Here is a 72089-nt window from a genome sequence, read left to right as displayed (position 1 = left end):
ATAGGTATATCACCACCTAAGTCTTTATATTTTGTGAGTTGCATTCATTTGAAGTAGGGTCTTGTGTGAATTCATTTGAAACTTTAGCCCATTGCATAGCTCCCAACTTGGCTTAGTTCTAGGGATCTCCTTAGACCCTTAAACAACTTCCAATACACCTCCCACACTTAATAAAAGGATCATCTAAGTTTTTCTAGTCCTTAATCTATTTGAAAGGCAAGATGACACTTAAGTGGCTTGTTAGTGTGCTTTATGGCCTCGGACTCATCAAAAATTTGAGGGGCCTCACAGGTGTCCCTGTGAGATCTATACCGATCATTAGAGTCTGCAGCATCTGTTCGAATAGAAGGATCATAACTTGCATCAACGGAGGTAGTTAGAGCTGCTTAAGGACTATGATATCACCATTCTATATTGTCCCAGGAAGGCTAATGTGATGGTCGATGCCTTGAATTGAAGGGCGGAGAGTTTGGGAAGTTTAGCATATCTACCAGCAGCAGAGAGGCCATTAGAATTGGATGTTAAAGCCTTGGCCAACCAGTTATTTAAATTGAATGTTTCTGAGCCGAACCAAGTTTTGGCTTATGTGGTTTCTCGGTCTTCTCTTTATTCGTATTAGAGAGAGTTAGTATGATGACCCCGATCTGCTTGTCCTCAAAGACACGGTTGTGCACGATGATGCCAAGGAAGTCACTATTAGAGATGACATGCATTGCGGATGTAGATGGTTTGTATGATTTGATTCTCAAGGAGGCTCACAGTTCGTGGTACTCCATTCATCTAGGTTTCGCAAAGATGTATTAGGATATGAGGCAGCATTATTGGTGGAGAAGAATGAAAAAGGACATAGTGGAGTATGTAGCTCGGCGCCTAAATTGTCAGCAGATGAAGTATGAGCATCAGCGGCCAGGTGGATTACTTCAAAAGCTAGAGATTTCGGAGTGGAAATAGGAGCGGATCATTGTGGATTTTGTTGTTGGGCTCCCACAAACTCATAGGAAGTTCAATGCAGTTTGGGTGATTGTGGATAGGTTGACCAAGTTGGCTCATTTCATTCAAATGATATGGTGACTACTTATTCTTTTGAGCACCTGGTTCGAGTTTATATCCATGAGATTATCAAGCTTTATGGTGTGTCGGTACATATCATCTCTCCGGGGTACGCAGTTTACATCGCAGTTCTTGAAAGCCATAAAGCATGAGTTAGGTACTCAGGTTGAGTTGAGCACAACATTTTACCCTCAAACGGACGGGCAGTCCAAGCGCACTATTCAGATATTGGAGGATATGCTCTGTGTAAGTGTGATAGAGTTTGGGGGTTTTAGGGATCAATTCTTGTTGCTTGCAGAGTTTGCCTACAACAACAAGTACCAGTCAAGCATTCAGATGGCCCCATACGAGGCTTTGTATTGTAGTTTATGTCGGTCTCTGGTGGGTTGGTTTGAGCGGGGCAAGGCAAGGCTATTAGGTACAGACTTGATTCAGGATGCTTTGGAAAAGGTTAAATTGATTCAGGATTGACTTTGTACATCCCAATCCAGACAGAAAAGTTATGCGGATTGAAAGATTTGCGACGTTGCATTCATAGTTAGTGAGCAGGTCTTACTCTGAGTTTTTCCCATGAAGGGTTTTATGAGGTTCGGGAAGAAGGGCAAGTTGATCCCTAGGTATATCGCGCCTTTTGAGATTCTTGAGAGGACTGGAGAGGTGACCTAAAGACCTGCACTACCACCTAGTCTAGCTGCAGTTCATCTAGTATTCCATGTTTCTATGCTCTGGAAGTATCACGGCGATCCATCTCATGTGTTAGACTTCAGGTCAGTCTAGTTGGACAAGGATTTGTCTTATGTTGAGGAGCTGGTAGCCATCTTGGATAGGCAGGTCTGAAAGTTCAGGTCAAAGAGCATTGCTTTAGTGAAGGTTTAGTGGAAGGGTCAACCAGTTGAGGAGGTGACTTGGGAGACCGAGCGTGATAAGCATAGCCATTACCCGCATCTTATCACCACATTAGGTATGTCTCTATACTCGTTCGAGAATGAATGATTGTTTTAAGAGGGGGAAGATGTAACAGTCCGGCCGGTCGTTTTGAGAGTTAGAGCCTCGATCACCTATTATTGCCTTCTCTGTGTTATACTGTAGTTACGTGACTTGCGGGAATATTTGGTTTTGGTTTCGGGTGAGTTTCGGAGTGAAATGGGACACATAGTCCCTAAATTGGAAGTTTAATTTGTAGGGGTTGATAATAGTTTGACTTGTGTGAAGACGACTCCGAAATGGAGTTTTGATGGTTCCAATATCTCTGTATGGTGATTTTGGTATTAGGAATGTATCCGAATGTTGATTTGGAGTTCCACAGGTCGTTTCGCGTGAGTTGTCCAAAGTTGGGAAGTTGGAAGATTTTGGAAAGTTTAACCGGGAGTAGACTTTTTGATATCGGGGTCAGATTTTGATTCTGAAAGTAGGAATAAGTCCGTAATGTCAATTATGACCTGTGTGCAAAATTTGGAGTTAATCGGCTGCAGCAGGTTCACGCGCAGTTGTGTTTCACGATCGCATGGGTGCGTTCGCGATCATGTAGTTCTGGGTATTCATTATCCGCATTCGCGTTGAGTCAACCGCATTCGTGAAGGCCATTTTGGGGGCAGCCTTGTTTTCTTTTTCATGATCGCGAAGGATATTCCGCGATCGCGATGTGTAAATCACTGGGCAGTTGAGGGTTTATTTCATAATTCACAATTTGGACTTAAAGAGCTCGGGTTGAGGCAAATTTTTGAGGGATTTTCAGAGGGATTGTTGGGGTAAGATTTCTTAACTCGATTTTGATTAAATTCCACTAATCTATTAAATGATCATCATGTAATTTGGGATTTGAGGTGAAAAATTTGGGGAAAAAGTGTAGAAGTTTTTAGAGCGAATTTTTGAGTTGTGAAAGGCGAAATGAGGTCGTATTTGAATAATTCTTGTATGGTTGTACTCGATATCTAATGGGTGTTAGGTTTTGTAATTTTGGTCGGGTTCCGAAATACGAGCCTGGGTTGACTTTTTGGGGGTGAGTTTTCAATTCTTTGCAAAAATCATAATTTCATTATATAAATTAGTTTTCTATAGTTATATTTATAGTTTGAAATTATTTTGGCTAGATTCGAGTCGTTCGAAGTTGGAAAATCAAGGGAAAGCCCTTCTAATTAATTGTTTTTGCATAGTTTGAGGTAAGTGACTTGTCTAACCTTGGGGGGGGAGAAATTTCCCTTAGGATTTGGTACTGTTGTGATAATTTGTGATATGTGAAGGTTGTGCACACAAGGTGATGAGTGCGTACACGGGCTAAATATTGAAATACCGATTTTAGCTATGTAGTTTCCCTTTCATGCCTTAATTGAGTTACTTTAGCATGTTATGGTCACCATGTTTAGCCGAATTTCACATGTCTGCTTGTCTTATCTCTTATTCGTAACTTGTGCTACATGTTTAGTTGAATTACTTGCCTTCTTAATTCCATATTCATTATCTAACTGTTGAAATTGCTGTCCTTGGAATATATTGTTGCTGAGTTTTGTGTTGAGTTGTAAAGGCTATAGTTTCTATTGAGGCAAGGTGTACGTTGTGAAGTGTCATTTTATTTAGTGTTATGTTTTGGTTTCCATGTTATTGTTGAGGTGATTGTTTGGTTGTGTGTACGAGGTTTCTGCCTTGCTGTTGTTATTATTTGCACGAGGTTTTTGCCGTGCTGTGGTTACTATTTGCACGAGGTTTCTGCCGTGCTGTTGTGATTATTAATACGCATGCGGTGGTATAAGGTCAGGGTGTTGAAACGCATGCGGTGAGATAAGGTAGGCTTGATACGCATGGCTAATAGGGGAACTAATAAAAGCTATGCGGTGTAATTAGGTAGGCTAAAACGCAGGGTGTATTGAAAGAGTAAACCGTGCTCTCTCCTCTCTCCTCTCCTTGGGCATTTTTCATGGAGGATTAGAGCTGTCATGGCCGCGCCCATCTCTCCCCAGCCTTTAGCTGTGGGAGAGCCATCTCCACCCCTTAAAGAGAGCATACAAAACCATCCCAATCAAATAAAATATGATGCACGCCTATACCAATCCAAGCTAGCCGCAAATTTGAACCAAACACAACTAAAACCTATTGAACTTGTTCATGGAGTGCCAACAATTCAATTTTCAATGGATGAACGTATGGAGTTTGCAAAGGAGGAGGGACTACATCAAGCTATCGTGATGAAACAGTCTTCAAACGTTCTAGATTTACCAACAATGAGAACAATATTGCCGAAACTTTTCTGCATCAAAGGACAAGTTTTGATCGGCCAACTTGCGCCTAGACAGTTGCTCGTTAGGACTGATCAACATGAAGATTTTGTTAATTCACTTGCTAGGGCAGTCCATTATTTAATCACAATGGAAAAGAGCACCAAATTAGAGTTTTTCCATGGTCAATTGGTTTTAACGCAAACGAGGAGACGACGAAGGCAGTAGTTTGGATCTCTTTGCCAAATTTGCCGACGGAGTTGTTCGCAAAGAAAGCGTTGATGTCCATAGCTTCAGCTGTTGGCAAGCCCATAGCTATTGATAAAGCTACTCAGATCAAGTCTCACCCTAGTATTGCAAGAGTTAAGGTGATCCTCGATTTATTGGACAATTTACCTGAAAAGTTGCGACTGCAAATTGTGGATAAACAGACGGGAAAGACTGTTGAATTGTTTCAAGAATTTGTCTATGATAACTTACCAATGTATTGAAATCATTGCAAGCATCAAGGACAAGATGAAAAATCATGTCGACGTTTGAATAAACAGGAAGTAGGGAGTAGGCAACGTGATGATGAAGCTGTCATGCAAAGGGAAGAAGAAATCCTCGATAATTAACTAGCAAATACTAGAAAACGGTAAAATTATCAACTAACGAGACAAAGGATTGGAGACTAAATTAAGGAGGTCTAGAGTTATGATTTCCCCAATTGTCGGAATCCTTCTAGCTATGTTCCCTACAATTTTTCCAATGTATTCTCTACTGATCGTGAGCACTTTGGGTGCCGTAATTCTCTCTCGAGCAACTACAACAATTTACTAGACATATTCTCTCGAACTACGCTAGTTGGCTTTATCTAACCGTTCATTATGACCACGTCAAGGCTTTATTATTTCTAAACCTACCTTTAAACCCGTTGTATTGATTTCTCACATATGTTAGGAGTGACGTTGTTCAACAATCACTTAAATATGTATCCTTTCTCAAGCAACACATAATAAATAGGCACAGTCAATCGATGGCCATTCAATCAATAACAATAAACACGTAGTTGAACAAGTAGAGAAATTCAACGGCTCAATTATATAAAAACATAACAAGAATTTATCCGACAAAAGGTTCTATCAAAACCCTAGATAACAATTTAGTTATTCATAATAGTATGTAAAACTACAATACTAAAAATCATAACCAACAATGAAAAATAGGAAGAGGAAGGAAAAACTCGTTGAAAAATTCCCCGCCTTGCTCCTATTGTGTTCTTGACTCCTCAGGTCGAATCTTCGGTCTCCTTAGCCTCCTTAGGTCTAATTTTTATGTCAAAAGTGTGTCCAACTTAAAAATACCTTTTTCCATGTATATATACCAAGTAGGGTCGGGCCCATACAATTATACCTTCTCCTATGCGAAAAAGGACAATATTTCACGTCTGGACTGCCGCGGTCAAACGCGGTCAACCGCGGTATATGGCAGGTATACTGCCTCAGCCCGCCTTAGCTCCGCTGTCGCAGTTTCGACCGCACTTTTCACCCTGTTCCGTTTAGAATTTGAAAACACATAAAACATAAAAGTTGTATCTATTTGAGTTAGCTTTCTAACCATATATTGTTGATCTCAAATGGATTTCTGAGCAAAAAGTTATGTGTATTTTACTAGACAGTATGCAATATACCTACTCGAGTCTTCGTTTTGTTGCTTTATCATCCGTTGATCCCCGAATACGATCCCGGCTTAATTCCTTAGGCTTTTACTCAGACTTCAAATTTCAAAATCACTTGAATTCATTTCATAACATCTATATAGCTCGGAATCACTCCTACAAGGCATAAAACACACCGTTAGTGCAAAACACTAGCGATTAAAGCGCAAACTCAACTATAGTGCAGTAAATTAGAGTGTAATAATCGACTAAAATACGCAATTATAGACTATCATCAACACACCACACTTAAACCATTGCTCGTCCTTGAGCAATCAAACTACACTTTATATAGATACGACCTTTTTAAACAATTTTCCTAACTCATCACACCAAGAATATTTAAAATAGACTAAGCACAAAAGCATAACATCTTCACCTCAAGATTTGACTCACAAGTACCACGCATTATTCACAACTCACCTACTTACTCTAACATAGAGGTCACTGACATTACCTTTCCTTCATGAATCAAGTTCCCTCACACAACAAAAGAGAGTAGTTCCACACAATAAAATTTAAGAACACTTAGGAACTCAAGATAGAAAGAATTCACTCACTCTCAGAAATAATATTCATATGCCACAAAAGATGCAGCATAAGCTTGCCTGTGGTGTATTACTCCACTAATAAAGCTCATTCAATCTAAGATCAATTAGGACTTTTTTTTGTTATAATGTAGGCTACGGGACGGGTAGGATACATTTATATATAAGAGTGACTACACCTCCCTAAGCACTTTAATACATATACTTTAACATTCAAACACAATACTTATGTCAAACCAAAACTCCACCTTCACATCAATGTATATTATCCCATTCTTTTTTTTAAGCGGACTTACATCAAGAGCCACCACTTATCAAGGAATTTTTTTTTTCACAACAATCCAACTACTTTTTTTTTAATTCAAGTGGATCTTACTTTTTCAAAACAGTGCACCTTTCTCCTTATTTAATTTGTTCCACTCAAAAGCCAAACCAACTACCCCATACTTTAACCTTTACAAAGTTCATTAACAATTCAAGTGCTCATGAGAGGTTACAATGGTTTAAATAGATGGTTAATTCGAACAAATGGGTAAGGCTTGTAATGTGGTTGCTAAAGAAACAAGATTACAGGCTCAAAGGGGTTAACTACGATACATAAAAATTAGGTGGATAAAGTATACATATCTGGCTCAACAAAGAAACGCCTATATCACTTCCAAGACTGAACAAAACTACTATTTCGCTTTGCAAACACACGGGGCAAGTTCTAGGCATCAAATGCAATGCACAGAATATAACAAATCCTTACACACACATGGCACATAACTCACTCAGGATTGGTTTCATCAAGACGCTCTAGTCAAAGCAGTTAAGAAAGGTTAAGATCATACAATTTAAGGTACTTATACAAGAGTCAAAAACTGAGCTTAAGCGTCACAACCAAAGTACTCACTATTCTCAAGGCATAACAAAGTCAAGAGATATTGCTTCATTTCAAAACACAACACAATGGTCCTATTCCTAAAAAACTAACTACACCCGGTTCAAATAAAACCCTTGGAAAAGAACCGTGGTTTAAAGAAAAACCAAAGAGTAATTGCTACACTACCTAACAAAAGAAAATCTTTTTGTTTTTTTTCTTTAGACTTAAATCCCTTAAGAAAATTGTCTAATAGATCCATCGTCAGAAAAAGTCCAGTCCCCTTTTTTCGTTTTTTCTAAAAAAAATTATTCAATTAAACTAACACAACTAAAATAGCATAGAAAGTCATCCAGACAATCTCCTCACCCCACACTTAAAATTGTGCATTGTCCCCAATGCACACCATACTAATAAGAGGGTAAAAGAAACTCCCTGATAGGCCAAGGGCCGAAGCACTAGCAGCTCATGTGGTACTCAGATTTCTCCCAAGTTTGGTCCTTCGTGCGGGTACCTCACACTTAGTTCCAACCATTTGGTTTGTTGTTGCATCCTTCCAATACCTTTGCTTTCCATGCTCCTAGAAAATAAAAAATTGACACTACAAAAATAATACAATTAAAAAAAAATTAAAAGAAAGCAATAAAGTTGGGTTGCCTCCCAACAAGCGCTTGATTTAACGTCGCGGCACAACGCAAATCACTTTTTGCCTCCACCTCGAGCTTATGAATTGAACCCCCAATTTAGCATCAAGTTTTCAGCTATGTTCCAGGGGTGGAGGAACAAATCTAATTGGTCCAAGTAACTATTGTACTATTCTACACTTCTTGGCTTTTAGATGAGGTATGTAGTCCTGACTTTCTGGCAAGAAGAATTCCAGACTGTAGGCACCTTGTTTCTCATTCCTTGACTCCTCAATCGGCTCGGATGACTCTCTTTCCATATCATCATCCAAGCCCAATGTGGAAAAATATTTGGAGTGAGGACCAATGCGCTCAAATACATGAACTTTAGGACTTTCAACATCCTCAACATCAATAATACTAGAATCAACAAAATTTGTATCCTCAAAGTCCTTGGCTGACTCAAAGTCCTCAACATTGACATCCTCAAATTGTAGTTGGCTAGGTTGTTGATGTTTTACTCTAGCCTCCCCAATTAACACCTCAAATTCATGCTCTTCTTGGCTACTATCCCAATATTGGCTTGTTGAGCATTAACAGCTCCAACCACTTGACTCAATTGAGCCTCCAAGTTGCGAATAGTTGCCTCTTGCCTCTCTATCTGCAGTTGTTTCTCATTATTTTGTTCCAGAAGGCACTTTAACATATCCTTGATCTCCTTCAGGTCTGCATCCCTGGGCTCTTTGTTCCTGCTAACTTCACAAGAAAAAGTAGAACCATCATAATAAAGGGTTGGGGGAAGATAAGAAATATAAGCACAACCATAAAAGTGACCATTTTTACCACCACACACAACACACACATTCCACAAATAAGATTAAGTTGGTGCACATAACTCGCTCTTAGGAACGTTTTGAAAATTTTTCCATGGACGGTTTCCTTCACAATATGTATGGAGATTAATAGTAGAATTATCTACACCTAAATTCCCATAATTCCAAGATGTCATGTTTCTCAAATCAATAGCTATAAAAAAATAAAAAATACAAAAAAAAAAAAAGTTCAAACTCGAAACCTAGCAATATATACAGTTACAACTATACCATTAGTTCTCCAGCAACGGCGCCAAAATTTGATTACGCCCAACTCTAGTCCTAAAAAGGATAAGCGGTCGCTGCAAATATAATCCATTCTAAAAGTCCGGAGTCGAATCCTACAGAGAACTAAGGCTTAGCTATATCTGTTTAATATCACTAAAAAGACAAGTTTGAACAATTTTCTAAATTATAAAGATTGGTATTTATATTTCTAACTAATTAACTAGCAAATACTAGAAAACGGTAAAATTATCAACTAACGAGACAAAGGATTGGAGACTAAATTAAGGAGGTCTAGAGTTATGATTTTCCCAATTGTCGGAATCCTTCTAGCTATGTTCCCTACAATTTTTCCAATGTATTCTCTATTGATCGTGAGCACTTTAGGTGTCGTAATTCTCTCTCGAGCAACTACAATAATTTACTAGACATATTCTCTCGAACTAGGCTAGTTGGCTTTATCTAACCGTTCATTATGACCACGTTAAGGCTTTGTTATTTCTAAACCTACCTTTAAACCCGTTGTATTGATTTCTCACATACGTTAGGAGTGACGTTGTTCAACAATCACCTAAATATGTATCCTTTCTCAAGCAACACATAATAAATAGGCACAGTCAATCGATGGCCATTCAATCAACAACAATAAACACGCAGTTGAACAAGTAGAGAAATTCAACGGCTCAATTATATAAAAACATAACAATAATTTATCATACAAAAGGTTCTATCAAAACCCTAGATAACAATTTAGTTATTCATAATAGTATGTAAAACTACAATACTAAAAATCATAACCAACAATGAAAAATAGGAAGAGGAAGGAAAAACTCGTTGAAGAATGCCTCACCTTGCTCTTATTGTGTTCTTGACTCCTTAGGTCGAATCCTCGGTCTCCTTAGCCTCCTTAGGTCTAGTTTTTATGTCAAAAGTGTGTCCAACTTAAAAATACCGTTTTTCATGTATATATACCAAGTAGGGTCGGGCCCAAACAATTACACCTTTTCCTACGCGAAAAAAGACAATATTTCACGTCTGGACTGCCGCGGCCGCGGTCAACCGCGGTATATGGCAGGTATACTGCCTCAGCCCGCCTCAGCTCCGCGGTCGCAGTTTCGTCCGCGCTTTTCACCCTGTTCCCTTTGGAATTTGAAAAAATGTAAAACATGAAAGTTGTATCCCTTTGAGTTATCTTTCCAACTATATATTGCGGAGCCCAAATAGAGTTCTGAGTAAAAAGTTATGTGTATTTTACTAGACAATACGCAATATGCCTGCTCGAGTCTTCGTTTTGTTGCTTTATCATCCGTTGATCCCCGAATACGATCCCGGCTTAATTCCTTGGGCTTTTACTCAGACTTCAAAGCTTCAAATCACTTGAATTCATTTCATAACATCTATATAGCTCGGAATCACTCCTACAAGGCATAAAACACACCGTTAGTGCATAACACTAGCGATTAAAGCGCAAACTCAACTAAAGTGCAGTAAATTAGAGTGTAATAATCGACTAAAATACGCAATTATAGCCTATCATCAGTACTCAAGCTGCTAGTGTTTTGAATGCACTTGGAAAATCTGGTGAGCAGGGAATTGGCACTACTGCTGCTCATAATAGGATTGATGCAATGGAGAAACCAGTAGTTGCTGTGCATAAAAGACAAGAACTGGAAGGGGTTCAAGCAGTGCATAATTCAAAATCTGAAGAATGGGCTGTGGTTAATCGAGCAAAGCAGTCAACAAGGAAGGTCAATACTCCAGTGAATAATAATCAGAGTAATGCATCAAAGAACGTTAGAGTTTCCAACTCTTTTGATGCTCTGATGAATGAGCCTATTTTGAATGATGAGGGGACGACTGTACAGCAAGGTAATCGAGATGCAGCATCAAAAAATAATCCTCCAGGCAGTGCAAAACAACAGCATCTCTCGAAGAATACAAGTGGACAAGTAGGTGTAATAAAGGATATGGTTCCTGTTGGTGAACAACAGGCAGTAGCTATTGATGAATCTACTGCAACTACACCAACGTTCCATTTTTCCAATCCTGAACTAGCTAAAATGGTAATGGATGCTCAGGCAGCTATGTTGATGAACACAACTCCAAAGGCTACGGCACCTTTAGTCGCACTGAACACTTCAGTCTTTGAGGTCCCTTCTCAATCGATGGAATTTCTTGGTGAGCACACGGAGGACTCTGGACAGCAGCTGCTGTCAACAGGCAACAATCAACAACCAAACACAGCTATGGTCTCAATCTCTCAAGCATCCACAAACGAGTTAAGTGGCTCTAAGGATCAACAAGGTGCGACAAGTGCAATTGTTGTTAAACGCAAGACTTGGGCTGAGCGAGTTGAAGAGGAGGAAGAAGATTATGCAGATAGCATCGAAGAAGATAGTCACAATGAGGCAGCTCAATTTTCAGCAACTCCTCCATCAAAGGACGAGGCAGCAAAGGTGCAAGGCGAGCAGGTTCCTAATTCCACTGATAGCGGGCCAAAGAGGAGAGGATTAAGTCCAAATGCTCCTACTTTTGTACCATCCAAGCAGCAGCAATTTGTAGCAGCTTTGGAGGGTGTTAGTTCGACAATACAAGCTGACAAAGAGGTTGCAAAATCTGGGCAGCAGCGTGCACTAAGCGCAACAGTTTTGTCATCTATGCACAACGTTGATGCTACTGGAAGTTCAAGTGCAATGGCTGCAAAATACAATTTGACACCTACCAATACCCTCCATGCTCTTGTTTCTCATGATATAGATACAAGCAGTCTACTACAACAGCAATATCACAATGCAAGCACTTCAGGCGCGATTTCAAACATGGCTTTGATTTCAGATCAAGACCGGGCACTATTGGATACTTTGGACAGTCCAAAACCTCATAGATGTGCATACTCAACTGGCTCAAAAACGACTTCAACAAAAGATGAAAGTTTCCGGGGCAAAGAGACATGAACCATGTAGTGCAAAGAGAATAAAGAGGCATGAACCATTATGGATGGTTATACAAGAAGAAGCTACTCAAAAACTAGAGGCCAACTTATGTGTTGCTATATCCGATGAAGCTAAAGAAGATGAATTGATTGAATCTTATCCGGAAGAGGCGGCTACAAGTGGAGATTTCTCTCCTAAGCATAGTAAAAAAAAAGGAGGTGAATCAAGGAATAACACTCAGACAACTCCCAATGAGAGCTGCAAAGCAAAAAGGCGTTGCCCCCTCCACATCTACGAGGTCCAATAGAACGGAGAAGAAATGAAGAATTTTGAAGATATTTTGAAGATAGTTAAAGAGGATTTTAAGGAACTTCAAATTGAAGAACTCACAGGTTTGATAAATGAGGGGCAAGACACTAATTACTACATTTTTTTAGTATATCATTTTCAAAGCATCATCACATGTAATAGCGGCATAGAGTGTGTTATAAACTCTATGATGATCATAGAGTACTTAATACTTGCAAGTTCCTATGTTTTACATGTCTGCTAGAAGATGAGGTTTTCCATGCCTCTATAGGAATAGTAAGGTAAGGTCCATGCCCCCTTACATGTACTCTTCCTTTGTGGTTTTGTTGTTTTATTATCAATAAAAAACTACTGGGCACACCTAGTAGTATAATTTAAAAAAAACGCGGGGTGTTATTTCGAGAAAATAATTTTTAAACAAAATGTAAAGGCCCCCGCGGTGATATAAGGAAAGACTGTGAGTTACTTTTATGATTTGGGACTACAAGGTGGTACCTCGAGAGTGCCCCTGTTGATCTTCTCTATTTGTTGTATTGTTTGATTGTTGTTTCCTTAACATGTAAAATCCTTGTTTTCTTTCGTGTCATATTAGCTTCCTTGATTCCGTATTGTTACTTTTCGTAAATTTTTTATTGTTTTACTTCCCTGTCATTTTTATTATATCATTATATCTTCTGTTTTATTTCCTATTATTTCTAGTAGGGCCTTGCCTCGTCACCACTCTATCGAGGTTAGGCTTGGTACTTACTGGGTATCGTTGTGATGTACTCATGATACACTTCTGCACATATTTTGTGCAGATCCAGGTACATCCTATCAGCCTCGGTATTAGTGCATCGTGTGGCTTGCTTTTGGAGATTTTAAGGTACACCTGCCCGCCTCCGCAGGCCTGGAAGTCCCCTTCTTTCCTGTTCTTCCTTGTTTCTTTACATTTTTTTATAGACAATGATGTATAGTATTATTTAGCATTGTATCTAGAGCTTGTGACTAATATTTCACTGAGTTTTGGGAGATGTTCTTATTGAGTTGCAAACTTTATATTATATAGTTGCTGATGTTTTGAGCTTTTAAATTATTATTTCAGTGATTCCGCATGTTTGTTAGGCTTACCTAGTCTTAGAGACTAGGTGTCGTCACGACATCCTATGGAGGGGAAATTGGGGTCGTGATGTGACCATGGTCAACTGTAGCTTTATTTTAAGTCAAAAATCATATTTTCTTCAAAATTTTACGTAAAAACTTTTCGGAAAATGACATGGATTACGCACGCAAATCAAGAAATAGCAAATAAAGCTTTGGGAATCTTGGAACACTGAAAATAAGGCTAGTACTCAAAACTGACCTATCGGGTCGTCACACTTATCTGATACATATAATTTAAATTACAATTACATATAATTTAAATTATTATTCATAATTACACATTTATGTGATACATATTATCGTCACACTTATATATATATATGGATTACAACTATATTGATTGTAGTTCGTGTACGCGAGGTGACGAGTGCATGCTCGGACTTATTTGTGGAAAATTGGTCTTTTAGGGTTCTCAGGTCTTTATATTCACTTTGTATGAATATGTTCTTCACATGACTGAGTTTACTAGTTTCACCTCTACATGCTTAATTGGAATTAATTGCTTCATGATTCACTCTTATTGCCTAATTGACTCTTACTTGATTTAATTGAAGAATTTCGCCTCTCCTATTGTCATGCTATCTTTTCGTAGCTGCTTGTCTTATTGAGAATTTATCATTTATCCCTCCTGAAATCGTTTAGTCTTAAGTGAAGCTAAGATCATCTTTCCTTAATTGAATTGTCGAATATCCTCGTAATTGTGCAACCGTAAAAGGAGTTAGATAACCTATATCTTTGTTGACTTGCCTTTATTTGGGACTACTTGACTCGTATTGATTTCCTTGTTATTGACTTGTATATTGTGGGATAGTTGCTATATGTTAGATTTCCCTTTTGCTGAACTGTTCCCTTTATGCCAGTATTCTTTTCTATAGTTATTCCTTGTGAGCCAGTCCTACAGTTTCTCCGTGATTTACAGTTCTTGAGTTGACTTGCTTGCCGTACTTTGTATTATTGTCATTGTTGTTGTTGTGTATTTACTTTGGGACTATGGATCGGTATTCGGGGAGATCCCCCTGCACCTTTATATTGGGATTACGGGATGATATTCTGGGAGATCTTCCATGTACTGGATATTTACTTTGGGACTACGGATCGGTATTCCGAGAGATCCTCTGCATATTTACGATTTGGACTATGAGACGATATCCCGGGAGATCCTCTGCTTATTTATGATTTGGACTATGGGACGATATCCCGGGAGATCTTCTGCATATTTACAATTTGGACTACAGGACGATATCCCGGAAGATCCTCTGCACATTTACGTTTGGGACTATGGGACGATATCCTGGGAGATCCCCTATTAAAATCATTGTGTTCTGAGTTGTTATTTTCATTGATCATATTCTTGTGTAAACATTATATGGGTTGTCTGTTCTATTCCTTATACTTACTAGCTGGTATGAACTATGTTAGGACACTTGCACAAGCATACACGTGGCTAAGAACCCTTATCGGATAGAAGGTTCCTTGAGATTTTTGAGAATAGACGCACACCCTTGTTGTTTGCCTTCCATGTGAGAATGACTCCTTTGGGCACGTGAGTTGTCAGTATGATTAGGAGGTGTGATGAGGGCACAGGATGCCAAGTGTTAGGGTTCAGGTATTGAGACCCTTACTGTATGATTATTAGATGAGGTGACACAGGGTGACTTATATTCGAAGATTATCTATTTGAAAAGATTATATTCGAAGGTACTTATTTTTAATTAACTATTTTGAAATGTCACAAGGTGACTTATATTCGATGAATATTTGTTTGAAAAGATTATATTCGAAAAGCATTTATTTTGAAAGAACTCTTTTGAAAAGAACATTTGTTTGAAGGAAATATATTTTGAAACATTTTTATCACTTGAAAGGTTTGATTATTGGATTGATGCTTGCTGGTTAAGACTTAAGGTGAAAACTATCGGAGTTGTTGAGTTATGACTTGTCTTTACTGTATTTGTGATTTCGAATTTGGGTTGTATCCTCACTTATCTTTCCGTGTTTTCCTTATGGTGTTCCGCTGAGTACTTGTTGTTTTCTTTCCTTATTGCAATTACTGTATTGTTAGTCGTGTCGCGTAGTCTCTATAAATATATCATGTTCTGTTTATTAGACCAGTAGATGTCTTGACTGTTCATCGTCACTACTCCACCGAGGTTAGTCTTGATACTTATTGGACACCGCTATGGTGTGCTCATACTACACTTCTGCACTTTTTTTTATGCAGATCCAGGTATTGTTCGCAGATTCTTGCCGGGGAGACTCAAGGTAGCCTTGCTGCTGCGTTCACAGGCTTCGGAGTCACCTTCCTATTTTATATTCACATTGTTGTACTTATTTCCATACGATTGTGTTTAGAAGTTGTAGCGAAACTCTATAGAGCTTATGACTTGTACTACCGGGTTTTGAGAATTATAAAATTTTGTAGGGGTTTCTGCTTCAAGACTGTTAAATTTCACTTATTATTGAGATATTTCAGTATGAGTTAGGATTACTTAGTCCCCAAGACTAGGTGCCATCACGAAACCTAACTGAGAGGAAATTGGGTCGTGACACATGTGTATAAGAGTTGTGATTTTTGACTTATGATTTGTAGTTATGAGGTGTGGTACCTCGAGATAATTCTTGTTGTAAATTCAGTGTTGGAACGACTTGATTACCTAAGTTGTTATTGTTTTCCTTTATTTATTTCATTTGTATTTTAATTGTGTTTTGATTATTTTGTTGTTTATCACATGTTTACTCTTATTGCTATTTATTGCCTTTACCTTATGTTGTTAGCTTTATATTAATATTCTACATAGATTTTCATGTCTAGTGAGTGCCTTAACTTGTACCTCGCCACTACTCCATCGAGGTTAGTCTTGATACTTACTGGGTACCGTTGTGGTGTACTCATACTATCTTTATGCATACTTTTGTGCAGATTCAAGTACTTTAGATTATGTTGGTTATGAGAGTAGTGTATGTGCGGTTGGAAGACTTCAAGGTATACCTGATATTCCGTTCACAGGCCTCGGAGTCACCCTCTTACTTAGGTTATGCTATTGTTTAATTGTAATCCAAAATAGTATTGTATTTTGGAATATCTTGTGTACTCTTTGTAGAGCTTAAGACTCTATACTACCGGGTTTGGAGATTATAAAAGTTGTATTATGGTATTGGCTATGTTTTGGGTCATTTTTCTCAATTTTATTTAATATTAAGTTGTTATACCCATATTTGGTATTGTTGTGCGATAGGCTTGCCTAGTCGTAGAGACTAGGTGCCATCACGATCTTTAGCTGGGATTTAGGGTCGTGACAAATTAATAAATAATGTAATAACTACAAGCAAAGAACAAAGAGAATTTTTTTGGTGAAATGTATAAGTATAAGACTTATTCGAATTTGAGGTAAAACATAAAGTGGTAGTAAGAATTTTATTAAAATAATATGATTTAATGTGCTCAAACAAGACATCACAACGGGATATGTTTAGTATTCTTTAACATTGACCATGGAATAAAATGCAAGTACTAAAATTACGGGGTTGGATTTTCACATATATAAAAAAAATATGTTATCCGCTACGAGATATGAGAAACAGTTTCATATCCTGCTTCTTAATTGATATTTACGAGATATCTGTAATTTTTATCTGGAAGGTTTAAATTTTAAGGTAATTTGTATATAATCCAAATCATAATTTGATATTTGTATTTGTACGGGTACTAATATTAGTTAACTCAAAAAAGGAAAAGTAAAATGATAAAAATAGATATTCTGATTAATTTGCTAAGTTAATTTGGAAAGAGGAAGCTATGCAATACTAACTCGGACAATAATGGTTTGGCTATAGTGTTTGTAGATAAGTGGAAGATGACAGTTGTAAAAATTCCACGAGGGGGAAGACAAAAACTTGTACAGAATTGAACAGTCTGAGAATATTTGCATCCTTTAACTAAAGTAAAACATGCAACCAAGCGTAATGAGGGAAAAAGCAGGCTAAAGAAGGATTCATCCAAATAGCGGCTCATCTAATATTTTAAATTAAAAATAGCCGGCATATATATATATACCTTTCGAAAAAATTAATTATCCTTAAAAAAATTTAAAACAAAAAAAAAAGGAAAGAAACTAACGCCTAACATATAAGGCACGCTTTGAACCATTATGAAGCCTATAAGGAAAAAGAAAAAAAGAAAAAAAAAAGGCAATGGTTCATTAATGTACTCAACAAATTACCTTCTATTTTAATATGTGTATCAAGAAGCAGGGCCTGTGATGCTCTTGGATTTTCTCCAAATTCTCACGACGATAAAGAAGTGCAAGAAGAGGAGAGAGAGACAACACAAGAGTAAGAGCCTGAATCTAAAGGCCTGCAAAATATTCTTCACATTGCTCTCTGCATAGGATTGTAGGAGTATAAAATGATAATAGGAGTTCCACTAGAGTTTCATGAATTCTTGCAAGGTACATATTCTAATTCTAACGTAGTTTGTTAACAAACCATTTCAACTTTTACTGCAAGTCGATCTCCTCGTCGCTCAATTTCTCTCATCTCTAATGTGGTTATCTGAAATATTAATTTGGCAAAATTACATATATTCAACTGTTCACTAAATGATGTGACAGAGCGAAAACATGAATGTTGTGACAGAGGAATGTCTTCAAACGTGTCAAGTGACATGATTTTTCGGGCCCAAATGATGTTCTTTATGGCCGTTGCTTGGAGTGATCGGAGCAGTTTGACGAAGATAAATACTGATTTCTCGTTAGAACTTATAATTTGTTTTTATATTAGTATTTACCATTTGTTATTTATGAAATTTATTTTGTACAAGTGTTATGGTAGATATTTATTATGTTACGATTTTGAAATATATTAATTTGCAGGTATGTGATGACTAAAAATAACACATGGTTATAAATTAATTTCGTTTTTCCTTCTGCCAAATAAAATTAATTAATTAATATGTAATTTGTAAGCATGCATAAAATATTATGGATAATTATTTTCAAGGTTGAAAGATATAAATAAAGCTTAAATTAATATTTAGAAATATTTTTGTGATCATGAGAAAATTAAAGTTTACATAAATATTGTTTAACAGTTAGTGACATGTTATCATAAATTTGATGTCTCTTGAGATAAGCGTAACATATTAATATTTTATGTATTATGCTCGACAACAAAAAATATGAACAATTTAAAATTTGTGCTCCACATTGGTCATTTAAAGCTCTTGAATTTTAGTCTTATTTATTTAAAGAAGTCTCATTTAGTTAAATGGAATGAAAAGAGAAATCACCTTACTATGTTAAACTAATGTGAAGAAAGGACCATGGTAACAAGAGGAAGGTATAAAGCTCTAAAATTTATTGAAGAAGAAGAAATTGAATACTTTTGAATAGTACATAGAATATACGGAACTTTCCCCTTAATTTTATCTTACTTGATTACCTAATTTTTAATAGGTAGATAAAAGATTAATTATTATGCAATTCGTTTTTTTACATATCCATCAATGATATTATTTGGATTCTAACACTTAATGATGTATGGGTAAGGTCTGCGTACAGACTACCCTCCTTAGACCCCATCTATTGTGATCGAACTAGGTTTGTTGTTATTGTTGTTGTTAACACTTAATGATGTATAAATAAAATATTACTTGTAGATATATATGATGAAATTGAAAGTTTTTGCATGACATATTCGTTAAAACAGGAATAGTATTCCTGAGGCTTAAAATATTGCAGAAAAAATAAATCAACCTTGATAATACAATTGATATTAGTATGGAGGAAGGATATGAAAATATCACAAATGACTAGAAGAACATAAATAGAGTTGGTTAAAGAATATGTTTGTTTGACTTTAATTTATTTATAAAGATCTTAAGATTACACGAGAATGCTAACTTTTTGGTACAATTAAATTATAATTAAAATAAATTAAATTAAATATTTTCAAATATATATGCATTGAGTAATTTTTACTATATATATTCTAAAAATGATATGGAATTCACGTGCAACGCACGTGTAGAGAGCTCGTGTGTGTGTGTGTGTCTATATATATATATATATATATATATATATATATATATATATATATGTATAATTTATGTACACCAAATAGAAAAAGTGTATGTATATATATATATACACTTTTTATATATATGGAATTCATTTGCAACGCACGTGTAAAGAGCTCGTGTATATATATATATTGTGTGTATAATTTATGTACACCAAATAGAAAAAGTAAACAGTGAATCTGACCAACTATTTGTGCAACAATTCCAAAGCTAAATAGAAAAGACGTTGACAATCCCGCTATCAACACGATTGAAAAGTTGAATTGTGTTCTGTTACTGTCATCTAAGTCACCAGTATCCTCGTCATTTTACAGTCTTGTTCTGGTTAATGTTATTCTTGCTCGGCAAAAAATGTGTGCCCGTGTGTTTGCACTGACTGTATTTTAAGTATGAGATTGTCAATTTCCTAATATTTTGGGGTCCAATGACAAATGATCTCCTACTGAGTCTTAACTGTCGACAATATCCCTTGAACTTTGCAACCCCACCCCCCCCCCCCCCAAAAAAAAAAATGAGGATGAGACTAGAGAGTTTCCAACTCTGTCGAGTGCTATTCCAGGGAACTGATCAACCCAATTCATACGATCTGGAAAGCTGAGACATGCGAAGAAAGGAAAATGCAGCTGTGATCAGACCATATTCTCAAAATTCAAGACACAGGAGTAAAGGGAAGAAGAAATAAACCGTAAGACCAATGCAAATTACAGATAACAGGGCATCTGCCAGGATATTTTTCAATTATTTTTATAATTAGCCCCTGCCCGAAAATAACTAGGAAGCACGAACGATCATTGAGAGTTTCTGTGAATACGAGATAAGCAGTAATCAAAACTTTCTAATGCATTTTAATTAATTTGACGAAAAAGTAAAAAACGTGAATAAGTGTGGCATTTGAAATGTTGGTTGCTATTGGACAACGCCTACCAATTTTTCCCACAGTGGTACCAGCCTACGCCAAGAGAGCTTGAAAATAACAAAAGATGACCAAACCTACTGCCTGCACATTGCTCTCCTACTTAGCTGCAAGGCTTGAGAATGAAACAACTAGCCACCTTGATCATAAGAAGGGTCGTCCTAGACCCAGATTCAAGAATGATTGAACCAGGGGCCAATAGAACCATTTACATGGCCATTGCTGTGGATCCCAACACCATTCGGAACAAGAGGTGGGGGCATTCCAACAGCTATTGGAGGAGGAGGAGCAGGAAACAACGCATGAGTAGGCGGAAGGTTATGGGGGATTACTATAGGACTAACAGCTGGACTTCCATTACGCTGTTGGATGGCATGGATCTGTCTGAGTCCTTCTTCATGAATACGTGATAATGTATCCAACTCATTCATTGACAAAGCTTCCAAGCCAGCTCCATACAGTGGGGCATGCCGAGACATTTCTTCCTGAAGTGATGATTCAAGCTGACGGATGTATTGCTGAAAATGAAGCAACAAAAGAATCAACTTTGATACCTAATGCCCATCAGAGTAAGTTTCACACAAATACAAAGCAACATGCACCAAATTGAGCCAAATTTGTACAGTAACAAAGATCACATATGATGTGGAAGAAAGACAGATGAAGGTGAAAAACTCAAGGGGGAAAAAGATTAAATGGTCGAATCATCAGAATAGGAAAATAAATAAAAGAGAACAAAAAGAAAAGAGCAAAGCAATTACAAAGAGATTGGCAGCTTTGCCAACTTTACAGAAAGTGAAAGAAATGTGCATTCGAAAACCAACAACAAAAACTCAGTACGTTAATTTTAGAGCTGTCGAACGGGCTGACCCAACTTTCGCGCACTATAGAATTCAACAGCCTAACCCAGTCCTGCCATACATCTCAAAAGGACATTCAAAGTGCTAGCACACCCAGCCCAAAGCAGGCTGTGGGCTAGCCCTTCAACTTTTCTTTTAAAAATAAAATATATAAGTTTGTCAGTTGCCACCAGTAATGTTACTCAAGGTTTTTTTTTTTCTTTTTTTCTTCTTCCATGGCTACAACCAAAACAAAAAGAGAATGAACAAAATAGTATAATTTTGGAAGAAGAAGTTGGTAAATGATGCTCAATGAACTTCAGAAATTCATATATGAATAGGACATGCGTTTCACCATATTCATTGGAACACATCTATCTACCACCCATTTGTAAGGAAAAAGTTCAGACACCTATTACCTAATTGAAAGGAAAAAGTTCAGATACCTACCACCTATTTGAAAAGAAAGCCAAATTGTATAAAACTTTTTAATTTTGCATATCAGTGAAAATTTTCTAAGAATGTTGAGTACACATTCAATAGCACAAATGAGTTAAAATTTCGCTTACATCTTAAATTCGATTAAATCAATACATTAACATATAAGTTGACCGAATTGGCAAATTCTTTTTTAAAATATTTTGCCTTAAGAGACAACCTAGTCTAGCCCTTGAGGCCAGCGAGCCAATTGGAGCTGGGCTAAGAAGCTCAGTTTTAAATGGGCCAAAAATATCGTAGCCCAACCCCACCCAACTAATGGGTTGGGTTGGGCCGACCTCACAAGCCAAGCCCATTAAAAATGGCTCTACTCCGATGTATAACAAAATAAAAGCTTTCCTTATCTTGCATGAGAAGGCGAAAAGAAGATGAAGAACAGAAAAAGGATAGAATTTAGCAATCCTACTAGTGACCTTTTGCGCATGCGGCTCTACAACAAAAATCTTCTACCCCCTTTATAACATTGCTGAAAGAAAAATATACTCTATAACACTCAAATAGATAAATGATCAAATTTCCATCCTTCATCTGGCAGGAGCTAAACAAAATACTATGACGGCTTCATCGCTTAATTTATCAATTTTCATTTTTTTAATTTTCAGCAACCTCAAAGTTCCTTTTTAATTCGACCAAATAATAAAATATCCTTTTTCTTACTTTTTCAAAACATAAAAGATATAAACCACAACCATAATTAAGGCAGAAGACGAGGCATCAAAGAAATAGGAAAAGAAGTATCAAGAACAAAAACCTCGCAAGCCTCCAGCTTGGATTCCATTCCATCAATAAAAGCTTCACAACGAGCAACCTGCTCCTCCTTTTCACGTTTCTCCCCTTCCGTTTGCCCAACTGTTTGAGTCAACCGGCGTACTTCATCCTCAAGTGACTTTCGTAATTCTTCTCTGGTCACTTTCTCTGTGGCATAACGTTTCAGTTCCTCATCAAATCTTTTCCGTGCAGCTTCAGCATTCTTTAACCTTTCTGCAAGAGTATTTTTCTCCTTCATCACTCTCTGCAAGATTGATAGTTTACAGTCAGGGAAAGAGAAAAACATGTAATATGTGAATCCATTTAGGGAACCCCAAAGAAAACAGAAGGAAATCAAACACATAACAAATTTAACAAAGAGGAATTTCCATCTGCAACAATTACAAGCAGAGACCGTCAAAAGTTTTTAAATATTTGCAATTCCAAAAGAAAAAGATCGAACCATTCAGCAGTTCCAGAAAAGTGACTCGGGGCACTCCCTAAAAGCTTCTATAAGAAGAATAATTTATTTGGTTGCACAAAGCATACTCCTTTGTCTCAAATTATTTGGTTGCCTAGTTATGGAGTCCAAGAAAAAGAAAACATACGGCAAATATGGATATTACACCAAAAGAACCTTTGACAAATGTTGCACTCAAGGGTGTGGCCTATACATTGGAAACCAGGGTTCAAAAACCAGCAAAGAAGAAAAAGAGTAAGTGATTTCTTTCCAATTTGCCTAAACCTAGGAGGGCAGAGTTACTTAGTACCTATGCTGGTAGGAGGTAGCAAGTACCCGGTGGTATAGTCGAGGTGCATGCAAACTGGCACGGACACCACCGTTATTTTTGAAGGGGGGAAAATGAACCCTGGTAAAATTTTGTTTTTTGTGTCCAGTGGGCCCTACAACAAGTTATATTACAGCAGATGGGATTAGAAAGACTAATTAGCATCTACATATTAAAAGGAGTTGATCCTTTTGGGAATGACATTAAAGGCCTGAACGAAATAATATAATATACATAGTGGCAGACAACGCTGATATTATCATTTGATTGAACATGAAAGATTACTGGCTTAATAACCAGTTGATTTGTATTATCTGATTATGATCATGTGGGATCAAATTAGATCAGATAAGAAGTTTCAGATTCTTAGGGATTAGATTCAGATTAGAATTCTCTTAATTCTGGACAATCTAGAATCAAGGGATTATTTCCCTTTTTATTGATTTGTTTTCTCCTATAAATGTATAGTCTTTGAATGAATGATACTATTCTGATATCAAAACTTTCATTAACTATCTGTATATAAAGCTACGAGATCAAAAGAGCACCCTAATCAAGATTGACAAACCTAATAAGAACACCACATGGTCTGATTCATAGTCAACCTAAGGAACTGGCAAGAGTTGAAACTGATTCTACTTGGGTAAGTTGCACCAAAAGGCACTTTAAGAAACACGAAGCATTGGACCCCATTTTTAATTAAATTGACATTTGTAAATAAAAATATGGTGATATGACACTAGGAATATCAATCTTCAAAGAAATTCTACCTTTTAAGGAAATATAGATTCGTTTAATTAAATGACCGGAAATCACGGCTAAATTGGTAAATGATCAACAGGCAAAATAAGAGCTTTCAACAGAGAAAGAAAAAAGTAAAACCAGGAAGCGAAAAAATAAAAGAGAAGAAATGTCAAAGAACTAAGGGTCATAAAGGTTTGAAAGCTACTTAACAAACTTAAGATTAAATGTAAACAACAATACTTGCCAATTAATGATGAAATGCAGAATGTAAACAACAATACATGCCAATTAATGATGGAATGCAGACCTTTAATTCATCACGTTTCCGTGATTTCAGTTGGGAAAGTTGTGCCTCGGCATCATGCAAATGATCTTGAAGAGCTCTTTTTTCTGCAGTGAGCTTAGCAATTTTATCATCCCGTTCAGATCGTAGCCATTCATTTTGACTCTCAACTTCTTGTATCTGTTCTGCGAGTTCCTTTCTTTCCCGAGAAAACCGATCCATCTCAGCCCTCATTTCAGACTGATTTTTCAAGGTTTTGTCAAATCAAAATTCACCAGAAAGAGAATGAGATATTCTTTCAAGCAAACATATCCTAAAATATAAACAATAATGACCAAGATACCTTGAGACGATTATTAGTAGCCTCCGATTCGTTAAGCTTTTGGGACATGATAGCTATTTCTTTAGCTATACTGGTATTTTCAGCTTTCCTTTCCTCGCGAATGCGTATAATTTCATCTTCACTAGCACATAATTGATGCCAAAGTGTGGCACGATCAACATTGGCTAGTTCAGCAACCTCCCTCATCATGCTTAGGACTAGTCTAACAATTTCCTGCTCCTCACATATCAAGGTTACCAATATCTCCAAATCTAGATCTACTTCACGCGCACTTTCCGTTGAACTGGTAGCACGATCAACAAGCCTCTTGAGTATCCTCAATCGATAAGACTCATCTGCATACCACTTGAACAATATTGTGTAAAGCAACTTTACAAAACCTCTTACACGTGGATCTCTAGAGAGTGCCAATGTCTCAGCAAGACCAAAAATTGAAGTAAAATCATCTTGCTGGGCTGTCAATTGCTCAATGGTTTCCCCTTCCACAACCACGTCAGTGTGCGGAAAATTTTCAACATATTGAGAGGTCATATGTAATCTCCGAGCAAAACGTCTTTCCAAGACCATGGCTACAGACTGAGCCACAATGGCCCCTCGAGCTACAGCTCTCTCAAATGTTTGGGAAGCTTCCACGGCAAGACATGGAATTGATAACATGTCAATAAGTATATAAATATCAGAAAAATGATGAGTAGAAAGGAAAGCTTGCTCATCTACTTCAGGCGGTCTTTCTGAAGTATGACAACTTTCACCAAATAAGAAAATCCCACATGGTACAGCCGAGCAATTGTCACCAGAATCATTGTCGCAATCAATATCTCTTAAAATAGCTTCTGCAACATCTGCACAGCTATTTACAGTTCGGGTCAAATAATCAAGAACACATGGGGAGACTTCAGTGCCCAGTTGTTTTAGCCGGACACGTACGGCTCTGACCTGCAGCGAAAATCAAAATATTACACTGGTAGAAGGGTGCATAATAAGACCAAAATATATATAAAACCAAATCTTATGCATACTGCTTCTGGAAGATGTAGACAATGAAGGGCAGCCTTGAATATGAAGTCAACAGTTGCTGCAAGAGGTTCATCAATGGAATCTGCTAAAAGATCAAATGACTGGAAAAGAACACGTTCCCACACATCACTGCTACATTCCAACTGGCCAAGGGCACCAAAGACCTGAGAGATTAACACTTAAGCAATCAGATAGATAAATTGCCACTTCGTAAGTGCTAAATGCTAAATGCTCTATGTAATAGAAATGATGCAAAGGTACAATCATTTTTCACGCATGATTGAAGAAACAGAAGAAACTTTCAGAATATCTCACTGGCATCCTTAATGCGGGTTCAGCATCTGGCTTCTCAAGTCGTCCTAGAAGAGCATAAGCAGCAAGTGGATGTTCTGAATGCTCAACCAATTTTGGAACCAATGCAACTAGGTCCGGCTGTAGATGCTTTGGAGCTTTATCCAATACAAGGGCTATCTTTTGGGCAGACTGTGGCCTCCTCCTTGGCTCAGGACAACCTTGTGGAACAGCTCCATCTAGTGCTCTTAGGGAGTTTACTATCAATCCCAGAAGCTCCTCAGACTGCTCTGGCCATTTGGTCTGAAATTAAAAACTCTGTGAATGGTCTATACCAAGACATATCAAACCAGGAAACTTCAACAGGAAGATAGTGGTTGTACCTTAGTACGAAGGGAAGGATTTTCAGAGGAGCCACCAGCAGATGTTTCTGGTGGATATATAGGCTGCCCAGAGAAAGCCTTTTCAGGTGCATTAATCCCATCAATATCCGAGCTTTGGACAGCAGATGAATCCATGCTCTCCTCCGTCACTGTATCCAGTCTATCATGGGCATAAAGTTGCAAAGGTTCTTTTGCACCATTACCTCTATCAGACTCCAATTGACTAGCTGCTCCATTGCCATCTGGAGAAGCTTTAGGCTTCACTTCAGATGACTCACTACTAGAACTTCCTTCTGAAGGTTGGCAACATTCGACCATAATATCCAACAGCAAATCAATGATTGCTTGCTGCAACACTTTTACCCCCATCAGCAAGTTCATCAAACTGGGAGAGGAGTTGTCATTTTTATTTCCCTTCTTTTCATCACTACAGCCAGATATATTAGTAGGAAGGAGCAAACGCTTTACTTTAGCAGGGTCATCAAGATACACACGAAGTCCAGCCAGGAACCCAGCTATTGCACCAGCATCCATAAGGAGCTTTTCCCGTAGAGTGACCTGTGGCTGCGATGGATTATCTCCATATGTGAGGTGAAACCCTGCTCCAGAAAGAAGGTTTCTGAAGATATCCTCTTCATCACTGATACCTTCACTATCTTCCGAGTCAATGAGTTCATCAGGGTCAGTAGTCAGAGCATCCTGATCATCCTCAGAAGCCAACACCTAGAAAAATTTATTTAAAAAAAAAAACACAAAACAGATGGAGAAATTAAGATCTTAGAAATAATCAAATAAATATTCTACTAGCAACTAATATTCATGGGAGAAGAGATGTAGAAGCATGCAAACAAACACTGCCAGACCAAGCCACATGTAATGCCCCAAGTAATGAGCAGGGGTGGTTTGGTTATTTGAAAAAAAAAAAGAAGAAAACACAAAGACACAGCTTCTGAAGAAGCTGAAAGCGGTGAACTAATAGCAGAAACTTCTCTCAAAACCAGGAGCCCACATGGAACTGGAACATGGAAAATCATGGTTCTCAAAACCACTGGTATACTAATTTATTCAGGAGCCCACATGGAGTTGGGACATGGAAAAACATCAGATAACTATGGAATGATTCTTCTTAAATACCTCATTTAAAGTGGGCAATGACACCAACATCAAGTTTTAGAAGGACAGGTGGTTAGAGGGGTCTGTACTAATGAACGAATATCCAAGCCTGTACAGATAGCTCAAGATCAAGACTCCACCATTTCACAGAATTGGCAAGACTATACCTGGAGCATTCAGTTTAGGAGGAATATTCAGGACTGGGAACTACCTCAACTAATGAACATGTGAGCTAAATTGGAAGGACACTGTCAGGCAAGGTGCTGCTGACAGCCTGAAGTGGAAGGATGGTTTCTATTCTGTGATAGCAGGCTACTTATGTTTGAGCTCCTTCAATCAGATTATTGACAGATGGCCTTGGAAGTATATCTGGAAAATAAAGCTCCCTACTAAGGTCATTTGTTTCAGCTGGATAGCCCTTAATGAAGCATGTCTAACCCAGGATAATATCAGCAGAAGGAAGCATTCCAACCATTAGCAGATGCTTCATGTGCCTACAGCAGTTAGAAACCAACAGACACCTAATGCTACGTTGTCCAGTTGTCTCAGATATTTGGTACATGTTTCTCTCTATGTTTAGTCTCAGCTGGGTCATGCCATAGAGTATTAACGATGCCTATGAATGCTGATCTCTATGGAAAGTTGATAAGCCCATCAGAAGAATTAGCAAACGATTCCTGCATGTATTTTTTGGTGTGTTTGGACGGAAAGGAATTGCAGATGTTTTGATGGGACATCAATTCCCGCTCCCGCTCTCAAGGCTAGATGTCTTTTATGGCTTTATAGTTGGCATAACTTAGCTCCTGTTAATTGCCCTATTAATTTTTTGGACGTCATCAGCTCACTAGCTCTAGCCTAGCTCTCTTTTGTATTAAGGCTGACTGTCTTATGATGTAATTCCTCTTTTGTACTTTATGCATCTTCTTGATGCCATCAATAAAATCTTCTTGCTTCATACAAAAAAAAAAAAAATAGCAGAAGCTTTCTCTAAAGCAAGGAGTGAGGAGACGTTGGGACATAAAATGGGCGTAAAGAAACACTGGGGTAAGGTGGGATTGAGCCCTTTAATCCATGGATTACTTAAGTTAACAATCTAACCATCAATCATATTCTTGACTATCTCATAGATTCACCATAAGAACCCTACTACTCAAATCCGAGATTTCTTCAATCTGTGGGCTCAAAGAGGTAATTTTTATGCTCTAGTTTAGTAGTTTATCATTATCTATAAATGGGTATCCTAGATGATGGGTTAGATAGTTGAGAGTTAAGGGTTTTAACTAAGGGATTAAATATAGGGATGAATTTTGGCTAGGGATAGCAATGGGCCAAACCCTAAGTAGGATTATAGATCAACTCGGTGTAATATCATAGTGGGTCACTTGAAATTGTCTTGTCTTACATAGATTCTTGAGTCAGTTGGATTGGAGCAAGTACTTTGGTACGTAGATATAATGTTATAGCATACACATTAGCAGAATATTGAGTTAGGATGTCCATGGCTTTTCTTTATTGGTAAGAATATAAGAAGATTATACCCATTACCCAAAAAGAATGGCGAGGTTCGAAGTCAAAGCATCTAACTTCAGAGTGAAGTCAGATACGATATCATAATTTTTGTCAATTACATTTTTTTATCAAGTAAGCAAACATAATTTTTGTCAATTACGCAAAAAGTAAAATCATAATTTTATGGTTAGAAAGATGAAACAAATGTTTGGAGAAAACTACAGTCAAATAAAACTCATTGACTGGCAATTTTTTATGGAACAAATGAAGTTTCATACGGGGTAAGGGGCATTTGAAGTATGTGTATGTGCATATTTTTGTTGTATTGCACACTGTCATATTGCGTGTCCTGGGAATGGAGTAACTCGTGGTAGGGAGCGCTTCCCCTTTTAATGGGCCTACGTAGCACAAATCCAGATTAGTCGGGCCGGTGGGTTTCGGATACCGTTATACCCACACAATAAAAACAGACAGACCAGGTTCAAGTCCAAGCTACAGTACTACGGAGGCCAATTCTGAAATTCAACAAAAATAAGATTGAACATTGAACCCTCAGGGGTTGGCCTGGTGGCAATTGACTTGAGCCTTGGGGTTCGCTACCTTTCAAGATCTCAAGTTCGAAACCCACTGGGTGCAAATAATTTCTGAGGGTCATCGGACCGGGTAAAACCTGAATTAACCGAGGTGCACTTGCGGGAAACTCCTTGTCGAGGGCCTGTGCACCCCGGGATTAGTCGGGGCTCTTAGAGACTCGGACACCCGGTGCAAATCAAAAAAAAAAAGATTGAACATTGAACAGCAATGCATGACATTGACATTTGACATTTAATGTTCCTTTTTACACTTACGGGTCGTTTGGTAGGGTGTATAAGAATAGTGCGGAATAAGGCGTATTAGTAATGCATGGATTAGTAATGCATGGGTTAGTAATGCAAGCATTAGTTATGCAAATATTATTTCTTATCTAATGTTTGGTGTGGCGTATTAAAATTATAATGCATTGCATAATTTTTAAGAAAAATAGTTGCTTACAAAAATGCCCTCCATATTCTCTAGATTTAAGGGACTTTAAATACAATTTTGTCTTTAACCATGCTAATGCATGCATTAAAGCCTTGGTATTACTAATGCCATGGTTTTCTATGCATTACTTATGCATAGGATAATACCAAGTATGATGTATAACTAATACAAGTATTATAGCCTGTTTGGCCAAGCTTATTTTTGTCAAAAGTGTTTTTTTTTTTTTTGGCCAAAAGCACTTTTGGCCTCAATTTGAGGTGTTTGGCCAAGCTTTTGGAAGGAAAAAAAGTGCTTTTGAGGAGAAGCAGAAGCAGTTTTGGAGAAGCAGAAAAAGTAGCTTCTCTCCAAAAGCACTTTTTTGAGAAACACTCTTGAGAAAAATACACTTAGAAGCAGTTTTTTAAAGCTTGGCCAAACACTAATTGCTGCTCAAAAGTGCATTTCAAACTAATTACCAAACACAAACTGCTTCTCACTAAAAGTACTTTTGAGAAAAGCACTTTTGGAAAAAAGCACTTCTCAAAGTAAGCCGATTTTTGCAGCTTGGCCAAACGGGCTATTAGTTATATACAAGTTGAAAAAATGTACCAAACAAGGTATTAGTAATGCATAGAGCTAATGCTTGCATTATTTTTTCTAATACCTCCTACCAAACGACCCCTTAAAACTTAAGCATATAAGCACCAACTATTTTTTGTGATAGAAATATGAAAAGGAAATGCAAACAGCGCAACAACAACATCCCAGTATAATCCCACAAGTGGAGTCTGGGGAGGGTAATATTTACGCAGACCTTACCGCTACCCCGAGGGGCAGAGAGGCTGTTTCCAGGAGACCCTCGACTCAAGAGAGCAACAAGAGACGATATATTAGTACTATCAATAGACTCATAATAAAATAACATAAAATACATAACATAAAATAACAAAATAACAGCAATATAAGAAATATAGAAAATACAAAAAGGATGGAAAGTATATTAATATCCAACAGATAAAGCCCTGCATCAGTAGCTGATCAGTAGCATCCTAAGACTAACTCCTAACTGGCTAGTCTCACTCTAGTGCGTTGTAGAAATATTCACAACTTCCCCCTAACCTACAACCTTAATGCTCGACCTCCACAATTCCCTGTCAAGGGTCATGTCCTCAGTAATCCTAAGTCGTGTCATGTCCTACCTGATCACCTCTCCCCAATACTTCTTAGGTCTCTCTCTACCTCTCCTCGTGCCCACCACAGCCAGTCGTTCACACCTCCTCACTGGTGTATCAGTGCTCCTCCTCTGAATGTGCCCGAACCATCTGAGTCTTGCTTCCCGCATCTTGTCCTCTATGGGGGCCACGCCCACCTTCTCTCGAATATCTTCATTCCTAATCCTATCCATCCTTGCATGCCCGCACATCCATCTCAGCATCCTCATCTCTGCTACTTTCATCTTCTGGATGTGCGAGTCCTTAACCGGCCAACACTCGGTCCCATACAACATAGCAGGCCTAACCACTGCTCTATAAAACTTACCTTTTAGTAACGGCGGCACTTTCTTGTCACACAACACTCCCGTCGCTAACCTCCACTTCATCCACCCCACCCCTATACGGTGTGTGACATCCTCGTCGATCTCCCCGATCCCCTGAATAACTGACCCAAGGTACTTGAAACTACCCCTCTTAGGGATGACTTGAGAGTCAAGCCTCACTTCCATTCCTGCTTCCGTCGGCTCGGCCCCAAATTTGCACTCGAGGTATTCCGTCTTCGTCCTGCTCAACCTGAAACCTTTAGACTCAAGGGCATGTCTCCAAACCTCTAGCCTCTCGTTGACGCCGCGTCGTGTCTCGTCAATTAGGACTATGTCATCAGCAAATAGCATGCACCATGGCACCTCCCTTGAATATGATGCGTTATGGCATCCATCACCCGGGCAAATAGGAAAGGGCTAAACGCAGACCCTTGGTGCAACCCTATAACAACCGGAAAATGGTCGGAGTCGCCTCCTACTGTCCTAACCCGAGTCTTAGCTCCATCATACATGTCTTTAATCACCCTAATGTAGGCAACCGGGACCCCTTTAACCTCTAGGCATCTCCATAAGACCTCCCTAGCAACCCTGTCGTACGCTTTCTCTAGATTGATAAACACCATGTGGAGATTCTTCTTCTAATCCCTGTATTGTTCCACCATCCTCCTAATAAGGTAGATGGCTTCTGTGGTAGATCGCCCCGGCATGAACCCGAACTGGTTATCTGAAATAGACACCGTCTTTCGCACTCTCATTTCTACCACTCTCTCCCAGACTTTCAAGGTATGACTCAGTAATTTGATACCTCTATAGTTGTTACAGCTCTTGATATCGCCTTTGTTCTTATACAGCGGAACCATTGTACTCCACCTCCAATCTTCAGGCATCCTATTAGTCTTAAATATAACATTGAACAACCCAATAAGCCATTCCAAGCCTGGTCTACCCACACACCTCCAAAGCTCAACCGGAATTTCGTTTGGCCCGGTAGATCTGCCCCTCCTCATCTTACGCATTGCCTCCATGACCTCATCGACCTCAATGTCCCCACAATAACTTAATTCATGGGGGCTATCGGCATTTCTCAATTCACCTAGCACAATATCCCGATCCCCTTCTTCATTCAGAAGTTTATGAAAGTAGGTCTGCCATCTCCTCTTAATCTGGTCATCCCCCATCAAAACTTTGTCGTCATCATCTTTTATGCACCTCACTTGGTCCAGATCCCGAGCCGTCCTCTCTCTCACCTTAGCGAGTCGGAATAACTTCTTCTCCCCTCCTTTGTTCCCTAGTTCCTCATACAGACGAGCAAAAGTTGTCGTCTTAGCCTCTTTTTGCAAACAACGCAAAAAGAGAAAAAAAAAAGAAAAATAACAAAAGTAGGGAGATAGGAAAGAGGGCAGAATACAAATCGAGACATTCTCAAAGAGAACCTAAGGTTAATATCTATAATTCATTAGTAAGCTGAAAAAAATTCCTATACCCCAGGTGCACTACTCCCAATACTTCTCTGCACCTCATAAAATGAACTAATGAAGGAGCAGAATGTGAGAGTTTCATATTGTTCTTGCCTGTAAATAATTAGCAAACTGTAAATATCTCACACCCCAAAGTAACATTAGCGTTTTTCTTTGTAGCTCATATAGAGAGGGAGCAAAACGTCTGACTTTCATATTCCCTCATGCCATACCTAAAGACTTAACCCCCCCCTCCAACCGGTCCCCCATCTTCTGATAACTACCTAAAGACTCAAAAACCTCCACTACGGAGGCACATATTTCACTGTTAAATGTTAACTAAATAGAGAGACGGGATGAGCTGCTTGCTTTTCATGTATAAATTTTCCCTTGGTGCTTTGGTGGGTCCAAAGAGAGGTAGAGATAGGCCAATGAAGTAATGGGAAGAGGTGATCAAGCAAGATATGCACGTCTTCAGCTTACAGAGAACATGACACTTCATAGGAGGGTGTGAAGGTCGAAGATTAGGGTAGTAGGTAGTCGAGCGTATTTATTTTTCAGACCTGTTTCCCTGTTATTCTCATATTTCCTGCTCTTAGATTTTAATTACTACCTATTCCCTCATGGCATACCTAAAGACTCACCCACCCACCCCACCCCACCCCCGGGTCGGTCCCCCATCTTCTGATAACTACCTAAAGACTCAAAAACCTCCACTACATAGGCACATATTTCACTGTTAAATGTTAACTAAATAGAGAGATGGGATGAGCTTCTTGCTTTTCATGAATATAAATTTTCCCTTGGTGCTATGTTGGGTTCAAAGAGAGGTAGAGGTAGGCCGAAGAAGTACCAGGAAGAGGTGATCAGGCAGGACATGACACATCTTCAGTTTACAGAGGACATGACACTTGATAGGAAGGTGTGGAGTAGAGAATTAGGGTAGTAAGTTAGTAGGTAGTCAAGCGTTATTCTCGTATTTCCTGGTCTTAGATTTCTATTACTACATGTTGTTTCTTTTGCTTCGGTTATCTTATTTTTCTAGTTGTTGCTACTGCTTCTCTTCCATAGCTTCTTAACAACTGTATTTCCTTTTCATTACTCTTGTGACTATGCTTTTCTTGAGCCAACAATCTATCGGAAACTACCTCTCTATCTTCACGAAGTAGGGGTAAGACATGCATACACACTACCCTCCCCAAACCTGACATGTGGGATTTCACTGGGTATGTTGTTGTTGTTAAATTTTCCCTTAGTGGAACAAATGCCAATGAAGGTAACTGAAATTTTATGATCACACAGATTAGACAGAGAAAGAGAGAGAGAGAAGTTGCAGGTAGTTCCTCTTAACAAGAAATGCCTATTTAGATAAAAGATTGATCACTAACCTCCAGGTCAGCAAAGTCAAACCAAGGGCAGCAGTCCAAAATTTCACAAACAAAGACAACTGTATCACGTACAAGGAACCCAGCATCTGATTCCAACATATCTGATACCTTCATAAATTGAAGAACAGAATTATTCCAAGTTTTAGTGCAAATGGAAGATTCCTTCCACACAGTTTTAGACTGACATTTCTGGTTAAGAATAGCCATCCTGTATTTAACCCAAAAATTCTTCTCCGGGTCACTGCCAATAGACTGATCACTCTCCAAATATATACATATAGTGTCAAAAGACTCATATACACCTGCGGTGTAAAACAAGAAGCACGATTGGTAATTGGCAACCATGGGACGCAGACAATGTTAAAATTTTAACAAAAGGGTTTACAGGAAAATACGCACCAATACGAAGCTCACATCCACCTGCTTGAAAATATTTGCTAAATATTTTCCGTGTTTCCATTATCTCCTTGAAGGAAAAAAAGTTCTCCACCTTCCACGTAAAAGAGCTTTTTTTCCCCGCTTTATCCAGCTGAGAACCAGCCTTTGGTTGGTCAATGTCCTCATCTATCAATTCTTCAATGATGGATGACTCCTTCAAGATAAGAACTTCTGCGGAAAATACAACCGTATCCTGAACGAGAAATCCAGAATCTTGATCAAAGAGACTAGTGAGTGTCACAAATTCACGCCAACCCCAGTCCTTTGCAGCCTTAGAGTACCGGTTCTGAGATTCCTTGGTTACTGACTTCTCCTCCATTTTTTGGTTCACAACAGACAAACGATGGCTCACAAAACAACTCCAGTCACTGTTACTATTCCTTGAATCCGTAACTTCAAGAAACACTGAAAGGTGGCATGGTGGCTGAGACTGCCCTGATTCCGTGGATAAATGTAGCACACATCAGTTATGTCATTTGAGCTTATTTAATTACAAGGAAAAGGCTAAATGCGTGAAGATATACAAGGAAGCTTCATGTCTAAAATATTTTGAGGAACGGGTGTTGATAGTGCTCATGAATTTACATGCTCAACAAACGACAGCAGAAGCAATTGAGAGTGCACGAACAAGCAGCATAACACAAAAATTATGACAGAAAAGGTCATTTATGCTGGAGGCAAGAACTTTGCATGATCAGATAAATACATACATTTTACATGAACACATATCTCTAATTTCTGTGGAGCCTTGATATCAGATTTACCATAGCAAAATACTGAAGGAACTTGTTTACGTACTGAAACCAAGCCTCACCAACTAACACCATACTAAAAAGGCAATGAAAGCAGCTGTGAGCATACCGGAACATATTTGAGTTTTCATATGTTATGAGATTACTGTAGGCGGCATAACGCGTACCTCTGGGATAAACAATCAGCCGACAATCCCGGTTTCCAATCTGAAACCTCCTGCTCTTTATGCAAAGCCCCGTAATCTTCCTTTTCTTTAAAATATCCTTCAATCTTGTAAAGTTCTCAATCCTCCATGTAAACTTCCCCATGTGACCATCAGATTTCCTGGAACTACTCCCATTCCGCAGCCCAATCAGTCCACCATTCTTTGAAAAGCTACTAAGCTCTTTAATAACATGGAACGAAGTGCTAAAAACAGCAGTGTCATCTACCAAGAACCCTGAATCCATACCCATAAAATCAACTATTTTCATATAATCATTCCACCCCAAGCTCGTGTTATCCCCGCTCTTATTATCAGCAGCAAACCTTCCATAAGAATCCCGATGCATATGATTGAAACCCGCCTTCTGATTTAACACTGACATTCTAAACAAGCACCAACAACTTCTATCCGAAATCAATGTCTTCTCAGTGTCCTTACTCTCTAAACACATCGACAAATACTCAACCCCATTTACTGCGCTCTGATACACACTAATCCTCAAATTACATTCCCCAGCTGGAAAAATCGGGCTCATAATTTTCTGAGTCTTTATCATTTCTTTAAACAAGCTAAAATTATGAACCTTCCAAGTAAATTTCCCACTTAGAACATCCCCAGAGGAACCAGTAACCACTACATTCGATACAGAGTTCGACTGCAATTCGTTGTTGTTATCACGCGAAAAGCTAACAGATTCATTAAGTATAAGTATATCTGCAGTGACAAGAATGCAATCATTGTTGAATAAAAACCCTAATTTAGGGTCTAATATGGAATTTGAAGGAGTGAAATCACACCAGCCATGAGATTTCTTTTTGGAAGAGAAACGATGCCACGAATCACGATGAATGGACTTTGAGGAATCCCTAGGGTTCTCAATGGCAAGACGGTAACTGGCAAAACAGTCCCACTTAGACGACGTCGTATTGCGAGGGTCCATAATTTGAAGGTATACAGAGATATAACCTGGCAATGCCTGTGAGTCACCTTTTGGGTAAACTAGCAAACGGCAATCGAAACCGCCGACTTCAAAGTACTTGCTCCATAACGCCCTCGCCTTTACTCTTGTAAAATTCGCTATCGCCCATTTGCAAACGGCGCCATATTCGCTCCGACGTTCGACTGTCACAAACTCCGCCGCCGAGGCGACGGAGGTAGGGTCGCGGGTAGCAGCTACGTCCTCCGCCGGCGCCGTTGGTTTCTCCGATGATGACGTGGCAGGAGATGAAGTCATCGAAGGTGGGGCAACGGAGGAGGGCTGAGATTGCTCGGCTGATGATGAAGGAACCGCCGTTTCGACAGCGGACGATAGGTTCTGATGATGGGGGCTGTGGCTGTTTTTCATCCTCTTTTTTCCTTTTTTTTCAATTAATTGAGAATTAAGTTTATTCCTTCGTCTCTGTGTGTATATTGGTGCGTGTATATGTTCTTACTTATTGAGGGATGATGATGAAAGGAGAAAAAGAGGAGAGAAATGGGGTTTATGCAGCTGCGTGTGAATGTGATGATAAAAGGGAGAAAGAGAGATTACTACCCTTTCTCGTCTTCAAACTATTTTCTTTTGTCATTTTATTCTTCTGCTGCAATTTTTATGTTTAAATTTAAATTATGTTATGGTAAATTGCCTAAACAACATCTTGCTTATACGGATGTTTTTTAAACGCCACATTAACATCTATATAATATCTTCTACATTATTATATTATAATATTATTATATTAGAAATAGGTTAGTTAAGCATCATACCAATTGGCACTTTTAAGACACTTCTAAACTAGTTAGAAACATGGAGGTGAAAAATTAATTAAAATATAATAGAAAGAAAATCAAAATCTATATTATTTTAAAAGAAGGTAGTGAAGCATGAGATTAAGTCAAGTGGTGTATTGATTATTTGGCACTTTTAAGACATAATCTAAATAAATTTTAGACAAATCTAATTTTTATATCTATATAGTTATATATAGATCCACTCATCAACTCTCTTTCTATATTAGCTAGAAACATGGAGGTGAAATTTTTTTAAAAAAATATACATAATAGAAAGAAAATAAAAATATAAAAAAAATATAAATTGAGATAGCTTATGACTATTATACCTTGGGGTAGGTTAAAATATAAAATAAAGTAAAAAAAAAATTACTTGAGATATAGAATTGGACAGATACATTTAGTTGATTGGAACTTGTGTGCAAAGTTTGGTTGTAATTTGGTAGGTCTAAGTGTGATTCGGAGGCATTCGGTGAAGTTGGAATGTTTGGAAGTTAAGAGATAGATAAAACCACTAAGTTCCTTGGTTTGTAAGAGTCTAATAGTCAAAAACAATAGGAATGTCCTTAGGGACTATGTTGTTTCATGTAAGAACTCTCTTATTAACTAGTATTAATATATCCGTTTTTATCGTTTTAAAAAAAAGAAGTTAAGAGATGGATTTGATCTTCGATTCTTGATTTTGTCGTTATTTTTTAAAGTTTGAGCCCTGGAATAAGTTTGGATTATGTATTTGACTTGTTGGTATGTGTACTGGTCCGGTCGGTCGTCTAGAGTTCTAGCATCTCATTCCATGATTTGAGACGTCTCGTAGGTCCATTTGTTATTTATGACTTGCGGGTATGAGTGATTTTGGTCCCAAGTAGTTTGAAAGTGATTTGGAACACTTAGTCCCTAAATGGAAGCTTTAAGTTAGAAAAGTTGACTAATATTTGACTTTTCGGTAAACAGACTCGGAATCATATTTTTATGGTTCCAATAGGTTTGTATGATGATTTTGGACTTGTACGAATGTTCCGATTCAATTTTAGAGGTTCCTACAAGAATTCAAAACACCATTTATTGAAAGTTTGCAATTTGAATAACTTAAAAGTTTATAAGTTTGAGTAAAGTTTGACTTTGATGTTATTGGACTTCGGTAGGTGTTTCAAGACTTTGGATAGGTTTGTATAGTTGAATTGAACTTGTGTGTAAAGTTTGAAAATTATCTGAAGTGTCTAAGTGTGATTCGCGCACTCTTTTGAAAGAATGAAGACTGAAGAATTTAAGAGATATTCTATTCGGTTTGAGCCGTAATTCCTTGTTGTGATGTTCACTTGGGTGTTTCAAGCCTTTGGGCAATTTCATATAGGGTATTTGGACTTGTAGGAATGATCGGATGGAGCCCGGAGGGACTCGGGTTACATGATGCAAAAATTCATCATTGGTCGTGATGGCACGTAACCTTTAAGACTAGGTGAGTCATTCACACAATAATACAAAACATCAAAATAATACACATAACTCTGAATTTTTAACATAAAATGCGGAATAAAGCCTCAATAAAGTCAAAACGTAGGTACATAAGTCAAGCTTCCCAAAACCAGGTAATACCGAGTCATGAGCTCTAAATAAAATACATAATGAGTCTCAATAAGTAAAATATTGTTTGAAAGTAATACAACAATATACAAATGAGGGAAGTCGACTCCAAGGGTCTGCGGCGTCCAGCAACACTACCTTGAATATTCTCGAACAGTCACAAGCTCACTCGTAAGATCCACTACCTCCAGCATCCGGATCTGCACAAAAATATGCAGAAGTGTAGTATGAGTACGAAACAACATGTACTCAATAAGTATCTTGACTAACCTCGGTATTGTACCGACGAGGTTCAAGTCATGTGATACTCACTAATCAGATAACCTGTGCAATATCTCAAATAACTGGCAACAATAATACAATGAGATGTAGTACTATCAACACGACGAAAACAAGAGTTATCAACTCAACACAGGTAAATCGTGTCTCACAAAGGAATTATCAGTCAAATAATAGAGGCATAGATTAGCATGTTAAAAACAACATGAATTCATGTATGGTGCATAACGAGCATGAATAATTCACTTGCTTAACCAGGAATGCCACCCCTATACTCCACATTTCATAAACAAGAATGTCACTCTTATTCCACCACACGTGCACAATCAAGATTAGCCCCCTTATTCCGCCACATGTACATAATCAAAAATAGCCACCCTTATTTTGTCACATGTATATATTCAAGAATAACCACCCTTATTCTGCCATATGTGCATAATAATAATCACAATCGCACGACAAAGATCTCGTGCCACAATATCATCACAAATTGTACGGCAAAATCTTGTGCCAACACCCAATTAATCCGCCCAACATTTCCACATGTGCTATAATCGTAACAAGGCAATATGCCAAATTACCATCAAAAGTTGTATGATCATAAATTATCAACAAAGTGTACAAGGACATGATAATAATAAAATCGCGGATGAGAGTTCAACATATAAAGCATGACTATGGCCAAATTAGGTTAGCAATGATTCCACAAATACCCTCTTGGCCAATTAGAAAATTATAATCCTAACACATGATCTCTAGCATTAAAAGGTAAGCTCGTGTAGTCATACAAAGAATTACACATGTATTATAGAGAGCACACAATCAGATCAAGGCATAGTAGAAATCTAGAGTCTAATTCGGTCATTTTTCATACATAGCACCCGCATATATGCTCGTCACCTCGCATATACGTCACATCACATACATTACAATTAGACAAATAAGGTCTCAGTTTTAGAGTTATTCCTCACACAAGATTAGGTAAGATACTTACCTCAAATGACCAAATCAATCCTCCAAAATCGCCTTTCCTTTAGAAACCACTTCTGAACAACTCGAATCTGGCCAAAAATAACTCAATAATGTCAAATAAAGCCATAGAAAACAATCCCAAATAATAAAGCTTCGATCTTTAATAGGCTATCTATCAATCGATTTGAAAAGAGCACGCTCATCTCGCTTTTCGTTCATTTTCGCCACGAAAACATAGCCGCCATAATAAGAAGCAGGCGAAGCAGCTAGAAGTACTCGCTTCACGCCCTTGAATTATTATTCACGAATGAATTGGGAAAGCCAACAGAAAGATTCGATTCTGACTTCGTAGAGCCGGTGCTGCTGTTGCCTGCGCGTAGGGCCGTCCCCCACTCCCGTCCCGGGGCGCTAAGGGGCTTTTGTTTTTGGAACAGACGGCAGTGTTTTGCTGACGCCTCGAATCAAGCTTTTATTGCGACATGCTATGCTTTCTCCCCCATTGCTAGTAGGTTGATGGGTCGCGCGCCCGGCACACATGTTTTGGCCTTGTGTGTCCATAACTCAAAATAGGTGACCTAACGGCCGCCGCCCGACTAAACATACCAATAGTCACCAGATTCATATGAGCTACTGAGGAGTAAGCAATGATCTTCTTAAGATCGATCTGCCTTAAAGTGGTCGAGGAAGTATATATTATAGCAATCGCGCTTAAAGTATAAATGAAAGGAGTGGAACAAAGTGTCGCTTCGGGAAACATGGGTATTGAAACGTGGCCTTATGTTGGCATGGGATTTGGGTTACAAGCAGGTCATTCTTGAAACTGATTTTGAATATTGTTTGCATGCTGTGATTCATTTGATTTCCTCTAATCACCCTCAAGCACAACTGATCCAAGCTTGCTGGAATCTTGTTCAAAGGGATTGGCAGTGCTTTTGTAAGCATACTCATAGAGAAGAGAGAAGGTAAGATCGCGGCCGACTGGTTGGCATCTGAAGCTCTGAAGCAGCCGCCAGGTTATCAACAGCTTTTGACCTGTCTGCCTGGACATAAGATACCTAAAGAAGACACAGTCAAAATTCGAGTCAAGGGGTAAATCTATACATAAACCCCATGAGTTCAAATATATGATTAGATTCTAAAACTAAGTCAAAATCAACTCTCAATTTTCTAAATTTTATTCTCTTAAGTTGTAGACAAAAGCCCAAAATTTTTCTTTAAAAATCTAAGTTTTAGATGTAGAAATTCATGGGGATTCAAGATATAAAGCCAAATCCAAGTGAAAATTGCTTACCTCCAATATAGTAGTAAATATTATAACGCCTTGACCTTGGGGAGCGGGACCAACGCTTGACCGAGGTGACCCAGTCAAGCAAGCCTACTTGATGCTTACTACTAACCTTGACCATGATATTTAAGTAGAAAAGACATGAGATAGTCAACCGAGAAGATAGGGATAAAAACCATCGATTCTGTTAATTAAGCAGTTTCATAGATGGATGACAAAATAATATAACCCGTAGTTTATAAGTGTAAGTAAATAACAAAATGACATTTATAGTTCCTCCATACATACATGACCAACAGTGTCTACGTGGCCTCTAGACTAACATGAGAAAAATATGAAAGTAGCGTTGACAAGACCACAGATGTACCGCAAAATAATGTACGATGATCAATACAACATAAGGTCCCAGATATAGATTAGGGCTCACCAAAATCTGCTGGGGGGGGCATGCTCTTATCAAGAATCTGTGTCATCTGCTGAGGTACCACCAATATCCATTAATGATGTAGCGTCCCCGACAAAAAGGGTACATATGGGATAGTACTAGTATGTACAGCTAAGTACCGTCATATGGAATGAAATGTCATAACGAGGAGAGAAAACCAGGCAAATAGGGAGAACATCAATAGTAATGAAAATGCCATGTTAAAACATAAGGGGGGGAGCGTAATATGAGTGAAATCCATAAATAAACATTAACATCTTAGTTTGGGAGATTTTTAGTTACCGACATACCCACCATGGCATGGAGTCCGATCTCCACCCGAGCTGCTAAGCCATCCCACCACAATGTGTGTGGATTGACGTGTCTAAAGTCACCATTTGTGCGGAAACACATCCAATTTCAGACAAACCGACTATGTCGTCTCTTCACAATGTCGTGTGGGTTGATGTGGTCTTTGCTAGCAATCAATCCATCCCAATTAAGGGAACATATCTCATCATAATGCAAAGGGAATTTGTTGCCCAATCTTCTCCTACACTAGTACCTATAGTTGTTGGGTATAGGTATTTACAACCTATACCTACTTGATTACATAGCAATACTCCCAAAACATTTTATTTAATCGTTTCATAAAACCTTTTCTTTTCATTTGTCCCTTGGGCATACATCATCATTCTCATTTTGACAAAAGGGGCACATTCCATCCTGATACTTTCATTTCATTCTCTTTTTGTAGACTATTAAAAGACATCCAAAATCATTAAAGTGTTGGTAAACCTTGGCTTCAAATTCATGAGTACATAAGAGCTTAAAATACTTGAAATAACTTTAACAAAATAGCATAGTGGTTGCAATTGAAAATCATGAATTGAACTCATAACTTGTCACGATCCAAAATCCTAACCACGGGACCGTGATGACGCTTAACATTTGTTTGCTAGGCAAGCCAACATTAGCTAAAAAATGAGCCGGTTTAACAATTTAAAAGCAAAATATTAAGAATTAAAGGCTGAAGTACTCTGAAATATATATAATACAACCATAAGTAACGCTATCTATGCTAATCCCAGAAATCTGGAGCCATAAGTGCATGAGTGACTAGAATGCTACAAATAAAGTCTGAAATGAAACACAACTATCCGAAATTAAATATATAGTAAACAAGATAAGAAGGGGACTTCAGGGACTGCGAATGTCGTCGTGTAGCTCTACCTCAAGTTTCCTAGATAGATCTTGTCCAAGCAATCTCCTCTATACTGCTAAGTCCAACTCTGGGATCTGCACAAGAAGTGCAGAAGTGTAGTATGAGTACAACCGACCCTATGTACTCTGTAAGTGTCGAGTCTAACTTCGACGATGTAGTGATGAGGCTATGACAAGACAATCACTATAAACTTGTACGAGTAACAAATAGAAGACAACAGAAATATAGAGAAATCAGATAAATTCATAAGAATGGGACCATAAGGTCAATAATACAGGGCCCCAGAATAACATCATATCGTAATCTCATATCACAGTATGAAAAACAAAACACCATAGCTACAAATAGTTACAACACAAAATTTCCCTGTAGCAGCATGCAACCCGACCTATTACCAGAACAACATCTGTCGCAGTGAGTAACCCAATCACAATATCATTTCAATATCTGTTGCAGCGAGTAACCCAATCCCAATATCATTTTATTTCCATTTTGTTGCAGCGTACAACCCGTTCAAAATATAATTTCATTAACATTAACAACTCAACCAACTCCAAAATCACAACATAAAAAGGAACTAGAGCGTATAAATTATGATGGAAATACGAGTAGAAATAGAGAACACCCAACAACTCAAATCCATAAAGTATCCTCACATCGTAGGAAAACATGAACCCCAACAAGTCATTAACGAAAGAATAGCCAAGGGCACAAACAATTGAATATAACATAATAAATTGCAACAAGTAACATGTAAAGGCAATAAAGGTAGGTAAATGCGTGAAACATTAAAGACGTCCACTTCATACAGGTGAGAACATATAGTAGGTAAAGCAAATAATAAACAAGGAACGAATAAATAGAAACACATAACAAATAAATGGTCGGTAACAAGTAAGGGCATAAATAACAAGTAAAGACATGTAGCAATTAAAGCATGTAACAAGATATAACATGGAATAAATGTGTAACGACCCAACCAATCGTCTTTAGTATTTTAGCCTTGTTCCCCTATTTATTACCTCCTCTATGTTAAATTGTGATTATGTAACTTGTCGGGGTGGTTGGTTTGGTTTCGGGTGAGTTTTGGAGTGAATTGGGATACTTAGTCCCAAAGTTGGAAGCTTAAGTTGAAAAAGTTGACTGGAGTTTGACTTTTGTATAGACGACTCCGAAATGGAGTTTTGATAATTCCAATAGCTTCGTATGATATTCTTGGACTTAGTCATATGTCTAGGTCCATTGGTTGGTTTGAGGCATTTTGGCGAAAGTTGGAAAGTTGAAAGTTTGACTAAGGATTGACTATCGGGTCCAGATTGTGATTTCGGGAGTTGGTATAGGTCTATTGTGTGATTTGGGACTGGTCTGGAAAATTTAAGGTCATTCGAAATTGGTTTGGTATGGTTCGACATTAGTTTTAGAAGTTAGAGGTTCATTAGTTCAATAGGCTTGAATTGGTGTGCGATTCGTAGATTTGATATTGTTGTTGTAATTTTAGGCCACGAGTAGCTTTGTTATGTGTTTTGAGACTTGATGGTTGATCACGCCCAACTCTAGTCCTAAAAAGAATAAGCGGTAGCTGCAAATATAATCTGGTCTAAAAGTTCGGAGTCGAATCCCACAAAGAACTAAGGTTTATCTACAACTATTCACTATCACCAAGAAGACAAGTTTGAACAATTCCTAAGTTATAAATATAAAAATTCTTATGTCTATCTAATTAACCAACAAATTAAAGGAGTGAATTAATAATTAAAGATACTAGGGTTGGAGACAAGATTAAGGATGTCTCGAGTTATGATTTCCTCAATTGTCGAAATCCTTCCCACTACGTCTCCTATAATTTTACCTAGTTATTCTCTACTGATCGTGAGCACTTCGGGTATCATAATTCTCTCCCAAGCAACTACCATAATTTACTAGATATATTCTTCAGAACTATGCTAGCTGGTACAATCTTACCGCTCACTATGAACACGTCAAGGCTTTGTTATTTCTAAACCCACCTTTAAACCTGCCGTATTAATTCCTCGTATACGTTAGGAGTGATGTTGTTCAACAACTACCTAAATATGTACTATTTCCCAAGCAATTCATAATAAATATGCACAGTCAATTGATGGCCATTCAATCAACAAAAATAAGCACGTAGTTGAACTAGTAAAGAAATTCAAAAGCTAAATTATATTCAATCTTAACAAGAATTCATCCTCCAAATGGTTCTATCAAAACCCTAAATAATAAATTAGCTACTCATAGTAGTATGTGAAAATACAATACTAAAATTCATAACCAACAATTATAAACATGAAGAAGAAAGGAAAAACTCGTGGTTGAATCTTCCTCCTTACTCCTAGTGGATTCTTGCCTCCAAAGGCGTTGTGTAACCCTACAATAGTGTCTCATACTCAAACAATTCTATAAAAATCTGTTTAGCGTGTATTTATATAACCTAGGTAGGGTGGAGGGACGTCCAATACAATCCCATCCAATCTCGGATAGGAGAGCTAAAATTCGTGTCTGCCTTCGCGTGTCGCGCGCCCATGGATGCAGACTTAGCTTTTGAAATTTTTTCATTTCACGAAGAGATCCGTGCCTTCGATTCACTTCACTATTTTGTGCCTTCAGTTTTCTCCTCTTTCACGTCCATCTTCGTGCCATGCACGAGATTGGACGAGCTCTCAATTCTTTCCATCTCTTCCTTTTGTGTCAAATTGTTATTTTTTGATCATTTATCATCCAAAATCATTCCTACACTTAAAAAATATATAATGAGCATATTTCACTTCAAAAATCACGTAATCTCTCGCGACTCACACAAGATAATATGCAAATATACTAAAAAATATGCACTTTTCATCATTTATCAATGGTATGTTTGGACGGGGTCCCGGGGGCCCGAGTTGTGATTTGAATTGAATCCGGATTTGTTTTGGCCTTCGAAGATTTTCAATGCCTGTTGAGTTCTTATGAAATCGCACTTGCAATGGTATGGCCGCAGGTGTGGCACCGCAGGCGGCCTTTGAGCTGCAGAAGCGAGATTATGCTTGGTGAACTGTGTTCGTAGGTGCGGAGGTTCATGCGCAGGTGCACAATCGCATATGCGGTTATCTTTTGCCGAAGCAGAGTTTTGCCTAATGGCTTGGGACCGCAGGTATGAGTATTCTCTATAGAAGCGCTTTTGGTCCGTAGAAGCATAAATTGCTGGGCTTTAGTGTGGCCACATCTGCAGAGACGTAGAAGCGACCAAATGTTTGCAAAAGCGGAATAACTGGGCAAAAATAGTGGAGATAGAGGGTTTTGTTCCATTTTCACATTGTGAGTTAGAGAGCTCGATTTTGGGCGAATTTGGAGGGCATTTTCAAGGATTGGATTGGGGTAAGTATTTTTCACTCATATTTTCTTATTATTAATGATCCCACCATTGTTTTTATTATTTAATTAGTGTTTTGAGTTGAAGAAATTGGAGAATATAGCGAACACTTCCTAAACTATAAATTGAGGGTTTGAATGTTGATTTGAGGTTAGAATTGGATAATATTAGTATGGTTGGACTCATATCAGAATAGATGTTCTGATTTTGTAAATTTTGTCAGCTTCCGAAAAGCGGGCCCCGGGTAGACCTTTTGAGTTGACTTTTTGATTTTCTTTAAAGATTGCAACTTTATTATACACAATCGTTTTCTATGGTTTGTATTTATGGTATTAAGTTATTTTGTCTAGACTCGAGCTGTTCAGAGTTGGATATTCGCGGGAAAGGCTTACTAGTGGGTTGATTTAGCTTGTTTGAGGTAAGTATCCTGCCTAACTTTGTGTGGGGGATCTACTCCTTAGGATTTGGGTTGAACGTGCTATTTGTGTTATGTGGAAGACGTGTACGCGAGGTGACGAGTGTATATAAGGGCTAAATGTTGTATTTGGCTGGTTTAGGTTATTTAAACTCTTTCCATACCTTTAATTGAATTGTCATAACATGTTATATCTTTCATTGTTAATCTACCCTCACATGTGTTAATCTACCCTTACACTCTTTATTTGATATTGTTAATAATTGTTCTACATTGTTATTTTTCTCTTATATGCTTTAGTTGATGTTATTGCCTTCCTTATTGTCTTGTTACTTCTTTAATTGTTGAATTACTTTACTTAGAGTTGTATTTCATGAAATATCTTCTTGTTGAGTTATTGGTGTTGAAGTTGTAAAAGCCATTAATTACATTGAAGTGAAGTTGTTAATTGTTGAGATATCTTTCTTGTTGAGCCATGGGTTATTTGTTGTGGAAACATCGATATTGTTGACTTTGTAGCAAGATGTGGCATATGGGCACTTGTAGTGCGAGTTCTGATTGTGTTGTGATATTGATACGCATGCGGTGGTATTTCTGTATGCATGTTAGGCTTACCTAGTCTTAGAGACTATGTGTCATCATGACATCCTAAGGTGGGAAATTAGGGTCATGATAAGTTGGTATCAGTTCTCTAGGTTCATAGGTTTTGCGAGTCATAAGCAGGTTTAGTAGAGTCTTGCAGATTGGTACGAAGATGTCTGTACTTATCTTCGAGAGGCTGCGAAACTGTTAGGAAAAATCCGCTTCTTTGATTCCTTATCAAGCAAATTTATTGACTTCGAAATCTGAATCTTTGTCTTTCTATTCTCTCATAGATGGTGAGGAGTCCCACTACTAGATCCGACGATCGGACACCCACCCCCTACTAGAGTCGCGAGAGGCCAGGGCCAGGGTAGAGGATAAGGAGGGGCACATGGTGTAGCTAGAGCACCTTCCCGAGCAGGGACTGAGGAGATCTTAAAGGGGCCTTACATTCTTCCCCACTTGGGATTCGTCCTCGAATGTTGGATCTTAGCATTCTTCATCCTTAGAACGAGTACTTAGTTTTTTTTGCTACTTATTCATCTTCTTTAGTTTCTCAAACCTTAATCGACTTCCCGATGAACTTACAAGACCTAGCTATATCCTCATTAATCCTAAACCATCATTTTAATCCTTCATAAATTACCCTCAATCCTTGGTGTTTCAAAATTTGACTAACTCCTTAAATTTCCAAAAATCTTGGCAGAATTTTCCCTATATTTGGGCCTATCCGCCTGTTAGAGAACCACAAAAATCAATCCGAACAACACACCCATAGCTCAATGAAGCATCATTGACGAGCGCAAAACACACACTTAAATTCTGCTTGCTAATCAAATATAGTATAGTATAATATACACAGGGACTAGATTTAAATAGTATTCTCGTAGTTTGTAGCTCAATTGCTATCCAAGATGATCAACAATTGAGAGTTATAATATGTCTAACTAATATTAACTAAGAATCTAAAGCTATTGAGTAATGACAATCGAAACAAGGAATAAGCAAAGAAGGTTATCAATGGGAGAAGATAGGGTTTTGATGGGATTGGTGCAAGATAAGTGTTTGGGATCTCACTCCAGATAATTCGCTTCTAATGTTCAAGTGAGTCTCCCAAATTAACTTAATTATTAGTTCAAGTGTTCAGATAAAACTCCTATCTCGATTAAGTCTTAACTTCACAAGATGAACTAATTTAAGCTCGGTGAAGATATGCAAGAATTCATAGTGGATTGATCTTTAGGAGAACCTCTCTCGATTATCTTCCTAACTAGGTTTAATCACTGATTCAACTAGCCTCTTTCGATTACTAAGAAGAATTAATGAACTCAAATAACAATATAATGCAAAGATATCACAAGTTTTGCCTCTGTCGATTACATGAACTAGTGAATATAGATGCAACAATTAAATTATCCAAAACAATTCAATACATAAAATTAGAGTTATATTCTGCAAACAATCATCAATACACCCAATCCATCAAACCCTAATGGTAACTACCCCATAGATACAGAGTAATTCATCACAAATATGTTTAAAGTATAGGATAATATTAAACGATCTAACTCGGGTCTTGAGTGAGGAATGGATGATGAAATCCTTGTGCTTGTGTTCTTTCCACTCCTTCTTAGCCTCCTTAGGTCTAATATATGTCAAAAGTCAAAGAAATAATGTTTTCCCATGTATTTATACCAAGTAGGGTCGGACCTAGATGAAATCACCCTTTCCTAGCAAAAATCGAAAAATTACTCTGTAAAAAATGCACAGGCGTGCTGCATGGGGCGACGCGCCAAGCGAGACAGCAATGGGTATTATCAAGGGGACTTGCACGTTTGTAACAAGCAGCTTTTGTATAGCCACGATTCCCCACGCGCCGCGTCACGCACCGTGGCTATAGGATTTTCTCAGAATACGGCTTTTCGCTTGTGTTTTGACGTCCAGACTTGGTCCTTGACCCCCGAATACGATCCTGCTTAATTCCTTGGGCTTTACTCAAACTTCAAAGCTCCAAATAGATGGAATTACCTCCATAACATCTATATAGCTTGGAATCACTCCTACAAGGCATAAAACACACAATAAGTGCAAAACACTACCAATTAAAACGCAACACAATTAAAGTGCAGTGAATTAAAGTGCAATAAGCGATTCTAATACGTAATTATAGTCTACCATTAAGTACAATATCGTAACATGCTCGCCTCAAGATTTGACTCAAAAGCACCAAGAATTTTTATAACCCGCTCACTTACTCTAACACAGAGGTCAAACATTACCTTTCCTTTATGAATCAAGTGCCACTCATATAACGATAGAGAGTAATTCCACACATAATAAAATTAAGAGCAATTAGGAACTCAATATTGAAAGAATTCTCTCACTCTTAGAAACAATATTCATGTGCCACAAACGATGTACCATAGGCTTGCACGTAGTGTACTACTCTACTAATTAAGGTCATTCAGTCAAGGATCAAGTAGGACTTCATTTGGTTGTAATGTAGGCTGCGGGATAGATAGGATACATTTGGATATAAGAGTGACCACACCTTCCTAAGCACTTTAATACATGTACTTAATCGTTCAAAACCCCATACTTATGTCAAACCATAACTCCATCTTCACATCAATATACATCAACTCCCTAATTCTTTAAGCACAATTACATCAAGAATTACCACTATCAAGGAATATTTTTCACAATCATACACTTATTATTTTTTTGCTGCTCTTTTCGATTCAAGTGGATCTTTCTTTTTCAAAACAATGCACCTTTCTCCTATTTTAATGGTTCCACTCAAAAACGAAACCACCACCCCACACTTTAACTTTTACAAAGTTCATAAAAAATTCAAGTGCACACAAGAGGTAAAAAGTTCAAATAGATGGTCACTTCAAACGAATGGGTAAGGCTTGTAATGTGGTTGCCAAAATAGGATTACATGCTCAAAGGGGTTAACTAAGATACATAACAATTATGTGGGTAGAAGCATATAACTGGCTCAACAAAGAAACACCTATATCACTTTCAAGACTGAATAAAACTACTATTTTGCTTTGCAAACACACGGGGCAAGTTCTAAACATCAAATGCAAGACAATGAATAATATAAAACCTCATGCACACATGGCACATAACTCACTCAGTATCAGACTATCAAGACACTTTAGTCAAAGCAGTTAAGTAAAGTTAAGATCATACAATTTAAGGTACTTATACAAGAGTCAAAAATTGGGCCTAAGCATCACAACTAAAACACTCACTATTCTCAAGACATAATAAAGTCAAGAGATATTGCCTTCTATTCAAATCATAGCACAAGGTTTCCTGATCCTAAAAAAAACTAAGTACACCTGGTTCAAATAAAACTCTTGAAAAAGAACCGCAACACAAAGAAAAACCAAGGGGAACTTGTTACACTACCTAACAAAAGAAAATCTTTTTGTCTTTTACCTTCGACTTTAATCCCTCAAGAAACCTGTCGATGAATTCGGGAAAAAATGATTTTTTTTTAAAATTTTAATGTTTTTTTTTCAATTTTCTCTATCTACTACAACTACTAAAACTAACAAAATAAACACATATACATACAAACATACATATGGCATGTACCTATGACACATAATTAAAAAGCATAAGATAAAGGAAACTTCCCTGAACATCTAGTCAGGTCGGAATCGAAGTCGGGATCCATTCCTCTCGCCCGAACTAAAGCACACATCCATGCAAACAACATCTTCTCAGCCTTCTTGGGGTACACCCCACACTTATCTTTCTCCCTCACCATAGCCTTCTCTTTCGAGCCCTTCACTATCCACTCAACACTTGCAGCTACTTTTTCTTTTTGTGCCCCATTTGCTATATTCATCTCAAAAGTCTTAGTCTCCTCACCCACTCTAAGCATGATTTTTCTCTCATGTATATCTAATATAGATCTACCCGTTGCCAAGAATGGTCTTCCTAGGATGAGGGGAACCTCCTTGTTTTCCTCCATATTCACCACTATAAAATCCACATGAAATACGAATTTATCCACCCGAACTAACACGTCTTCCACTATCCCCTTGGGTATTATGGTCATTTGGTGGCAATCTGCCAACTGCAAGGATATGGGTGCAGACCTTATCTCTACAATTTCCTTCTCCAATTTCCTGTAGATAGACAGAGGCATTAAATTAATTGAAGCACCATAATCACATAAGAATTTATCAAAATGAATAGTTACTACAGAGCAAGGTATAGTAAAACTCCCTGGATCTCCACACTTTTATAGGAGTTTATTTTGCAATATCGCATTGCAATGCTCTGTAAGCTTGGCCACTGAGGTTTCCTCTATCTTCCTTTTCTTCGTAAGGATGTCTTTCAATAATTTGGCATAAACAGGCATATGTGAGAGCACTTATGTGAATAGTAAGTTTGCATGAACTTGTTTCAGCACATCCAGAAATCTCCCAAACTGCTTGTCCAACTTTTCTCTACTTTGCTTTTGCGGAAATGGTAGAGCAGGCATATACTTGCTCTCCTCAGGTTTCTCCCTTCTTGAGTTTTCATCCTTCTTTTTCTTCTCAGCTTTCATCTGACCTTTCTTCTTCTTATCAACATCACTTTTCATTTGCTCCCCACTTTCTTTTTCAAGTCTCACCAACTTTTTGGATTGGGGTGAGTTCTTTCAACACTTGCCCACATCTCAAAGTTACAACATTCACTGTTTCTTTGGGATTTCTTTCAGTATCAGCAGGAAGAGCTCCTAGAATCCTCTCAGACAATAGAGTGGCTAGCTGCCTAATCTGTCTTTCCAGGTTTCGAAAACCCGTGCCTAGTTCTTTGATAGTTGCACCATGTTTCTGTATAGCTAAGCTATGAGCTTCAAGTCTCTCATCAGTTTTGATAATAAAAGCCTTCATTAGATCTTCCATGCTAGACTGAGTAGGCTGTTGAGGCTGAAATTGCTGCCTTTGCTGATTCATAAAACTCGGAGCTCCTTGTCCCTGGTGTTTGGGGTTGTTCTATTGCCAAGCACTCGTACTACCCCCAGGTGAACTCCATGAAAAACCGGGGTAACACTAACCCATTACATTATAATTTCCCACATCATTCACTTCCTTAGTTGAGGCTTGACACTCATGAGTAGATTATCCTCTTTCGCATATATTACAAACAGCGTGAGGCTCATTTTGTATCGAGGCTAAGGTCAGCTTTCGTATTTGTTTGGCCATAGAATCAAGTTGTACCTACACAGATGTATTAGTATCAACTTGGTGGACACCAGTTGATTTTCTACTTTTAGCACTCTTTGAGGGCTACTGATTTGCATCTTCAGATCACTCATCAAGAATTATAACTATTTCCTTTGGAGTCTTCTTCATCAACGGGCCTACAGCTGCATTGCTCAATGTTCTATGTGAGGCTGGTGTCAATCCATCCCAAAAGTCCTGGAGTTGCATCCAGAGTTCAAATTCTGCTATGTTGACACTTTCTGACTATCTCCTTAAACCTTTCCCATGCTTCAAAAATAGTTTCAGTCTCTTTCTGGCAGAAGCTATGGATTTCTCTTCTAAACTTGCCCACTTTAGCTAATGAGAAATATTTTTCAAGAAATTTCTGGTCATCTTATCCCATGTTCTAATTGATCCCATGGGCAAGCTTTGAAGCCAATACTTTGCATCATCTTTGAGTGTAAAGAGGAATTCCCTTAAGTAGACTGAATCCTGTGACACCCCATTGTATTGAAAGGTGTTCATAATCTCATCTAAGTCCATCAGATGTGTGTTTGGATATTCGTTCATCGTACCTCTAAAAACACAACAGTTCTGAAGGGTTTGAAGCAACCCTTGCATCAACTCGAAATTGTTAGCTACAATTGGAGGTGGTCTAACACTTGACAATCCTTGGTTATAGACCGGTCTTGCATAATCGCCTAGTGATCTCCCAGGACGGGAGCTATATTTCCAAACTAATCTACAACCAAGGGTTGATTTTGAGCAATTCTCCGACCACTCTTTTCTTCATAAATAATCTATGCATCTATAATAGCTGCTTCCTCAGCATTCCGTGTAGCTTTTTCTCGTTGTTGGGTTGCCTCTCTTGCAGCCAAATCGATATTATCATCACCGTTTTTGGCCATAGTTTCTTGGGTTGAGGATTGCCCAACATTTTCTAACTTCTCGATGAGATCTCTTTCTTTCCTCACCTGTCGTAGTTGTTTTTCTAACTTTGGCTCATATGGTAGCACTTCTTTCGCAAAAGCTTGAGTCATACACCAATCTTAACATGTAACCTACACACAATCAAGGAACACCAACCGTAAAAAAAAATTTAAAATAAAAAAATTCCTAAATTAGCACGACAAACTATTTCAAACACTATTGATTGCCAATTCTGGCAACGCCTCCAAAATTTGATGAGCGCAAAACACACACTTAAATTTTGCTCACTAATCAAATATAGTATAGTATAATATCGTATTCACATGGATTAGATTTAAACATTATTCTCGTAGTTTCTACCTCAATTGCTATCCAAGATGATCAACAGTTGAGAGTTATAAGATGTCTAACTAAAATTAACTAAGAATCTAAAGCTATTGACTAATGACAATCAAAACAAGGAGTAAGCAAAGAACGTTATCAGTGGGAGAAGAAAGGGTTTTTATTGGATAGGTGCAAGATAATTGTTTGGGATCTAACTCTAAATAATTCGCTTCTAATGTTCAAGTGAATCTCTCGAATTCACTAAATTATTACTTCAAACGTTTAGCAAAAACTCCTCTCTCGATTAAGTCTTAACCTCACAAGATCAACCAATTTAAGCTCGATGAAGATATATTCGTAATGGATTGGTCTTTAGGAGAACCTCTCTCGATTATCCTCCTAACTAGGTTTAATCACTGATTCAACTAGCCTCTTTCTATTACTAAAAAGAATTAATGAACTCAACCAACAATATAATGCAAAGATATCACAAGTTATGCCTCTATCGATTACAAGAACTAGTGAATGTAGATGCAATAATTAAATCATCCAAAATAATTCAATACATAAAACTAGAGTTATATTCCACAAACAATCATCAATACACCCAATCCATCAAACCCTAAATGTAACTACTCCATATTTATAATTCATCACAAATATGTTTAAAATATAGGAAAATATAAAACGATCCAAACTTGGGTCTTAAGTGAGGAATGAATGATGAAATCCTTGCGCTCGTGTTCTTCCCACTCCTCTTTAGCCTCCTTAGGTCTAAAATATGTCAAAAGTCTAGGAAATAACAATTTTCCATGTATTTATACAAAGGTGGGTCGGGCCTAGGCGAAATTACCCTTTTCTCGCCGAAATAGGAAAATTACTCTGTAAGAAATACACATGCATGCCGCATGGGACGACGCGCCAAGCAGGGTAGTAGTGGGGATTATCAGGGGACTTGCACTTTTGAAACAAGCAATTTTTGTACAGCTGCATCGCCCCATGCACCGCGGCTGTAGGATTTTCTCAGAGTACGGCTTTTCACTTGCGTTTTGACATCCAGACTTGGTCCTCGACCCTCGAACATGATCCCAACTTAATCCTCTGGGCTTTTACTCAGACTTCAAACTCCAAACAGCTCGAATTAGCTCCATAATATCTACATAGCTCGGAATCACTCCTACAAGGCATAAAACACACAATAAATGCAAAACACTACCAATTAATTCTCAACATAATTAAAGTGCAGTGAATTAGAGTGCAATAAGCGACTAAAATAAGTAATTATTGCCTACCATCATTCACAAACGTGGAAACAACACTAGCAATAACATTATGTACATCTTAGCATAAGTTGTACCGATCTAGAACATATCTCATAGAAAAGTAAACTTCTAACATTATTCTAAACATAACTAGGTGGTTCTACAAACAAATGGGGATATTTATTCTTCATATTCTCCTCTACTTTCCAGGTGGCTTCTTCGACCTGATGGTTTCTCCATAGTACTTTGACGGAGGCAATCTCCTTATTCATCAACTTACGACCTTGTCTGCCGAGCAGAGCAACATGAACCTCCTCATAGGTCAAGCCTTTATTTACTTCAATAGTCTCCACAAGCACAACGAGGGATGAATCCCCAATTACTTTTTAACATAGACACGTGAAATACCGGGTGCACTAAGGACAACTCTAGCGCTAACTCAAGCCTATAAGACACTTGGCCAACCTTTTGCAAGATTCTATAAGGTCTAATCTAGGGCTTAATTTTTCTTTCTTTCCAAATCGCATAATGCCTTTCATAGAGGGCTTTCAGGAACACCCAATCATCTTTGTTGAACACCAAACCTCCCCGCCGCGCATTTGAATAATACTTATGGCAGCTCTGAGCAATTTTTAGCCGCTCCTTAATTAACTTGACCTTATCCATAGCTTGATGCATGAGGTCTGGCCCTATTAATTTTGCTTCTCCTACTTAAAACCAACCAATAGGGGATCTACATCACCTACCATATAGAGCTTTGAACGTCATCATGATGCTGGCATGATAACTGTTGTAGGAAAATTCTATGAGCGAAAAATGATCATCCCAGCTACCCTTGAAGTCAAGAATGGATGCACGCAACATATCCTCAAGTGTCTATATAGTTTGCTCAACTTGACCATCGGTTTGTGGATGGAAAGCTATACTAAGATTCACCTGAGTACCCAAACCTTGCAGATATTTTTGCCAAAGGTTAGCGGTGAATTGCACTCCTCAGTTCGTGATGATGGAAACTGGAGTTCCATGCAACCTAACTATCTCATTGATATACAGCCGGACATAGTGTTCTGCAGTGTTAGTGGCTTTAACATGCAATAAGTGTGCCATGTTCGTGATTTGGTCCACAATCACCCAAATTGAGTCAAACTTACAAGGTGCGTGAGGTAGACCTACCACAAAGTCTATATTGATCATCTCACACTTCCACATTGGGATTTTTATATTCTACGCCAAACCATTGAGCCTCTGGTGCTCGGCCTTCACTTGCTGCCAATTTGGGCATCTAGCCACAAAGTCCATTATATCCTTTTTCATTCCACCCATAGATTTCCTTGGGGTCATGATATAATTTCATAGAGCCTGTGTGCACGAAATACTCGGAACTGTGAACCTCGGTCATGATTCTCTCTCGAAGACCATCTACATTTGGAACACACAATCGCCCTTGTTACCTTAAAGTACCATCATTCATACCAAGTGAAAAAGCCAGTCTTGTCTTTATTAATTCCCTCCTTCAATTGCACCAATAACGGGTCATCGTACAACTTTTCCTTAACTTTCACTACCAGCGATAAGTCGGCTCTATTTTGTACAATCACCCTACCGTCGCTTGAGTCAGCGAGATGGATTCCAAAATTAGACAACCGATAAATTTCCTTGGCCATCGTCCTTTGGTGTGCCCCCAAATGAGCCAAAATACACATAGATTTCTAGTTAAGAGCATCAGCCACAACATTAGCCTTTCACGGGTGATAGAGAATGTCGATGTCGTAGTCTTTAAGTAGTTCAAGCCATCTCTCTTCCTCAGATTCAACTCCTTCTGCTTGAATATATATTTAAAATTCTTATGGTCCGTGAATATGTCTATATGGACCCCATACAGATAATGATCCCCAATCTTCAATGCAAACACCACTGCGTTAAGCTCTAAGTTATGTGTTGGATAATTCTTTTCATGGTTCTTGAGTTTCCTTGAAGCACACACCACCATCTTCCCATAATTCATGTCAAATGCAAGGTAGTGGTAGCAACCTCATTAATAACCAAAAGACTAAGGCCTTGCACAAACCAGCGCACCCTAGCCTCCATAGTAGGCAACATGTAAGGTCCATACCTTGAATGATTCATGAACTTCATATATAGTCCCACACACTCATATTACCTTGCTTCAAATTCTCAAACTCGGCGACACAAGTTGACCTAGTCTCAGCAGGCAAGAAATGATCAATAAAAGCATCTACTAACTCGTTCCACTTTGCTAGAGGGGTTCCGTTCCTTTCAGCACCCATCCTACAACTCATACCAAGTATACGCCACTTCCTTCAGGTGATAAGAGGCCAACTCCACTACTTCTGTGTCAATGGCAGGCATAACACGAAGGGTCTTGTGCATCTCATCAATAAAATTTCATGGATCCTCCTCGGGCTTAGTATCCGTGAATACCAGAGGATCCAACTGGAGGAATATGTTCACCCTAGAAATAGCTAAATCCCCTTAGTAACCGGAGGAAGTAGATATAACATTCAGTCTCTGAGCTTAGGAAGCCACTGTCTGAGTCAACAACTGAATGGCTCACCTAAGGTCGCCATTGGAAGCACTAGGACCGAAGAAAGAAGCTGGAGGTGGAGATGGAGTACCAGTTGGAGGAGGCATATGTACATTCCTAACCGGAATCTCTGCAGGAGTGCCTTCTCCCACTGTATGCTCACCCACAAAATCAGACACTACATTAGCTTCCACTTTTGGAGATGGCATTTGCCCTTTGACTACTCTTCGCTTTCTTCCTAGCCACTATGTACTGAAAAATAGAATAATGCACAAGTTAAAAGGGCAGTCTTATAATCAAGCTCTATCGCACGATCTAGAGTATCAAGAAGGGTGACATTCCTACATGCCCAAGTAGTCTCCTAATTATAGATGTGGTCGACTTCACACCGATAAGGACTCTACTAGATAGGGCTCCGAGACAGCTTAGGACACTTAAATCCTTAGGCTCTATCAAGCTTGTCACACCCCGACCTTGGGGAGTAGGACCAGCGGTTGAGCAAGGTGACCCAGTCAAGCAAGCCAAATTGATGCCTACTGTCTAACCTTGACCATGAATAGTTTAAGTAGAAAAGACATGAGATAGTCAACCGAGAAGATAGGGATAAACAACATTGATTCCGCTAATTGAGAAGTTTTATTGATGGATAACAAAATAATACAACCCATAGTTTATAAGTGGAAGTAAATGACAAAACGACATTTATAGTTCCCCCATACATACATGACCCACAGTGTGTCTACGGACCCTCTAGACTAACATGAGAAAAATATGGAAGTGTCAGTGATAAGGCCTCAACTATACCTTAAAATAATGTATGATGATCAATACAACATAAAGGCCCACATATGGAGTAGGGCTCACCAAAATTCGCTGAAGGGAGGGTACGCTCCTATCAAGAATCTTTGCTGCCTGTTGAGTACCACCTGCATCAATTATAAATGCAGCGTACCCGACAAAAGGGACGCTAGTACGTATGTAATAGTACTAGTATGTAAAGCTAAGTACCCTCACATGAAATAAAATGTCAACATGAGGAGAGAAAAGCATGGAAATAGGGGGAAAATCAATAGCAATGAAAATTCCATATTAAAACACCAGGGAAAAAGTGTAACATGAGTGAAATACTCAAATAAACATTACCATCTTAGTTTGGGAGATTATTAGTTACCAACATACCACCATGGCATGGACTCCATTTCAGCGCGATCGGCTAAGCCGCCCCACCACAATCTGTGTGGACTGACATGATTATGTGAAACCACTATATGCGTAGTATGGCATCTGATCTCGGCCCGATTGGCTAGGCCGCCTCATCGCAATTCCATACGGGTCGACATGGTCTTTTCTAGCAGTCAATCCATCCCAATTGAAGGGGAAGTATCTCATCATAATGCGAATGGAATTTGTCTCCCAATCATCTCCTACAACACCACGTGTAGTTTTCGGTTACAGGCCTTTACAACCTATCCCTTCTCGGTTACGTAACAATACTCCCAAAACATTTTATTTAAAGCATTTCATAAAACCTTTTCTTTCCATCTGTCCCTTGGAACATACATCATCATTATCATTTTGACAAAACGGCAACATTCCATCCTCATACTTTTATTTCATTCACTTGTCGTGGATTATTAAAAGACATCAAAGATATTTAAAGTGTTGGTAAATCTTGGCTACAAATGTATGAGTAAATAAGATCTTAAAATACTTGAAATAACTTCAAGAGAAGAGCATAGCGTTTGCAATTGAAATCATGAATTGAACTCATAAGCATTTTTATAAAGCACTCATACTTGAGATATTTTTGAAAGGAGAGCATAATGACGGCAAATGAATCTTGACATGACTACATGAGCATTTGAATAAATTAATGACCAGAAGCAATTCAGAATAATAGGAATAGGAACTTGAACAGTCCACAGTTGGAGTTTATAAGGAATTTATGAAATTCGATTCTATGAAAGGAAATTAGCCAAACATACCTCAAATTCTCCCCTTAATAATACTACAATAGTCCACTACACTAAACAACTTCAATCTACTACAATGCAATACAATTGTACCAATATTAGTAAGGATGTTTTACATTTTGCTCACTTAGGCATTATGCCAAGCATCTAGTGTGCATATTTCTCTACCACCTTCATTAATGATATTTCTTCATCCAATACCCCCTATTTTCCCCTCCAATTCATACTACAACCAAATTTAGATGGTTTAGGACATCCAACAACATATTCATGTCTTACAATACACTCTAACAAACAAATTCATCAAACAAATCACTTTTTATTCTCTACAAATTCTCAAAATTCTAATTGGTGAATTCATGACTTCCAATCACCATCCCATAAGTCCTACATCTAAATTCCTACTCATATATTCATTATTAAGCATTGAATGCAAGTCCAAGAATATGGAAGTATCTTTTGGGAGTAAATATTTCAAAGTCCTCACTTGAGCTCTTGGGAAGATTCCTTGGAAATCTAATGATTTTATAGTGGATTGAGTTAATTTTAGTGCGGAATTGATGGAATAAAAATACTAAACTAGTGGGGATTACTCACCTTGAAGATAAGAGGAGTTGGAGGATCTCGAGAGAGGGGAGAAGTGCTCCAAAAATTGGCTAAGTGAAATGGGAAAAAAAGATCACCAAAATAAACTTTTTAAAGTCTGGTTTGGGCGTTGGTCCAAAAATGGCTCCTGATTTGGGTGCTACAGGAGGCGCCACACACTGGCCTGCGCTCTGGATTTTTCTGCTAGACAGCCTTCATACAAAATGTCATAGCCTCCTATAGGAATTTCCAAAATATGTACAGCTTTAAGCATTAAAAACTAGACTCAAAGAGATTTTATTTAATAGGTAGATCACCCCCTAACTCTTTATACTTTGGTAGTTGTGCTCGTTTGAAATTGGGTAATATGTAAGCTCATTCAAAACTTTAGTCTGTCACATAGTTTCCAAATTAGCTTAGTCCTAGGGATTACCTTAGACCTAAACCACATCAAATACACCTCTAGAACTTAGTATCATGGCAATCTAAATTGGTTCTAGTCCATAGTCTCACAAAACAGTAGTTAAGAAACTCATGAGCATGCTTTAGATTCTTAAATCATTAGGAAATTTTATGGGGGCTTAAGAAAATGCTCTCCAAAACCTCTATCATGAATTCTAGGGTTCAAAATATGAGAGAATGAGTAAAATCTCAAAATTATAAAACTTAAAAGTCTGTCCAGTGATACCTTTCACGAAGGCAACCGCTGCCTAACGTTTGCGAAGCACAGACATGCACTACCTCAAATTAACCCTCCACGAATGCGGCATCTATCCTGTGATTGCGATGAACAATCTCCCCCAGACCTACGCAAACGCAATCACACACACACGAAATGTGAAGTATTATCTCTAGCCTTCCCCCAGCCTACCACCTCATACGCAAATATGATCTCCTAGGTGCGAACATGAAGGCTAATCAACCACGACCTTGCATCCGGGACACCCTTGTTGCAAATATGAAGTATAAGCCTTCCCAACACCAGAATGAACTTCACAATCACGAGACCACCTCTGCAATCATGAAGAAGACATCACACTAGTAAAATCTACGACTTCCAATAATGCTTCGGTTGGTCCGAAACTCACCTGAACCACCTTAATCCCGTCCAATCAAACCAACAAGTCCATAAAGACTACCGAAACCTATCCAAAGCCTCCAAACACATACGATGACATCACAACAATGAATAAAAGGCCAAAATACAAATTGAACTTCTCTTAATTTCAAGAACCTTCAAACTTCAAACCAAGCGTCCGATTCAAGTCTAACCTATTAGGATTACAACCAAACTTTGCACACAAGTCCCAAATGTCAAAACAAACCTATTCCAACTTCTGTGACTAAAAATTTGAATCTGATATCACCAAAATCAATCCCTGGCCAAACTTAGGAACACTCCAAATCTTCAAATTGCCAACTTTAGGCAAGTAGCACAAAAACTCCCTAGTAACGTCCAAATCCAAATCCGAATATACGCCTATGTCTAAAATCATCATACGAACCTACTAAAATCATCAAATCACTAATTCGAGGTCATTTACACAAAAGACAAACTTTTGTCAACTTTTATAACCTAAGCTTCCAACAAAAGAACTAAGTGTTTCAATTCACTCCAAAACCTTCTCGAAATGAAACGAACCATCCCTGCAAGTCACATAACAACAAAAAACATATAATAAGCATAAAATAGGGAAAGGGAGCTCAAATACACAAAATGACTGGCCTGGTTATTACATTAGGTGAGTTTGGAAGTGTTTGGAGAGTAGTTTGGAAGTGGAAAGGTTGCAGAAAAATGTATCATATTTGGAATATAAGGTGGAAGCTTCGCGTCCACCCTCTGTTGCAGGTTAACACAAGGAGTGAAGCTAAGATGCTTTGTGTCCGAGATAGTGTCCGACACTTGAAGCTGAATTTTTTTGATTTTTGCTATTAAATCCTATTTCATGTTTGGACATCATTATATCATTTTGGGATCTAGGGTGCTTGTATTGAGGAAAATTTTAAAGGGATTTTTACCTAAGATTGTAATGCCCATGACAGAGGGTAGGCTGATTGTAACGACTCGATTAGTCATTTTTCTTTCTAGATCCATGTTCTTGTATTTAAGACTAACTATATGTGCTTTTACTGTTTTTATGACTTGTGGGGGTGGTTGGTTTTGTTTTAGAAGTGTTCAGGTTGAAATTAGAACACTTAGTTCCTTAGTAGTGGCCTAAGGTGGCCAAGTTTGACTTGAGTCAACAATTTAAGGATACGATCTCAAAACCGAGATTTGATGGTTCCAATAGGTTCGTATGATAATTTTGGACTTGGGCGTGTGTTCGTATCAAGTTTCGGGTGATCCGGGAGCATTTCAGTGCTTAATATTGAAAGTTAGCGTCTTGAAGGTTTTAGAGTTCTTTAAATTTGGTTTGAAGTAAAATTTAGTGTCATCAATGTCTGTTTGGGATTTTGAGCTCAAAAATAGGTTCGTATGCCGATTTATGACTTACACGCAAAATTCAGCGTCATTCCGAGTTGTCTAAGTATAATTCGTTGCATTCGAAGCTAGTTGAAGAAATTTGAAGTTCATAAGTTGATTAATTAGGTTTTAGGGTGTAATTATTAGATCCTATATTGGTTTATGTGTTTCGAGTCTTTGAAAAGGTCCGTAATATATTTATGGACTTGTTGGTGCCTTTGGACGGGGTCCCGGGTGGCTCAGGCGTGTTTCGGACCACCTAGAGCTAAGTCTAATATTGTAGAAAATGCTGGTTCTAGTTTCCTTATGTGTGAACGCGGAAGTGCTATCACGTTCATGATGAAGGATTTGGGGGCTGGACATTTTTTTTCTTCGCGTGTGCAATCACACGGCTATGTTCGCCAAGGCTTAAGACCTGTGGCCTTCGGTTCACATTGGAAGGTCCGCGCTCGCGTAGAAGGAAGAGGTCCTGGGGGTCAGTGGGTCATTGCCCTTCGCATTTGCGAAGGGTAGGTCGTGTTCATAGAGTATGGGTTGGGATGGCCTTCGCAATTGCGAAGACCTGGTTGCGTTTGCGAAGGGTTTTTCAGAGCCTTGGATTTAGCCTTCATGATCGCGAGGCCCTTTTGGCCATCCCGAAGAAGGGACACCTGGGCGGTGTTCTAATTTTAAAATGGGACTTAGGCCATTTCTTTCATTTCACCTAGCATCTTGAGGTAAGTATTTTCTATATAATGAGAGTTAAATACATAGATTATGGGTTGATTTTAACATATATATTGTAGAAATTTTGGAAATTTGTTGAAAAACCTAAGTTTTGATAAATATGGGATTAGACTACGAAAATAATTATGGAATTGAGTAAAATTATATATTTGTGTTCGTGAGGTTATGGGTAATATTTATTTACAAAAATTTCCAAAATTCGGGTACGTGGTCCCGGGGGTGATATTTTGGAACCTTCTTAATTTGGATGAATAATTACTCTAATAGTTTAAATTATGAACTTTTGAGCATATATTGATTCGTTTGTACGACCTTTGGCTAGTTTGAACTTCTCGGCATCGATTTGAGGCTATTAGTGTGATTTGCGAACCAGGAAGAGGACTTGGAAACGCGTTAAGTCTCTTGCCTAACGTTGTAAGAGGAAATTAACCCCATATATGTTTAAATTTTTATTTGCTAATAATTTGTGAGTGCTACGTACGCATGAAATGATGAGAGTCCGTAATACATAGCAAAAATCATGTTATGTTTATGTGCTTATCTTGGGATTGTTAATGTATGCCCCATAGTCCGAAGAATTTCCCTACTCCCGTTGATTGGGCCAAATGCCTCGGCAATATTTATGTATAATGAGATGCATCCATGGATCGGGCTATATGACCTCGGTAGTGTAAGTACACGAATCAGGCCGTACAACCTCGGCATACATCGTGTGATGTCGTTGGGAGTCTGATTATACTCGGTATTCCTTTATGACATGAAAAACTATAATTACTTGGTGGTCCTTATTTGTTGAAATTGGCATGTGATATTTGGTGATTTTTAACTTGTTATTTTTGTTAAAGAATATTTATTTATTGTTTCTTATTTATTTGTTATTGTTTTATTTCATGCCTATATAAAATTCTTGCACTTTATATATATTGACTCTAGTAAGTGTCGATGACGACCCTTTGTCACTACTTCTTCGAGGTTAGACTAAATACTTACTGGGTACACGTTGTTTACGTACTCATGCTACACTTCTGCACAAATTGTGTAGGTACTGAAGCGGGTACATCTGGTATTCGGTCAGAAATGCATCCACACTATCTGGAGGCCTAGTAGTGAACTACTTTAGATGCTCTGTTCTGTAGCCTCAGAGTCTCCTATATTTTATTTATTATTTTTTTCTATTTTCCTTCAGACACTAGTTATAGGGGATTTTGTATATTCTACTAGATTGCCCATGCACTTGTGACACCGGGTTTTGGGTATTTCTAGTAGACGTTCATGGTTTTGTCTATCAATATTACTTCTTCATTCTCATATTTTATTTTATGCCTTGTACTACCATGTCCTTATATACATGGTTTTCTCTATTAAATAAAAAATTCATGATTTTAAAAGTAATAAAGTGAATAATTAAATGGATATTTCATTGTTTGCTTGCCCAACAGCGGGTTGGGGCCCATCACGGTCGATTGTGGGAATTGGGTCGTGATATTGATAAGGGTGGGTCAAGTAGGACTGGCAGGCTTCTAGGATGCCAAACTTTTGAAAAAAGGGTGCACATGTCACCTTATGCGAATCTCATATCGGAGTGTGAGAGGAAAGTGATGAGCTTTATAAGGCATGACACAAATTTACATGGCATGCACATTTTTTGGGCTCGAGGTGGCGTAGCCCGAAAAACAAATCTATGTGGCCCTAGGCCCAAAGCAGATAATACGTGCCATGGGCTTGGGTCATGAAAAATATGGTATCAGAGCGAATCTTCTTTAGTACAGTGGTGGGGCAAACCTCAACGACCAACTTTGGTTTGGTGAATCCCACAATTTTGAGAAGGTGGTGGGGCAAACCTTAGCAAGGTCCTGAGTCCCAAGAGGGTAAATGTGATGCCCGTAATAGAGGGCAGGTTGATAAGGGCGGTTTCAAGTAGGATTGGCAGGCTGATAGGCTGGCAAGTTATTAAAGAAGGGTTGCATATGTCACCTTAGGTGAATCGCACATTAGAATAAGAGAGAAAAATGATAAGCTTTATAAGGCATGACACAAGTTCACATTTTGAGGCTTGAGGCGGCGTAGCCCGAAAGAGAAATCCGTACAGGCCTAGGCCCAAAGCGGATAATACATGACAAGGGCTTGGGTCGTGAAAAGGACGATGGTGTAAGTGATTGTCACTCAAATCTATGATTATAACATGAATATATGATTGATTTTTGCTCTAAACCAAGGAATCTTAATGAAGAAAAAGGGGATTTAAAGATAAAAATTGTATTTTATGGTTTTGAACACTGAATTTGACTCTGATTTGGTATCTAATCACATATTTGGACTCGGTAGGTTATGTATCATCGGGATTTGGTTTCGGTTTCGAATTTTGAGCATGTGTGCCTAATTTGACTTTTGTTGACTTTTTGAAAATTCTTCAAAGATCAAAGCTTTATTATTTGAGATTGCTTGCTATAGCATCATTTGACTTCCTTGGATGATGTTTAGCTAGATTTGATCCGGTTGGAGGTAATTTCTAAAGGAAAAGCGATTTTAGAGCTTTAGACTAGCCCGGATGAAGAAGTGCCTTGCCTAACTTTAGTTGAGGGAATTTTTCCTAATAAATGGTATTGTTTGATACAATTGGGGGGGGGGGATATATATTCTAGGTAACGAGCGTATATGCATGTGCCATTGTTATTTATGTTCGGGGTATATTCTAGACTATTTTATGCTTTACTTGATTTGATGGCTATGTGAGCACAATAAACCATGTCAGAGATAATATTTAGATCAATGATATCTTGATTTGGGAATGATGAGCTATTCTTAAAGATTATTAATGTACTTGATTTAGTTGTAGTCACACTTATTATTATGAACACACGCCTGCACATGTTATCCTTGTGTCATGCCTTAAATTGTTGTATGGCTACTTGAGTTTCCTTATACCCATTAAAGACTGTGATTGGGATTTTGATGTTTATTTGGGCATGATGATTATTTAGATGATTCATTACATGTTAGGGCCGTAGTCATACGTACATATAGGCATACATCCTATCTAGAGACCATCTCTTGTATACATGCATACACTCATGCATGGTTATTCCTCTGTGCATATGCATTATATATATTTATCTCTAATTCATATGCATACATTCCTGCATATGTTTCTCTGATATAGATTGAGGATTTTGGCACGAGATTTTTGCTGTGCAAATATTGTTATTTTATTGCACGAGGTTTCTGTCGTGTAGATATTGTTATCGTTAGATTTTTGTTGTATAGTGCACAAGGTTTTGTCGCGCAACATGTGGATATAGATCTATCCCCCTAGGGTCTCCCTCTCATGTTTCTCTCTTGATTGCATACACACATGTTGTGTGTAGCCCACGGGTTTCTGGTTGATTGTGATGTGGGATCCGATGTGATGAGTTATTGAGCATAAAGGTGGAAGCTTTGACCATTCAAGCAAATCCTTTGCATATTCATGCATTTATATGCTTTATCCAGGCATATCTTCTCTTTATGCTAGTTAATGTATTTTACATATGCATGAGACATTAATGAGTTGTTGGACTCTTGAAGAGTGTCAGATTGATGTTAAGAGAGAGTTATCATCATACATTGGCATATTGATATCATATGAAGGTTTCATAACATGCCATTTGGAGATTTATACGAAATTGGATCATTATCGTGTATAGGCACTTATATCCATGTAGAAGTATTTGAGTACATGTTACTTGGTGCATGTCTCCTTTGTATGCAGAGTTGGTCCAAGCTGTATTTGTTTTGACCTGTTAAATTGGAAAAGAATGATTATGATATTTTCTTCGATTGAGAACCTTTACTATTGATATTGGTTTTTCTATGATTGTTTCTTTGGGTACTTCTCTGTATTATAGATGTTATTGAGCCGCACAGATTATAAAAAGTGAGAATATTTTGACTAAAAACCTCGTCATTACTTCACCGAGGTTAATCAAAATACTTACTGAGTACATGGGATTAGTTGTAACTCATATTATACTTCTTCACCTTACGTCTTAATTGTGGAGCTTAGCTGATGTGGAGGACAAAGGCTAGCATTGGAGATGAACCAGCATTTTGGACACAAGCTATAACTTGTTCATGGTAGCTTAGGATTTATACTTTTGTTTATGCATATTCAAAAAAATATTGTATTTTTTTCGTACCAGCTTTGCAGATATAAATTTTAGTGCCTCGTGACTTGTATTACCGGTCCTTAGTTGTATTGATTTATGTAGTCTTATTTATTTTTTGTTGATGAATCCTCCTAAGAGTTGCATTATATCTTGTTTGTCTTACTTAGTGGGTTGGCTAGGTGCCATCACGATTTGATAGGATTTTGGGTCGTGACAGTATGACTGGTCGGGGTCTCTTGGGGATCAGGTGTGATTCGGGATAGGTTTGAACCATTTTGGTGGAGTTTGACATAGCTGGTTTTCTGGTGGAGGGCAATGTTTCGCGAGCGTGGAGCTGAGTCTCGCGATAGCGGAGAAGAGATGTTGGCAGGAGAAGCTTTGAACTACACAATCATGGTGGGGGTTGTGTGATCGCGTAGAAAGATTGCTGGGTATGAGCAGGTGGTTCATTACATTTGCAGACAACTAGACGCGATCACGTAGTTTTATGGGGCTGGTTTGTTGTCACGACCCAAAATTTGCCTAGTCATAATGGCACCTAACCCAACCCGCTAGGTAAGCCAAATAACGACCAACACAATATAATGATAATGATAAAAGTCAAGAAGTTCAATAACTGAACTTTATACAATTTTCCCAAGGACTGGTAGGACAAGTCACAAGACACTAAGACTCAGATTTACAAAGCTGGTATGAAATAATACAACATATGTTTGGAATATACATAAACAGAATTTAAAATCTAAAACGACCAAGGACAAGTGATAGCTATATGCGGAAGATAGGTACATCTTCAATTCCAGCTCCCGCCATACACATCAGAATCAACTCCCAAATCTGCACGCAAGATGCAGAATTATAGTATGAGTACAACTGACCCCATTTACTCAATAAATATCATAACTAACCTCGGCGAGGTAATAAAAGCAATAATTATAAATGATACTCGCCATCACCTGCACAGTTCATAAATTCCAACAAGTATAGAACATGAATATGATCAAATATGAAATTATAGATAAAACCACCTTGGTGCTAACATATTTTCCCAACATATTCAGCTTAGTCAACAATCCAACATATAAAGAAGATATGCAAATAAATCAGGTAAATAGCCAAGAAATTTGCAAGTACATAAGAAATATAATAAATAAATATCAACCCGTTGTGGCGCGCAACCCGGTCCAAATAGAAATCACATCACGGCTCTTAGGCCACATCAAAATCTTAGTAACCGAACCAAACTAATAACCATTTCTCCTAGAGAGCACATCAACTAGAAACCCGTCGGTTTCTACAATCCGCGTGTACACCGTCAAGAGAGAAACATGAGAGGATGAACCTAGGGGGATGGATCCATATCCACATGCTTTATGGCCAATTCAACATGTATCACAGACAACTCATATGCTAATAATATCAACCGCACGAACAACTCACGTGATGCACGGACAACTCACGTTCTATAATATCAATATCTAGATCCATGCAAACAACTCACGTGTTACACAGACAACTCACGTGCCAATAATCACAATTCGCCCGGCGTGGTCACAAGCATAACAACACAATCCACCCGACGTGGTTACAGGCATAATAACACAATCCGCCCGACGTGGTCACAAATATAAAAACACAATCTGCCTGACATGGTCATAGGCATAACAACACAACCCGCCCGATGTGGTCATAGGCATACAATCCAAATCCTATCACACATAAGCAAATATGCAAAATATATGTATGTGATCAATGAATATTAGATTTCATGTTTCTGGACTAGTATAATGAGATGTCAAGGGATATGCATGTGCAAAGTGTGCTATCATAGCTCAAATTGGCAATTTCATCATAGAAATAACAACTATCAAATTCATTTAGGGAATTAGCCTCTATGTAACCTCAAATATAGATCAAATAGTTCTCAACAGGGTTACAAATATGAGAAACATCACAATATAAAGCTTAGCAATCAATTCAAGGCATTCCATAAGCTAAGCACTAACCGAGCATGGATAATTACCCTGGTGCTCGCACATGGGCTCAAACCCCACACATATGCACACACATAGCACGTAGCTATCACATAGAACTAAGGCAAATAGTGTCTCAACTAAGTTTGGATAAGATACTTACCTCAAACAAGCTAAATCAAATACCGAGCAAGCTAAGCAATACTATAGAAATGCCATCCCTCGCGAATCGACCTCTGAACAGCTCAAAACTGGCCAAAATCAACTCAAAATCATCAAATAATGCCAAACGAAATAAACCCAAATGATAAAGATCGAATCTTTAATCGAATACTCAAAGTCAACCAAAACTTTAACTTGGGTCCGCACCTTAGAATATGACAAAACTTATAAATTTTGACAACCCATTCAATTACGAATCCAACCATACTAATTTGACTCAAATATGACTCCGAATCAGTGTTCAACCCCAATTATTCACTTTAGGAAAATTTAGACAAAACCCCCAATTTCTCTTTTGGAATCATCAAACAAATGCCAAAATCGAAGATAGAATCATGTAATGTAATCAAATCCAGGTAGAAAATACTTTCCTCGATCCATGTGGTAAAAATCCTCTCCAAAGTCTCCCAAATCTGAGTTCCCCAACTCAAAATGTGATAAAATGAGCTCAATTATGAAATAGAGTACTTTATAATCACTACCCAGCTATATGCATCGCGATCGTGGCATGACCCTCTACGCGTTCGCAAAACAAACCACGCGAATGTGATGCCCACAGATGCCAAAGCTCTGCAAATGCGATCTATGATACGCGAACGTGAAGAAGAGTTCTCCAGCTCCCAGCTGGCCAGCACGAACATGATACCACTATGCGAACACGATGATCAAACCTCCACAACCTACACGAACACATCCATCCAGTTGCGAATGTGATGAAGAAAACACCCAGCTCTAACTTTGCACAGATTTAGTTACATCTTCACAATCGTGAAGAAAAATTGAGGCATCAAAAACCACGAGAAACCAGTAATGAAATCATTCTCTAAAATGATTTGAAACCACTTTGAAACTCACCCGAGCCCCTCGGGACCCCATTAGAACATAAAAATAAGTCCCAAAACATAACACATACCTACTCGATCCCTCAAATCACTCATAAAAACATCGAAACCATGAATCGCACCTCAAATCAAGCTTAATAAGCTTTCAAACTTTCAACTTCCAAAACTCGTGCTGAACCATATCTGTAATGACCTGACTAATCGTGTTGTGTATTTGAGATTCATTCCCCATTTTGATTCTTCATGAGTATTTGTGGTTTTATGACTTGCGGGGTTGGTTAATTTTGTTTCGGGAAGGTTTTGGGTTGATTTGGACCCTTTAGTTCTTAGTTTAGAAATTTAGTTGGAAATATTGGCTGATGTTTGATATTTATGAAAACAACCAGAATGGTGTTTTGATTGATCCTATTAGTTCGTATCATGATTTTAAACCTGGGCGTATGCCCTAAATTGAATTCGGAGGTCCCTAGGTTGATTTGACATGTTTTGTCGAAAGTTGTGTCGTGCCCCCTTTTTTCCTCCGCGGAGAGGAGTCCGAGTTTCGACATTCATGGGGTGTAATGACTCATTTCCCTTTTGGAAATTGGATATTTGAAGAGTCGCCACCTAACGATTTTAAGGTGCGTTAGGGCACCTATAAGGTCCAACTACAACTATGTTTGACAACCAGAGATAGGGTAAGGGCTTGAAATTATCCTAAGGGGAAGGTGTTAGGCACCCCTCAGGATCCACTAGTGTGGTTCCCGGCCAGATGGTTTTTATGAATTTGTGCAATTAGCAAGTAAACAAATAAGGCTCAAGTAATAGGGGATTTTGAGTTTAAATACACGAGTGTTTGAAAAACAATAAAAAGCAAGGTTTTGAAAAGAGTTATGATCTAAACGTGCGTATGAATGTAAAAGGGGTCCTAGGTTTGTTTGTAATATGAATCACATCAATGCAATACCTGGTATGACACTCCTCAGAAAAGGGGATACACGTGGTATTAGTACACCGGTCATCATATCCATATCTACCCTTTCCCACCCCATGAAGGTAATTAGAGCGATGATTGGTCTCGACCTCAATTGCATGCTGCTACCCGTCCCATTCCTATCAGTCCCGGAGGAATTTAGGATTCTTATTCCTATAAGAAGGAGGTTCTAGGCTGACCCTTAGGTTTAAAGGTAAAAT

At 38.2% G+C, this 72089-nt stretch overlaps 1 protein-coding gene and 1 non-coding gene across 2 annotated transcripts; one reads left to right on the top strand and one right to left on the bottom strand.

Annotated features, from left to right (window-relative positions):
- Positions 1-20374: 20374 nt before the first annotated feature.
- On the bottom strand, positions 20375-37354 carry LOC104221860 (uncharacterized). The gene is made up of 10 exons (XM_009772998.2): positions 35762-37354; positions 34804-35277; positions 34405-34706; positions 26399-27121; positions 26040-26318; positions 25727-25888; positions 24708-25643; positions 24389-24604; positions 22554-22814; positions 20375-20983 (listed from the first exon to the last, which is right to left on the bottom strand). Exons 1-10 carry the CDS (start codon positions 37143-37145, stop codon positions 20639-20641), a joined length of 5082 nt encoding a protein of 1693 aa, XP_009771300.1. The 5' UTR covers positions 37146-37354; the 3' UTR covers positions 20375-20638.
- Positions 37355-53164: 15810 nt separating this feature from the next.
- On the top strand, positions 53165-53271 carry LOC138886697 (small nucleolar RNA R71). Its single transcript, XR_011405740.1, has one exon. It is a non-coding gene; the product is annotated as a small nucleolar RNA R71 (small nucleolar RNA).
- Positions 53272-72089: the final 18818 nt, after the last annotated feature.

Source organism: Nicotiana sylvestris, chromosome 2 (genome assembly GCF_000393655.2).
Source record: "Nicotiana sylvestris chromosome 2, ASM39365v2, whole genome shotgun sequence".
Taxonomy (NCBI): Eukaryota; Viridiplantae; Streptophyta; class Magnoliopsida; order Solanales; family Solanaceae; genus Nicotiana; species Nicotiana sylvestris.
Note: the sequence above shows the minus strand (reverse complement) of the source record. Positions and strands in the feature narration are given on the sequence as shown.

Coding starts and splice junctions, on each gene's coding strand:
- LOC104221860 (XM_009772998.2), bottom strand. CDS start 37,145: ATGAAAAACAGCCACAGCCCCCATCATCAGAACCTATCGTCCGCTGTC. Junction 35,278..35,761: donor GCTGATTGTTTATCCCAGAG/GTACGCGTTATG, acceptor CCACGGAATCAG/GGCAGTCTCAGCCACCATGC. Junction 25,644..25,726: donor GTCTACATCTTCCAGAAGCA/GTATGCATAAGA, acceptor TTTTCGCTGCAG/GTCAGAGCCGTACGTGTCCG.